Here is a 72,089-nt window from a genome sequence, read left to right as displayed (position 1 = left end):
TTAAATGATTGATAGAAGCTGATTCCAGGTACGGCGGCGATGCTGATGAATGTTAGTATGATAAGCTAAAACACCATAACCGAACTCACAGTCATGTTCGAATTCACAGGTTATATAAAATGTGCGACTCCAAACATGACACATTATATCACCTCTATCTACATGTTGCATGTACAAAATTATCCCAAACCACCCATTTAGCAAACAATTCGAAATCAACAATTTTTATCTTTATTAAATTAACATTCTTAAGATAACTATAAGTCTATAACACACATCAAATGCAAAAGTATGAAATCAATAATTTTTATCTATGACTGATACCTTTAATTGTAAATGCTGAATTTTCTCACAAATACAAGCTTAAATGAAACCTGCATAATGCAACACAAAGAAATGAATAAAGAAAAAATTAAAGGAAAACAAAAGTTAGACAGAAATATCAAAACAGTTAACCTAACAATTAGTATAAGAGGGAAATGGACAACTACTCAAACAAAAACCCCCCATAAAGATATTACTCATGTGCATGTTACATAAAGTAAATAACAGTCAAGCTGTGATAGATAAGAAAAATAGTTTTCAAACACGATAGTTTATACATTAAAGTAGCCCATTCCCTTCTATGTTCGATTCAAACCAACGAACCCAACTTTTGCTTAGCATCATGTAGAGCCATATAGACACGCTACTTAAACTGAATCAAAATTAGCATAACAAAAAGACCTGTGCTTCCCTTCTATGCACAATTTTAAGTTTTAACCCACTTTACCAACCCTTTACAAACAATAGATACCATTCTTTAGTTACATTGCAGGGTAATAAAGCTGGAAAATCGTAAAAATAAACCATAATTGAACAAAATTAATTAATTAATTGCAAGTTAGTTGGAATAGTTGAAGAGCGATACAAGTTGTTTGTCAAACACATTAGTGGAACTATTTCTAAAGGGCAATTTGCCACCACGAATCAGTCTTTAAAAAATTAAACTTAATGATATTATCAAAAAAAGTAGCAATCTATCAAAGGAAAAAATCGACAATTAGCAATCAAACTCAGTATGGATTCAGATTGAAGATAATAACATACAGAAACATTAAACCTAACTTTACCTTCTTTTGAAAACTGCTAGCGAACAACCAACGGTGAGAGGGACGAGGGTGAATGGAGCGTCGACGAGAAAAAGCCGACGATGACTGACGAAGAGGATAGACATCAGCCAAAGCTGACGGCGAGAAGAGAATGGGCCGTCGAGAGGCAGTTTTTTATTTGAACCTACAGGTGACTGCCGCTGTGTTCCTGAGTTCTATACACGGAGAGAAAAGAATTGGTTTGAAAGGAAAAGGAGGAAAATGGGAGAAATGAAACCCTAGAAATCCAATTCTCCGCTTTTTTTAGAGAAACAAAATCAGATAAATGGAAATGGTTTATTTCCATTTCTCACATCTTTCTTTCATAAATAAACAAGAGAATTCTTTCCAATTCCATTTCTCACCCCTCAATTCCCTCTACCAAACACCCCCTAACACTTGATAATGGTTTTAACTTTCAAACACAGCTAAAAAAAGATTATATTGTTTGTTTGTTTTTTTTCAAACAACAAACAACTGTATTCGCCTCTAAAACAACAAAAAAAAAAAAAAAAAAGAGCCAATGAAGAATGCCAACTCGCATGCAAACCGATCTTTCACTTTCACCGTCAACCTTCACTATTCCCAAATGCTGCTGATATACACGTGGCACATACGCACCAATTTTCTCAACTACAAGCAGCATCTCCACTCTCATCAATTACACCGCCATTCTTACAAGTAAGCTTTCACTCCTCTTTTCAACTGATTCTCTGTATGCATGCACTTGTTCCATTGAAATTCAACTTCAGTTCGTCCTTCATTCGGATCTGGATACAGATACGGATCCGGATCCGTTTGGTTTACGCAAGTAACGCAACTTCTGAGCCCTAAAATCATCTAATTTCATTGCTTGCATGTTAATCATATGAGTTCCTGAGTTCATTTTATGTGTACTTCATGAATCATATTATCAAAATCTGTAAATTCAGTTCAGCAATTAAAGGCATTTCGGTTATTGATTTCTGATTCTGGTGATGCAGGTACGAATTTAGTAATCAGTAATCAGTGATTAAGATGAACGCCGGTGAGGAGTCAAATTCGGGGAAAACAAAGGGGAAAGAGAGCACTGAAACGGTGCCGTTTCATAAGCTGTTTACGTTCGCTGATGTCACTGATTATATGTTAATGGTCGTGGGTGCCGTTTGCGGAATCGGTAATGGAGTAAGCATGCCTCTCATAACTATTATTTTCGGGGATCTTGTTAATTCTTTTGGTCAGAACATGAATAATGGTAATCAACTTGCCGCCCTTGTTGCCAAGGTAACAAAATTTTGATATTAATTTTAATAATAATAATAATATATGCCTATAATAACTATAAGTTTGATTTCTAAGGGACACTTGGTTCGTGGAAAGTTATGGAATTTGAATTTGGAGGAATTTCCTTTTCATTTCTATTTTTTCATGTTTGGTTGGTTTGCATGTTTATTGAAATAATTAGAATATTGAAGAATTTAAATGGCATAAATGCCCTTAATAAATCCCTACCCAAAATAATCAAAGAAGTGGATGAAACTTGAATCACATGAATGCCAACCAAACATGATTTATATAGAAAAACATTTCAATTAGAATTCCATTTCTAAGACTTTCCGTGAACCAAACGCGGCTTTCTTCTGCCACATCTTTGATAGATAAGGCATGCTTAGCAAAAAAAGTACACTATGCAATTTTATATTTTTTTTAAAATGATTAAAATTAGGAGACTATGTTTCATCATTACTCCTTGATACATAAAACATATAACTGCCACGCTCAAACACCAAAGCCAAGTGTTAAACAAGTCGTTTTCATGTTTGATGTTTGCATTAATCGCGTCGTCTCTAACCTGCTAAACACGATAAGTCACAATTTGCCAGCCCTATTTTTTTCTAAATAACCTGCCAATTAAATTATTTACCATAAATATTTGTATCCACAAAGTTTTATTGATGAAAGCTGATTGGGCTATATACAGGTATCATTGAAATTTCTTTACCTGGCTATTGGATCTGGTATTGCATCATTCCTCCGTAAGTACAAATGCTACCATCACAACCTAATCTTTTTAGTTCATTTATTTTTGCTTTGGGTTATGAAATTGATCAAACAAAGTTGATTACTTGATTATGAGATTATCACGTTTGGGTCAAGTCAAAGAAAATAAAATGATGATAAAATAATAGGAAATTATTTGATTAATATAGTAAAGGGAAATTGGATTTTAGTGATCTAAACTTTGAGTTATTGCTCGGTGCTAGTCCAACTAAAGAAATGTATGTGAAAGAAATGTATGAGAACAGCCACAACTTTCAACACATTTTCTTCTGAGTTTTTTTTATAACGCGCTTGGAAGTATTTGGATTTTCCCTCTAAATCACTAACTATTTTTAAAAATAGTTCTTGTTCATTCCAAATCTTCTTCGAAAAATTTCGGGGGTGAATGCTGGATTGTCATCGTCGAACTATTGTTTCACTCACCGGTTATGAGACTCGTGATGATCGTCTCTATGCACATACCTAGTTAAAAGTAATTAATAAGTTAAATGCATAAAAAACAATTAATAAGTTAAAGCATTATAAAAATAATAAAACATTAAAAATAATAATAAAACCTTCTTGACGATGAAACGGTGTTTTGGTTTTCGTCAAACATAAAAGTGGCCACACTAGTCAATAAATTGAAGTTACGCCTACTCATTTCAATATTTTCTTCATCGGAACTTGACAAATCGTACGCAGCCAAAAAAGCTTGCATAAGATCCATTGTATGAAAATATATGTTAGTGTGAAATTTTTTTGATTTTGAACGATAAAGAGTTGAGAGAGCAATGTAAAAAAATTGAGTGAAATGAGTGATATATATATATATATAGGTTAATTAATGTTTTTTTCTTTTGCAAAATGGTATAGTGATCGTTGGCAACGGTCACATAACCATTCCCCATGAACTGGTGTCTGGTGGTGAGTCCGCGGATTCCATGGAAACGAAGACCCCTGGGATCTGACATTCCGGGGGGTGGTGGTGTTCCCAAAAACTCCCAGCCAGGAGTCGCGCTTCCCTGGGTTTTCCCCTAGCCCATTCTGCCTCCTCTAAGGCTTCTTTTTCTTTCACAAATGGGTCACCATGAAACTAAATTGGGTGTGTCGGATCTACGGGAAATGCTTTATTGTGTTTTTAATTCAAAATCGTTGAATTGTGTTAAGTTTTTAAAATTATAAAAAAAATATATGATTCATGAATAACTTATATACACATATAAGTTACACATCAAGTATAAACATGCTGGCTGGTTTGCTTTACTATTCAAAGTTCCAATCCCAAACCGTCAAAAAATAAACTATTAACCAAACCTGAATCTCAAATGCTTTGATATGGACCGTTCACGTGATTTCAACGGTTCATAAACACCCCTACAAACAGCCCACAGCTATGAATTTGCCACCCTTTGATTGTTCTAAAAAGTGTTTTTATGTGTTTTTATAGAGGTTTCATCGTGGATGATAACGGGAGAACGACAAGCCGCAAGAATAAGGAGATTGTATCTAAAAACCATATTAAGACAAGATGTATCCTTCTTTGACAAAGAAACAAATACAGGGGAAGTTGTTGGCAGGATATCGGGTGACACCGTACGCATACAAGATGCCATGGGGGAAAAGGTTTGAATATTTTCATTTCTATTTTCAAAACATATAAAAGATTGCCCACCCCGAAAAAAAAAACTAATAAGCGATTATCTTTTTCAGGTTGGAAAGTTTATACAACTATTTTCGGCATTTGTGGGAGGTTTTGCGATGGCATTTTGCAGGGGATGGCTTCTTACACTAGTACTGTTAACCACAATTCCTCCCATGGTAATTTCTGGTGCGTACATGTCGGTTATGATAGCCAAGATGGCATCGCGTGGCCAAACCGCTTATGCTAAGGCAGCCACTGTAGTCGAACAAACAATCGGCTCAATCAGGATGGTAATTAAGTAAAAGGAATAATTTGGTATATGTACTTTCGAAAGTTCCAAATTTCATACATGGCATTCTTAATGTTATACACATTTATCCTTTCAAAAGACACTACACATCATATTTATCTATTATCTATGTAATAATTCAGTTATGTATAAAGGTGTGTTTCACTAAATAAACGTAAAGAAAAACAACATTATCACACCAAATCATATCAGCGAGCAATGTTCTCTTCGTTTATTCTCTGAAACAAAAGTAACATGAAATTGAAACATATAATATCCTTACTGTTTTAGATGGGAAATATGATGCATCATTCTAAATTATATTATACTATATTTTTTTTTCTGAACACTACAAAAAATTTATTCACTCATTCCACTACTTATAACAGTCTATTTCACTAAACAATCAAATAGGAAAACAATATTGTTACAACATCTCAATGCATCTTGTTTAATTCGTTTATTAAGTGACAGTGGCAAAATTGTTATAAGTAAGGGTTTTGTTTTATTTACTTTGAAATTTGTGACTATGTTATTTTAACTAGTTTTGAAAGGGTAAATATTATGTGTATGGATCAGATACAAATGACTTTTATTGTGAGAAGTGTACAAATAACTAGAGTAATTATATTAACACTATTATTACTCTATAGCTTTTGAACTAGAGTAACTATTACTATTTTATTTTTTATAACATAATTACTTTAGTTCAAAACTGTAATTACTCTAATTATGTGTATGTTCGGTACGTTAATTTTATTTGTACCAGATCTCACCCCATATTATATAATGAAATTATTTGAACTATTAGAATGATATGTATGAAATATTAAAATTGCATCTAAACAAAAATATCTAAAGTTGTACACCATTTAATTAAGATTGTCTAAGGATCACCATTTTCTTTTTTGTTCTAGGTTGCATCTTTCACAGGGGAGAAAAAAGCAGTTGCAGATTACAATGAATCACTTGTTGACGCTTACAATGCTAGTGTTCATGAAGGCCTGGTTACGGGCTTCGGTATGGGAGCATTGTCTCTTATTGTGTTTTGTAGTTACGCGCTGTCTCTTTGGTGCGGTGCAAAGTTGGTTCTAGAAAAGGGATACACTGGTGGGGATGTGGTGGCTGTAGTTTTTACTACGCTGACTGCATCCATGTAAGCAGATTTTTTTTCTCTTCTTTACCAATTCGATTTAACTAGATGTGGGTTACTCTGTCCGACTCGTTTAATAAACAGGTCGTGTGCTGGTTGGCCTGTTTATCAAACCAGTCAAATTTAGGTTGACCATATTTAACTGTTTAATCAAACAGTCGAGCTGCAAACGTTTTTAATAAATATGTTATTAACCCATTTTTCACAATCCACCAACCACATTAACATGTTTACCACTTGCTTACTACCTTCCCACCCATTTGACATGCTTAGATAAATGGGTTATTTTGGTCACGTATGGGTTAGGGTTGATGCTTTTGACAAAATAAAAATAGGGGTTGTGTTCGGGTTGACGTGCTTGTTTAAACGGGTTGGGTTCAGGTTGACCGTATTCAACCTGTTTAATATTTAGTCGACTCGCCAACTCGTTTAATCCATTCTTGACAGCCCACCAACCCGATTAAGATGTTTGAAACATGTTTACTACTCGTCAACCTGCATGTCACATTTAGATTAATGGGTTAAATGGGCGTGTTGGATTTAATTAGAGTTGTATTTTACACGAATAAAAACATGGGTCGTGTTCGGGTTGAACAATTCAAGTTGCTAACCTGACACGACTGATACCCATAAGTATAAAACATCTTAAACCATTTTATTCAATAAATTATGTTATTATCAAACCAACATAAGTTTAGTGAAAATATGTGACACAGAGTCACACACTAACTATAAATTTAAAAACAACTTATTTTCGTGATAAAAAGTGTTTCTTGCCAACCTAACCCAACTACAGGTGCTAAATGGGTCGTGCTCATGGGTTGACGGGTCCAACCTGACACGAACACGAACCCCGAAAATCAACACATGAACCCGAACACGACACGCATATTCGCAGGTTGACCCTAGCATGACCAGTTTGACCCGAGAGTTTTTTACTTATTATTGTTTTCACATATGAATACTTTAAATTTACATTTTATGTGAATGATCGTTTTAGATTTAAATGGCATAAGATACCCAACCAACTTAATTTATTACATTATACGCATTTTAAAAAATAAATAAAAATAAATGGGTTATACAGTCCAACCAGCGAACACGCCAGGTTGACCCTAACTTGTCCAGTTTAGATAAACAGGCTCGCACATACTATCTAAAACTGACCCAAGCCCGTTTATACTAAATCCAAACCCGTGAATTTCGTGCTAGGTTTGTGTCGTGTGAGAAAGTGACGCCCCTAAACCCAACCCGAAGCAACCCGTTTAGACCTGAATATACTTATTTGATTTGCCTATTTAGTCACCTCTAAGTTTACTTTGAACTTTTAATTTCATTTATAAAATTATGTTTTCCAGGTCACTTGGGCAGGCATCTCCTTGTTTGAGTGCATTTTCTGCGGGTCAGGCAGCAGCATTCAAAATGTTTGAAACGATAAACCGAAAGCCTGAAATTGACACATATGACACAAAGGGGAAAATATTAAACGATATTCATGGTGACATAGAATTAAAAGATGTGTATTTCAGATATCCAACGAGACCAGATGAAGAAATATTTAGTGGGTTTTCACTTTGTATCTCTAGTGGGACAACTGTGGCTTTGGTTGGTGAAAGTGGAAGCGGAAAGTCAACAGTGATTAGCCTAATAGAGAGATTTTATGATCCTCAACAAGGGGAAATTCTAATTGATAATATTAATTTAAAAGAATTTCAACTAAAATGGATTAGAGCGAAAATCGGCCTTGTTAGCCAAGAACCGGTTCTGTTTACATCAAGCATTAAGGATAATATTTTGTACGGGAAAGATGACGCGTCTATGGATGAAATTAGAGCCGCGGTTGAGCTGGCCAATGCTGCTAAGTTCATTGATAAACTGCCACAGGTATTGCAACTTATTAATACTTCTTATTTGCTTATTTTGTTTTATATATAGCGTATGTTGTTTAGGATCGCTCACATGAATTGTTAATGTAATTTTTTTGTTAGTCAAATTGACTGTTTGAATAAGTAAGTTAAAATTGCTTAGTCCAAATGGTTAATTTCGTAAGGCAATAATCAGATGAATAATTAATATGCAACCTCAAAGACCCATAAAGATCCATGCTGTCACTTATACTTAAGTTATAGTTATTAGTATTACTGTATTAATATTCTTGTTTAGTTGTTTAAATATTATTATCCCATTTGCTTTTATAATTTGTAACGTTTAGGGATTGGACACGATGGTTGGTGAGCATGGAACACAACTCTCTGGTGGACAGAAGCAAAGAATTGCTATTGCCAGAGTCATTATAAAAAATCCAAGAATCCTTCTTCTAGATGAAGCAACAAGTGCTCTGGATGCAGAATCTGAGAGAGTTGTGCAAGAGGCTTTGGATAGGATAATGGTCAACCGAACAACAGTCGTCGTTGCACATCGTTTAAGCACAGTTAGAAATGCTGACATGGTTGCAGTTATTCACAGGGGAAAGATGGTTGAGAAAGGTACTTTTTACTCTCATTATGTTATTCAATGTCATTGAGTCGGGCATGAGATAGGTTTGATAACCCAGTTCTGTACTTGTCGGGTTTGTGGACCTGACTACAGTTATTCACATGGGTGTGAAATTCTGACATGACATGAACCTAACACCAAATTTGCGGGTTTGGATTTGGTATAAACAGGTTCGAATCAGTTTCAGGTCAAACCCGCGAAGCCCGAGTTGAACTAGAAGATGCAAATTGTGCTTATGTTGTAAAGTCAATACATGTTTACCAACTTATCACCAACTATGAGAAACATACCACATCCGCTAATTCAACTGGCGGATCATCATAAACACTGCTAGTTCAATTGTAGATCACCTAGAATTAAAGCAAGTTCCAAAAATTGACTAGAAACCATGAAAACTTATCCGAAACACCTAAACATAAAAGTTCATTTTTAAAAACTAAATATCGTATTAATATATTCATGATAGAGAATGAGAGATTCTAAATATTACATTTGCAAAATGATGAATTCACCGGTATTTATAGTTTGGATGTGACACCCTTCACGAACTGATTTGATGTTATAGGGCATAACAACCCAAAACTTAGGTTAGTGCTAAACACTACAACTTGATACTAATTACATGTTAACTCCCTAACTTCTATTAATTAAATATAATACTTAGGTTAAAGTCTTGATTAATTCCAACAATTCGGTTTTGCTGGGGGTAAACATGAATATAATGTTTCAAAAGTTATATGTTGTATAAATATATTTGGTTTTGATCAGGATCACACTCAGAGCTAGTCCAGGATCCTGAAGGAGCATATTCTCAACTTTTAAAATTACAAGAAGTTAATAATGATTCCATACCTCATAACTCAGAGGACCAAGATAAAGAACTCACAAGTACAAAGATATCCCGCTGGCGGTTATCTAGCGGCCATCGCTCTCGGTCATTTGGTTTGCCGCTACAAATCAATGAGCAGCCGCCAGAATCCATTGAAAAAGACACGGATGAACCCTCAAAGCACCAGCCAAAAGTCCCACTCCGACGACTTGCATATCTTAACAAACCAGAATTACCAATTCTTGTAATCGGTTCAATAGCTGCTATTATTAATGGTTCCTTAAACCCGATTCTTGGCATAATACTTTCCAGAATGATCAAAACATTTTATGAACCACCGGATAAAATGAAATCAGACTCAAAGTTCTGGGCTCTGATGTTCTTAATCTTGGGACTAGTGTCGTTTACAGTTATCCTGGGAGATCTTATCTTTTTGCTGTTGTGGGATCTAAACTTATAAAAAGAATCAGATCACTATGCTTTAAGAAAGTGGTCAGCTTGGAGGTCGGTTGGTTTGACCGTCCGGAAAACTCTAGCGGCGCTATCGGTGCAAGGCTGTCGGTGGATGCCGCCAGTGTTCGTGGGTTGACCGGTGACGCTCTTGGTCAACTTGTTCAAAACTTGGCGGCTGCGGTCGTCAGTTTAATAATCGCATTTGCGGCTTGCTGGCAGTTAACTCTCATAATTCTAACTCTGATTCCGTTAATGACTTTTTGTGCATATGCTCAGATAGAGTTCATAAAAGGCTTTAGTGCTGATGCTAAATTGATGTACGAAGAAGCAAGCCAGGTCGCGAGTGATGCTGTCGGGAGTATAAGGACAGTAGCATCTTTTTGCGCTGAAGAGAAGATCATGAAACTTTATTGGAACAAATGCGAGGGTCCAAAAAAAGCTGGGATTAAACAAGGTTTAATAAGCGGGACTGGGTTCGGGGTTTCAGTTTTTTTCCTTTTTTGTTTGTATGCGGCCAGTTTTTACGCAGGAGCTCGGTTTGTTGAGGCGGGATTAACAACATTCGAAAATGTTTTTAGGGGTTTCTTTGCTTTAACGATGGCAGCAATGGGAGTGTCTGAAACAAGCGCGTTGGCACCCGATACAAGTAAAGCTAAAAGCTCTGCAGCCTCGGTTTTTGCAATTCTTGACCGAGAGTCGGAAATTGACCCTGGTGATGAATCAGGTTTGACTTTGGAAACGGTAAAAGGGGATATTGAGATTCGTCATCTTAATTTTGTGTATCCTACCCGACCTGATGTTCAGATATTTCGTGATTTATGCTTAACCATCCATAATGGCAAGGTAACTACCCTACTTAATTTTTACTATAATTATTTTCTTTGTAGTAAATTTTATGGATGGTCTTAAAAGCTCTTCGAAAAAAAAATTATGATGGTCTTTCAAATTTCAATAAGAAATTCCACTTTCAAGGAATTTGTTTGGGTGTGTTTAAAAAGCGATTAAAAGTATTTAACAACTATTAAAAATTTTTGGTTATTATTTAAAAATCATAAGTTAAAACGGCTAAACCTTTTTTCCTTAAATAAAATGTTGGCCGGTGTAATGAAAATAAAAGTTTATTAAAGTAGATTAAGAAAATGTAAATAAGAAAATAATTTTTCTTTTACCTTTAGATGCTCATTTGAATAATACAAATTCAACTAACAATCTGTTCATTTTTTTCCTTCAGACAGTGGCGTTGGTTGGTGAGAGTGGAAGTGGAAAATCAACGGTTATCCAACTCTTGCAAAGATTTTACAATCCAGATTCGGGTTGTATCACATTGGATGGAACTAACTTACACAAATTTCAACTCAAGTGGCTAAGGTTGCATATGGGTCTGGTGAGCCAAGAACCCGTGTTGTTCAATGACACCATTCGTGCCAATATTGCTTTTGGAAAGGACGGTGATGCAACCGAGGCTGGAATATTAGCTGCTTCCGAGTTGGCTAATGCCCACAACTTCATCAGCGGGTTTGCTGAGGTTTGTCTGTTCCATATTACTAATACATAAATTATGGTTTAAAAATTGTGTTTATCTTATTCAAATATATATTAACTTACAAGAATGAGCAGATGGGTCCTCAAACTTTTGTTTATTTTGTTGATTGAGCTCCTAAACAAAAGCATGTAGTTTTTTTTTTTAATTGAAAAATGGGCTTTGGGTTACGTTCAATTCCTTTGACTCGTTCGCCTTTTAGATAACTATTTTTATTCCGAGGTGAAAGTAATCATTTTGCATTGGTTGTTCACAAACACTATTTTCTACACTTTTTAAACTGTTTAATAAGTAATGTTTTCATAGTGATTTTAAAACACCACTAAAAAACTAATAATAATCTAAATGTCTGATTAAATACAATTTAAGAAGTGATTCATCAAAACTTGAGTTTGGTAAATTTTAATCTGTGCCCTTTTAAAGTTTTTTTTATTTTGATGAGCAACGGGCCATTTTTAAATCTTGACCGGTCTAGGTTGGGCCAGCCTGCAAATAGTTATTGTCACATTTGAAAATTCCTTATTGATAGTGTAATGAGTATGATAACAAAAACAATAATAATTTAAATATATGAAAAATAAAGTGATTTTTAGAAGTTTATATGCAGTAATAATATATGCTTCAACCTGATTGACTGACCGCCTTGTCTAATGCGCTTACGTTTGAAATAAAGCACAACTCAAATTAAGTTATTTATAAGTTAACAGATCAACCAACACCTCCGTTAAAAAAGATTCAATAATTGGTAACAATGAACTAAATAACATGCACCATTTTTGCAGGGTTACAATACGATGGTAGGGGAAAGAGGAGTACAAATGTCGGGTGGCCAGAAACAAAGAATAGCAATTGCTAGAGCCATTGTAAAAAGTCCCAAAATACTACTATTAGACGAGGCCACAAGTGCATTGGATGCCGAGTCAGAAGGAGTGGTTCAAGATGCATTGGATAAGGTCATGGTTAGCCGGACCACGGTAGTCGTGGCTCACCGGTTATCGACCATTAAGGGCGCAGACAACATTGCCGTTTTAAAATACGGAGTAATCGTTGAGGAAGGGAAACATGAAAAACTCATCAGTATTGAGGATGGATTCTATGCATCTTTGGTTGCACTTCATATGAGTTCTTCAAATTAACTACCTTTTCATTATTAATAATAGATCATGCACGTCAGCAAGTTTAGTTTGTGTTTTTTTATTACAAAAGTGTGATCTTTAGTTAAATATTAATAGTGAATGAATGCTGATGTGTTTTTTCAATATGTTCTACTTTTTCAAATCTAAGTTTATGTAAGCGTCACTTATACACTTACATGCTAAGTTTATGTATATACGGATTGTAAGTTACACGCCGTATATACATATACGTTGTGTATGCATTGTGTATAAATATAGGTTTCTTGTTTCTTGTTTTGAAACTAATCATTATGAGATAATAAAATTCTCTCTCTGCTTCGTTTCTTTTTTACTATCCGTGTCATCGTTTTTAATGATTACATTCTCTCTCTGCTTCGTTTCTTTTTTACTATCCGTGTCATCGTTTTTAATGATTACATAATATTAGAGCAAGGTTCACGTTCTTAGTCCTGCACTTTGTTTCAAACCGGTTTCTTTCATTTCATTTGTTTTCTCATCTTTATCTGATCATTGTCTTTGATCATTCTTCTGCTTTGTTCATGAATTGATTGTTCTTTAATCAATTTCGTTTGTTTCATTCAATCTCTTGTGAAATTTCTTCTCTTTTCTTTCTTTTTTCATCATTCCAGAATACCGTCCAAACTTAATCAAAAGTTCAAAACATGTCATATTCTTGTTTCTAAACTGTTTTTCAAAGTTTCAGATCTTTTCCCATTCTTTCTCGCTAAAAATCTTGATTTTTTCATTTTGTTCAACTTATACGCCGTATAAGTTTTCACTTACACGGCGCATAAGTTTCAGCGTAAAACACTAATACACCATATATGATATACGGCGAATAAGTCTTCTTTTTGTGTGTTTGTTTCGTTTTCCTGTGTTTTTCAGTGGCAGCTTCAAACAGTTTTGTTGTTCCAGATATGACCATTGATTTCTCCAACCCTCTTTACCTTCACCCTTTGGATCATCCCGGTATGATTCTTGTTTCTTAATTCTTTGATGGTACTGGTTTCGGAGCTTGGAAAAGAGCAATGACGATTGCTCTGTCAGCTAAGAACAAGCTCGGATTCATCAACACTACTTTAACTATGTCGAATAACGAGCAACAGCTGGTGATTTGGCAACGTTGTAATGACATGGTGATCTCATGGATTCTCAACACTCTCACCGGTGACATCAATAGTAGTGTTTTGTATGCTGAAACTGCTCAGATTCTTTGGAATGAGCTTAATTACCGCTATGGTTAGGCAAATTGTGCTAAATTTTATCAGTTGCAAAAGAACCTTTGCCAAATCACTCAAGGAAGCAGTTGTGCAGCTGCTTATTTTGCCAAAATAAAGTCAAACTGGGATGAGCTAAATGCTAGTAATAACATTCCCTCATGCACTTGTGCAGCTGCTCATTTTTTTTTTGCTAAGAGAGATGAAGATCAGAGGTTGATACAATTCCTTGTTGGCCTTAATCCTAGTTATGACACGATCAGAAGTAACATTCTAATGATGCAACATCTTCCTTCTATCAACCGTGCATATGGTATTTTAGTGCAAGATGAGAAGCAAAAGGAAATTCACACCACTTCTGATTTCACTGCATTCTTTTGCACCTATGAATGCAAACAATGGAGGTCCTACCAGTGGAGGAACAGGTGTGCATTCATTGCAAAAGAAATGGGCATTTAGTGAACAAATGCTATAAGCTGATTGGTTTCCCCAAGGATTTCAAGTACACCAACGGAAAAAAGTTTGCTAACCTTGTTGAAGATCCTACGAGTGGAGGAACAGGTGTGCACTCATTGCAAGAGAAATGGGCATTTAGTGAACAAATGCATAAGCTGATTGGTTTCCCCAAGGATTTCAAGTTCACCAACGGAAAAAAGTTTGCTAACCTTGCTGAAGATCCTACCAGTGGAGGAACATGTGTGCACTCATTGCAAGAGAAATGAGCATTTAGTGAACAAATGCTATAAGCTGATTGGTTTCCCCAAGGATTTCAAGTTCACCAACGGAAAAAAGTTTGCTAACCTTGCTGAAGATCAAGGAAAAAGTTATCAAAGTCAGTTTGAACAACAGCAAGGAATAACTCAACAACAATATCATGATCAGATGGCTTTAGTGCAGCAATCTAAAGTTCAACTTGGTACTTCAATCACATGTGCTGCTAACAGTGCCACAACCATCAATCAGGACTCTTTCCGAGGTATAATGTCTTGCAATTCTTCAAAATATTATTCCATATGGATCATTGACAATGGTGCCAATGATCATATGTGTCATGATCAAAATCTATTTTCTAGCGTTTCTTTTCTCAAAAATCTAATTTTCATCACTCTTTCTAATGGCACATTTGTCACCGTCCATCAACATAAGATTGTTCCTTTGACTGATAATATTTCCTTGTCAAATGTTCTTTTAGTACCACATTTTAGAAATAATCTTCTCTCTTTGTCAGGATTATGTTCTGATACTAATGATATTATTATTTTCTCTAAAAACACATGTGTCTTGCAGACCCCTTCTATGAAGAGCCCACAGGTTCTTGGTGATATGTTGAATGGACTTTATCTCCAGCAGGCCACTAAGCAATTTCATGTCCCTTATATTGTTTTGAATAATGTTGTAAGTTCTGAACTCTGGCACAACAGACTTGGTCATTACCAAGCTACAAACTAAAACAATTACCTTTCATCTCTAATGCTTCTTTGAAATCTATTGATCATTGTGATATTTGTCCTAAGGCACGACAACATAAACTGTCGTTTCCTACTAGTATCACATCCACTAGTAAAATTTTTGAGTTAATCCATATTAATGTTTGGGGGCCTTATCATACAGCTACCAATAATGTCTTTAGATATTTTTAACCATTGTGGATGATTATAGCATAACCACATGGACACATTTGCTTTCAACTAAAAACAATACCTTTCCCATACTTCAATCATTTATTGAGTGGTTAGCAACCAGTTTGACAGCAACATAAAATGCATCAGATCTGAAAATGCTTTTAAACTATGATATGGGTCTATTCAAAGTGTTCATTTGTTGAGTAAAGACATTATTCATTAGACCACTAGTGCTTAAATTAAGATTCTAATAAAGGGGAAACTAGTCCTCCAACTTCTAAATAAACTCAAGGATTTATTAATCAAGCCCTCTAGTTTATTTTTGGTTTTTCTACAACCTTGTACTTTGAAAAAAAAAACATACGTGATATAAATGTACATGTGAATTAGATGAAGCAAACATAATTAGTAAATGTTTTTGCATCCAAGAGCATTCAAAGGGTGAAAGGTGTCATGCTAATTTGTAACATTTGCATAATACAAGTGTGACCTACATAACTTTGAGTTTTGACAGCCAAACTGACATTTTTAAATTGTCTCGACCCGTTCTCTTTTATCATGTGTATTTATAGCAATGAAGTTCTGAAAAAGGGGCCCAAAAGTTCATTCCTCTTTCGGCCTTCAAGTTGACTGGGTCAGCCGTATTCCCTTTGGTTGGGTCAGCCGTATTCTATTTTATGTCCACCCTAGCATAAATTCCTGGATCCGCCTCTGTCAGGCGGTATCCGGATGAAGCCCCAACCCAAGCCGCCCCCCTCCATGCTACCCCACGGTGGTGTTAGGGATTCAAAGCCCCTCCAAGTCACCCCCAATATGCCCACAGTGGATGGTCTTATAATTAGGTACACAATCATAAACGACCCAAGAACCGAACCATCTAAATCTGAGCACCCGAGACTCTGTAGAGGCGAATACGGGCTAACTAATTTTAAAACTGGGATACGTGCTTTTTAAATGCTTTATGAAGCTAAAATCCTTCACGCATATGGTAGATTTAAATGAAACACATTCAAGACAATTGTACACATATATCGATGTCACTCTATGCACATGAAATGTAGTAATGGTCAGTAGTCCCATAGTTGTAGGCATACTTAACAGTATTGGGAGCTACTTATAGTTAACCCGACTATAAACTTGGCTAATCTATTGAAAGTTTAAAATACTTCAATGTACAACGTTGTATCACCTGCCACCAGATGTTAGAGACGTGGCAACCGGAGCCTTCTGATTATGGATCGAGCCATCGCTCAGGATACATGGACCCTTCGGAGCATTTTGATCATTGGAAGACAGCCTGAGAATCACCTCAGCATTCTGGACCAAGTCAACCAGTGACCAGAAGCGGGCAACGTACCTCATTCAACCAAAGAAGACCGTCTGATCCGGTAGAAAGTTCAATTCGGCATGCTGACCAACCCAAGAGGACCTATGCAAAGATCTTGGAGAAGGAATAGGAAGACAAACCTTCCAGTCAGAACATACCTCACCGCCACTCCATACCAGGAACGCCACCTGCGGCTGCCGAATTTTATGATCAGCAGCCAGACTTGAGACACGAAGTTTTACTGCTTTCCAATAAATTGTATGTACCTATAAATTACTGCTACTTTGTTTAAGTTTTCCAAGTACGAACGTATTAATTATTTCTCTTTAATATTTATTATATTATATATTATATATAGTGATGCCTTGTATAATAAGTAAACTTAGTATATGCTAGCTGTTCTGGTAGACCGAATGCCTTGCAGGAGTTTGTTTGAGCCCGTTCCTCATTCTGTGTCCACTTACTAAGGCGTGCGACTAGCACAGCACGGCCAATAACAACCATTTCAACTAGTCTGTGGCATCATGTAGAAGCGGCCAGCAGTGATCAACAACTATAAGAAAAATCAATAAACAAATTTATAAAACACAACTTTTATTCTCTGGAATAAAATTTATTCTACATGCCTTGTGACAAAAAAAAAACGAAATGAATTACTGACTAACATCCCAAAACGTGACATTATTATCACTTATACACGCTTTGTGACAAAAAACTACTTACATTGTCCGCAACATCATAAGCACTCTCCACACATCGACCTAAAGCTACACCAGATACATAATTTCCACCAAGAAACATACCTCCAAATCCGCCATATTTAAGAGCACTTTTTGCAGCATCTAAAATGTCAAAATGACCAATTAGAAACTGCGGGATCGCACGAGGCCATACTTTGACCCCCAAAGTCAATGGATCTCCTGCGTTCGGGTTTATCAATATCTTCCTTAGGTCTCGGTCAACTGCTTCCACTATTTGACTTTCAGTCTGATATATAATATATACAAGTTATATCATCAATCAAAATAGATAAAATAAATTTCAAACTAAAGGCTAGTTTGCTAGTTTTTTTTTTTTTTTTTTGGCGATTTCATCTTGTTTTTACACTTTCTCAAAATCATTATTTTTTATTGAATTGCCCAAATAAATCAACTTTTTAGATAAATACCCCTTTTAAAAATCCCTGCTCGTGTTCTTCACAATTCCAACCGTCATTCCATAAACTAATCAAGAACTAATTGGCACCAATTACAATCATAACATATGGTTGATTCAAAGGGATGATTTCGAATATATCATACACAAAAAGTTAAATTTTTGTTAATTTCTTTGTGCTATTTCATTAAAGGATGACGAAGATAATGATATTTTGTTTCAAGGATTTATCTTTTGTCTTCGTCTTCCTATAACGAAATCGCACAAAAAAATTTTAAAAAAAATCGAGTATACCTGCGATATATATCGTAATCGAAATGAAAATCTCCGTTCGGATTAACCACGTATTAATTGGCGCCTGATTAGGTTTTGAACACGGTTGAAATTGCGATGAATACAAGACGTCGTGAATACGAGCATGGATTTTTAAAAGGGATATTTACCTAAAAATTGATTTGTTTTGGCAATTTAATTTAAAAATTACAAAATTACCTTTCGTTGATAGACATGTGAGGAGCTTCTCGGTTAAGTTTTAACGCCCGTTAGAGTTAGTACTTAGTACTTATGTGTGTTACCAAAAATAAAGCATAGTACCCTAACCTGTTAAAAATCTTAATGCCCAAATTTGTTACTTTTTAAAAACCCCAGGCACTAACGACGTAATTAACTCATAAATTTATAATGCATATATGCGAACTACATAATTCAAAAATAAAAAAGAAATATAAAAACAATAAAGGTGAAATGTCCGGTTTGGTTGACACCACCGGTTCCAAGTTTCAAGCTGAACCGGACCGAACCATTAAAACAACTAAAAGACGAAAACCAAACCGAATTTTTTGGATTTCAAATATGCCAACATATTTTGGTTTTGAGTGGTTCGGTTAGTTTTAAACGGTTTATTAACACCTGATTCTAAACCGACACCAAGCCCTCACAACATTATACGGTTCCCGATTACGATATTTTCAATTCAGTTCAGTAAGGTCTAGTGTTGAACCATTGCAACCCCCCTCCCCAACCCCCCACCCCACACACACACACACACACAAGAAGACTATGGCCAAAAGTTACTGACACACCAGCTACCACAGTATCATTTTGAACCTAAATTTTTTTGAATCAAAGCGGTTAAAGCTTTTAATGGTTTTTTATCGCCATAAAAAAAAGTTGGCTACCTTTTCTAAAATACCAGGATTTGTAGCCCCTCCAATGTAGTTCAGGAGTAAAACCTTTCCGGGTGGGGCGCGGTTAGGGAAAAGGGATGAACTGTAAATGGTACCTAAAGATTTCAATAACAAACAAACTGAAAAATAAATATTGACGGCAAGAAGTGTTATGTAGAGATGTGAAATGAAAGTTGACCTAAAGTCTCGACGCCTTGACTACGTGGATGCAATTGACCGAACCCTTGAGTTGACCATCAATCAAACGATCAGCACGAATCGCCTCTTTTGGATAGGAAACAGATACAGCTGCAACTGGAGGATAATAGAATTTTGACAAAGCATCTGCTGCTCCTGACTGAAACAAAAACAAAAAATCTTTATATATTATTATCATTTCTAGAAAGAAGTAACTTAAGTGTTAGGAGACCTGGCATATTTTTCCTTTTCTTTAAAAATAATATCATAATAATGTACATCTACTTATTATCTTTGAAAATAACCATATAACTTTTTGCACTTTAATAATCGACTATAAATTAGGAGCAGAATAGAAAACAAATTACATTTATTACTCATATTAGCAACCAAGTTACATATCAGTTTGTTTGTTAATTTTCAAAAACTGTCATCTTATTTGTCAATTTGGTGTATGCCATGCGACATCTGATGTGATCTATTTTAGAACTCAATTAAATAAAAGCATCTCTATTATCTTATAAATAAAAGTATTCACATAAGCATTTTCTTAATATGCGATAAATGATATGGCCGTTGACATGGCATCAACCATGCCACATCAGCAATTAGGTATAAGCAGTTCAAATGAGGTTGGTTGCTAAAAGAAGTGGCAAACTGTAAGTTGGTTTACCCTAACAAAAATTAAAATAAATGGGCGTTAATATATATCAAATTAAATTCCAATGTTTTTCAAACTTTTTGCATAAGTTTGGCATACCGTAAGAGGGCGTAACAAGTCACTTGCGACGTAGGATGGAACAGTCATGACAACTGTTTTAGTCTCCACATTTGTAGCTCCATTTGGTGTTTCATATGTCAAGTTATACCCTTAATTATTCTTCAACTTTGAAATACTTACTAGTTTCCATGACAACTTCACTTTGTTACCCAACCTACAAGCATGCATATGATGATATGATTCATAAGAATATTATAACATCTAGAAGAAAAACTACAAGAAATGGAAACAATAACCAAAATGACAAACAAGATGCCATGTCATAAAAAGAATTACCAAATCCCAGATGACATCTTACACACTAAAATGATATATAAGATGCCTGTCAGCAACTAGTTGAAAAATTAGCAAAAAATTACCAAATGCCAGATGACATCTTACACACTAAAATGACATATAAGATGCCACGTCAGCAACTTGTTGAAAATTTAGCCAAAAATGACTTGCTACCGGCTGAATAGGTCATTAATGTGTGCAGAGATTTGTTCATTTTTCACCATAAACTTTCATATTGCCCATTTTAGTGGCAATAAAACATATGAAGATTACCTTTCTGAGATTGCATTAGGCAGCATTTGTTGTCCTTTCCTAAAAGATCCAACTGTTTGTCCCTTTGGTTTTGGTAATCTCCTGTCAGGTTCCACATATATTCAAGGATAGAACAAATTTGTTTTTTTACAAAAACAGAGAGAGAGAGAGAGAGAGAGAGAGAGAAGGGGGGGGGGGGGGGGGGTTGGGTCATTATGCAGATTTATGTATCATTCTCGAATCGAGACGAGCTTAAACAAACCTGGTCCTGAACCCGAACCCGAGGTTCACTTATCGAGCTTGAGCAAGCTCACAAACCCAAACGAGCCTTTATTTATATAATAATTACGTAACATTATATAAAAGTTAATATTTAATAACATATATATAATTATATATATACAAATAACTAAACAGTATATAAAATGTTATATATAAATATATAAACAAAACAACTAGAAATGTTATAAATTAATCAATATATAATAAATGTGCTGAGCCCGAGAGGAGCTCAAGCTTAAAAAACTTCTCACAGGCTCAAGCTTTAATAACCGAACTCAAGCTAGACCTCTCGTAAATTAAACGAGCTCTCGGCTCGGCTTGTTTACATAAACAATGGCTAAAACAGGATCGAGCTTGGACTCGGCTCGTTTACACCCCTAATACATACGTATATTATGGAAAATAATATTTAACAGAAAGGTAAAAAAGGCCAATTACAGAGCATTACGGGTCTCTTGGAGGTTTGGTACTATTATTTTTGTTCTGGATTGCTTTAATAGCTCCACCAATAATGCTACCACCATTTTGTTCCAGCTTCCAAACCTTTCCAAATGCTGCTTTCATACTAAGTTTTGAGGGATCACCAGCATAAACACCTGAAATATCACAATTTCACATTTTGCCACCCTAAGCTAAACAGGGTAAATAATGTAATTTTGTAAATTACATAAAAAGATAGCTTTGGTCCGGTTTCTACATTTGGTACCAGAAGAAACCATCAAAGCTTCAAAAAACTTCGATTTTATGTAATCAACTTCCAAAACTTCAAACTTTAGCTGGTCAAAATTAGGAGTGTAAATGAGTCAAGCCACTCGTGAGCTACTCGAGATTGGGTCACTAAAAGCTCGATTTGAGCCGAGCTTAAATGAGCTCGAGCTATACCTTCATGTATCGAGCTCAAACTGGCATGCAAACCTATTATTTATGCAATTTTTATTTAATGTATTAAATATATATTTATATTATAATTACTATTATATATTAAATTACGATATAATAACTAACCCATATATATATATATTATATTATATATATAACAACTACAACTAAAATATGTAAAAAATAATTAAAAAGGTATATAAATTAACTAATAAACAATAAACCAATCGACCTTGAAATACTACTCACGAGCAGAGCTAGAAACAAGCCGGGTTCTAGCTCAAGCTCTTGTAAGTTAAAAGAGCTGAGCTCGGGCTCGACTCAGCCATTATCCTGCATGGTGATCAGCATGAAATACTTTATTTGCGCCAACTGCCTGGATTTGTAGATCTCGTCAAACCGAACCATCTTGTCTGTTGCACAAGTCCCTATATGGTTTAAAACAGGCCCCGCGAGCATTTTTCCAAGGCTAATCTGGAGCATTTCACAAATTGGGCTTCAAAGGATCCAAAACAGATCCTATACTCTTTATTCACTCGTCTGCAAGCACTCGTTTATGCATGCTTGTATATGTTGACAACATCACCGTGACAAGCAACAGTTCGGCAGCCATTGATCGCATGGTCAGAAATCTGAGTTGCATTTGCAGTGCAAGATATGGTAACTCTCCCTTACTTGGGTATTTAAGTTACTTCAAAAGGATTTGATTTGGTTCTCTCTCAGAGGAAGTACATTATGGAGCTTTTAAACAAGGCTGGTCTTTCACAATCAAAACCTGTTCACTCGCCTTGCTCCAGTTCTGCTAATCTGGCATTCTGGACCTTGGTAACAGTCCACCTTTTGACAATCCGATAAGATATCGACAGGTTGTCAGGGCTCTGCAGTATCTCACGCTGAAACGGCCTGGCATAACGTTTGCGGTAAACAAAGTCTGTCAAATTATGCACTCACCCACAGAAAACCACTGGTTGGTTTAAAGAATACTCAGGCAATACAGGGAAGCTCGAATCATGGTCTTCTAACTCAGCGGGCTTCTGGATCCACGTTACATGCCTATACAGATGCTCATCATCGGTCTCTTACAGCTTTCTCCGATGCATTGAGCATGTTGTCCAGATCAACGTTCATCCACCTGGGGTTTTGCCATCTATTTAAAATCATGTCACCTGGACAGCTAGGATACAATGAACTGTGTCTCGGTCATCAACTGAATCTACATACAAAGCGTTAGCAGATGCAATTGCCGAACTCACTTGGCTTGAAGCCCTTCTAAGTGAACTTGACGTCCTAGTAAAGTCTGTTCCTATCTTATGGTGTGACAACTTAGGAGCCACATACTTATCAGCAAATCCTATTTCCCATGCTCGTAAAAAGCATGTAGAGATTGATTTTCATTTCGTAAGAGAAAGGTTGTTCAACGGAAAATTTCGCTTCAATTCATATGTACTAATGTACAAATGGCCAGATTGTTGACGCCTTTACAAAGCCACTGCCTTCAGAAAGATTTGTGACTTTATGCGACAAGCTACTGCTCGCTTCCCGGCCTTAGATTGCCAGGGAATATTAGACTGAATACTAATAGACTGGAATATGAATAGCTTAGGTTTTGAAAAGTCTCTTAGAGTTACAATTTATGGTTTTCTATATTGATCCCTTTGTAATCATCGTTTTTCGCAACAAGACAATCACAATACCAAGATTAACTTGTGTGTAATTAAATTACAAAATTTTAGGAATAACGAGCCGGCTTGACAATCCGGGCTCGAGCCCAACATTTTAGTTTGTTAAGATAAATGAGCCTAGCATAACTTGGTAGTCCATTAAGTTTATATTTTTATTATTTTTAAAAATGTACTGATTAAATTATATTACCTGAGCAAAATGGCTCTATCAAGCGTTCAAAAACTTCATCCCCAAGATTCCTTCGAACAAATTCTTCAACGGATTCCTCACGATCCTGTAAATGTAAACTTCATCAAAATCTAGAATAAGATAGTGATAAATGATTTGAAGACAAATGAATAACGGAGGTACAAACTGGCGGTGGAGGGTGGATCCCTAGAGCACCAAATCCCGCTCTGAGTTTTCCAGGAAAGCTCATTAGATCAAAGAAGGGCAAATCAGTTGGACTCGAAGGCACTGGCTTCAACCCACCATCCCATAACACAAATCGAGGCGCAGTGGGGTCCCCTAAAACCAAATCATCCTTCAACCCACTATCCACCTGTCATGCAAAATTGATATTGATAAAGTACAACTGTACAAGTAAATACAAGTAAATGATGAAGTTCATAAGGTTCACTATGCATTGCATTAAAGAAGAAACACTTCTACAGTAGTTTCTTTTGATTGATCCACATGTAGTAAGCTTTTTTATTTCTTTTTGATTATTTATTTTTTTAATTAACACACATATTAAAATAACCAATTAACCAAACACGTGATATTTTTTTATTTTTATATTTTGTTTGGCACCCGTCGCAGCGCACGGTTTTCGACGTTACATAATAAAAACAACGAAATGAACATGTTTCGATACCCTCTTGGTTATATTATGACTATTTTTGGGTTTTCTCTTTCGATTACCATAGTGAGTGCATCGAAACCGAAAATTTTACAGCCACCGCAACGCGCGGGTTTTATCTCACTGATTAAGATAATAAAGTAAAAACCAAGATGGCTATTAGCATGAATTTACTTTGTTATCTTTAGTATTATTTATCGAGAGAGATACAATTCTAGGGAGTTATGAGACAATAAACTAATACTCGCTAATTCTGTGTGAAAACCATTCGTTTTCTGGGTTTTTGAGAACCATTTGGTTTTGATTTTTTCGGCTTTCACAACAGGTTCAGTTCAGTTTGGTTTTGAATTTTTTCATTTCGGCATTTGTGTTTGAAAATTTTGGACTGGAAAACAAATGACCAAAATAATGAATTTGAGCCTATTTTTTTCTTATTAACTAATGATTAACCGCTTATTACACATTTGGACATAAACTTTTGTGTTACACCATTTATTTATTTCTTATAAAGTATAAACTACTTAAAATTGTTTTTTCCTGTTCGGTTCCAATCGGTTTAGTTCAGTTTTTGCAGTTTTGGTTGATAGCTAAACCGAATCGAACCAATAAATGATTTTTTAAAAAAGCATAAAACAAACCATTGGCTTTTTATTGGGATCGATTATGTCAGTTATCCGGCTTACAGTTCTGCTTATTTTGTGAGAAATCAAACATGTACACTCGTAATTTATTTTGTCAAAGCATAAGTAATGAACTGTTGGACGGGATGTTTGTTTATTTAATAAACAAACGTACATGAACACACGTGTCCCATTCGGTTTTTGCCGAAACAGATAGATGTTCATATATACATACATACCACCATAGTGAGCATGGGATCAGACGGCTGGAAGCTGTTGGGACCTTCTTCCCAAAGATATCCATCTCTCTCAACCGTCGATATGTTTCCCCCAACCCTATCCCTGGCCTCCGTCACGATGACGTCAGCGGAGACGTCAGCGTGTTTGGTGGCTAGGGCTTGCGCAATGCAGAGGCCGCTAATTCCGGCGCCGACAATCACACAGTCCATCAACGGCTGAGAATCGGACTCGCCGGAGATTGGAGGAGTGATTGAGGAATCCTTGGCTATAGAGCAGCGGAATCTGAATCTGAGTCTGTTGGTTGGTGTCGACGGACGGCGGGAAGCCGGTGCCGGAAGTGGAGAGCAGGTACGGCGGTGGTAGTGTACGGAAGAAGGGAGGTAGGTGAGAGATGACATCTTATTCTTATTATTATCGGGGGAAATGAAATGAAATAAAATCAATTATATACGTATTAAATTAAAAGTTAACATTTCATTCACACAAGAAAGATCCATTCTAACCTAGTGTTAGTGTTAATTGGTTGGAAGTTTGGGTTTTTCAATAGAGATTAAGTTTAATTCTTATAACATCTGAGATGGTCTTTATTATTGAGTCACCTCATACGGAGTACCTAAACATTCTATATTTGTTGATCGTTCAAAAATAAATTCACTCACAAGAATGATATCAACATGTGTAACTTGAGAGTTATATTAAAAAAGTAATTTTTTAAGAAGACAATGTTATCATGAAATGTATAATCAAATGGATAATCAAGTAAGTTGTTACTTTTAGGGGTGTTCACGGTCTAGCTATTGAAAATCGAAACCTAACTGCTGAAGATTAAAATGAATGGTTTGATGTTATTAGGCCTAGGCAAATAATACATAGATATAAAATGAGAAAAACAGTTCATGTTGCACAAAACTAGTTGCCAACATTCACATCTCCTCTATATCTAGATGCTTTGAATGAATTGCGAGCTATAAGAACCCAATAACCAAGTTTTGTTCGGTTTGAAAGTCTATACCAAGCAACATATTTGTAAATGATATTATTTTACGACTATTTATGTAACATCCGGACCCTCGCACCACCAATATTGTCTGCTTTGCCCATGAAGAGCTTACGGATTTGTTTTTGATTGCCCGGGTGGAGACTTCCTAGGAGGTCACCCATCCTGCTACTACTCTCACCTGAGTATGCTTAACTGTGGAGCTATCCTCTCATCTACTACCATTAAGCCCAAAACGCGTTGGTGATTTAAGAGACGAGACATTTACTTATGAACCAAGGATCTCTCCTGTCCACAGCCGATGTGGGATTTGCCTAAGGTGTTACAAACACCCCCCCCCCCCCCCCTTTCGATAAATAATTAAATAGAATATTTCAGGATTATTTTAGTTATCGTGTAGAGAGACGTCAATCAAGTTAGCTAAATATTTTAGGTGCATGGATAGGTTAATAGAGGATACTAGACTTAAGAATAATTATAGGTCTAAAAGCCTTTAGACTTTGTCTATTTAAACCCCTAAAACCCTAATCCTTATTATTTCACCATCATTACCCCAATCATTATAACATCCACACACCCAAATCTCCTGGACACAAATCCATCCTTCCATTTCTATCCTAGATCTAGTCCAATCTCCAAAAAGGTAAATATTATGTTTACGTTCATTTCTTATTAAGACTAATAACAAGTGAACACACGAAATCTGAAAGTTACAACCGAAGCAAACCGACACAAATGAACCGTGAATAACGAACCGCAAGCAAAGTAAGAGTAACATGATACTAAGCAAATTGTCCAAACAATAATAATAACAGTGCAGCCGTTGTGGTTTAACGAAATGAAAACAATATCAATTGGTGTGGACGGGGTTCAACGAAGCCCGGGGCTCCGTAACCGGACCCGTGATGAAACCTGAACCAAACCCGTCTCAGTTGAACAGCGCATACACGAAACCGGGACCTCAAAACGCGAACCCAAAGACAAATGTAACCAATCGGCCCCCTGTTCTTCACCTTGGTCACCGACGGCTCGAGTTACAGCCAAGGGAAGGCCAGATCTAAAGGAATCCGCAGGCGAAAATTAGAGAATTCGCATATCCTATGCGAAACTGGTATGCGAAACCGGTATGCGAAATTCTCGGATGTGTGGCCGGAGGTGAAGGGAAGAGGGGCAAGTGGCGGCGGCCGTGGGTAGGTGAGAAAGAGGAAGAAGCAAAGTGGTGGTGATGGAGTGGCCATGGAACAAGATGAAGGGAGCCAAACTCGGACCCGACCCTAATCTGATTGGGTCGCCGGAAATGTTGAGAGAGAAAGGGGGAGGGTTGGAATGTAGAAGATGAAGGGAGGGGTTGGGTGGGGGTAGGGTATGTATATATATAATTAGGGTTCATAATAATAATAATAATAATAATAATAGATAATATAAATGTGTAATAATAAAAAATAAACATTATGGATAAGGAAATGATAGGAAAGGTAAACGGAACCTGAACCAGAGACCCGACTCGTATAGAAACCGTAACCCGTCTCTTGCCAAGCCAATGATTTTTGGGACCCGGTTGGAAACAGTTGAACATAAGGGTTCGTTATAAATAATGAAATTAAAAGGGGTGTACGAATGAAGGATAACTTACAAGTATAAATAATTATATAATAATAAATATAAATACGATACTAATAAATGTCGTCGTGAGCACAAACTAATAAAGACGGTTCATTAATAAGATAAGGCCTAGTGTAATAAATTAATATGAACGGTTAAAGAAGGTTGCATGTCGGTTCCGTACACTTAAAAGTTAACCCCGCTAGGTTAAGAAAATAAATAATAAACAAATATAGAGGATTAATATGTGTACGTTATTAACAGTTAGTCGGACACAGTTGAAGAAAGAAATTACTATTAAATCAGAGAGGAATCGACTCCATGTGAGTTCTAGCCCCCTTTTTCCTTTATACGTTTTTTGGGGCTGTATGCATACTCGTATGTGAAAGAATAGATATATGTAATTTTAATTGATTATATATATCTTATAAGGACGTGATTATGTACTAATTCATTAATATGTATTTAAATGTTTGAATGGTAGTTTATAGAATAGAAAGAGTTAGGGAGCAAACCCTGCTAATACTTGTGTAGAGTGTATGGACAGAAAAGCTCATACAAGAACACAATAAAGGACTAAAAGCCTATACTGTGTTCAGACACGTGTTGTGATAGCAATGTGGTCTAATTATAGATACAACGAATTGATTGATTAGAATAATATGTATAATATGGTCCAGTTATGGATACAATGTATGGTTGGTCCAGTTATGGATACAATGAATAGGTGGTCCAGTTATAGATACAATGAATAGCTGGTCAAGTTATAATACAATGAATAGGTGGTCCAGTTATCGATACAATGAATAGGTGGTCCAGTTATCGATACAATGAATGGCTGGTCCAGTTATGGACACAATTATTAGGTGGTCCAGTTATGGATACTAAGTACAGTAGCTATTAATTATATGTGTAGGTAGTACGATTGCATGGTATGATAATTGTAAATGCATAGATATACGTTGTGTGAATGTATGGTCCAACCATGGATACTATTTATACGGGTAAAAGTTAGTGGATGGAATAGAAAGAAGGTAGGGGACAAGTCCTATCAAATACTTGCGTAGAGTGACAATATGTATATTGATGTGAATGAATGATTGCATGTTCGTGCATAGAGCCTTCGGGCCTCATGCACGCGCAGCAAGTTAGGGTGGCAAACCCCTTTAATTTGATATGGTTCGATTACGAGTAAGAATAGAAGGCTCAATTATGAGCAGGTACGTACGGGATTAGTTATAGACGAGTGTTACGTTGCGTATGAATAAAGACTGCGATTTAAATGTACAAATCCAAATTTGATTAAAAGAAAGAAATGTTAGAACTCACTCAGCGCGTAGCTGACTTTTAGAATGCATGCAGGTATTATTGGTGACGTGGCAAGCTTGAGGCGCATATGAGGCTATTCATATTGAAGAATAGATGGAGAAGAAAGTCGTTATATAAAAGTTTTAAATTTCCGCTGCAAGTTGCATGGACTTCCGCTGTAACAAACTATGTTTATGAGTAAATCCAACGCTAAAGTAGGGCACCTGGGCTCGGGGCCTTACAATTTAGCAAAGAAATAGAGATTTTAATAAAAGAAGAAAAGTGTTGTAGGAACAAACTAACCAACAAACTGCAACTGTTCAAAAAAAAACACACTAAAAAAAATTTGTCAACAACCATTACATAATAGATGTATGAATCATTTTAGGGAAAATTCCCTAATTGTCCATTTTGACCTTCATAGTCAAAGTTATGTCCAACATGCTTTATAATTTCTAAAATGTCCATTGTATATACCGTTGATGACTTACTTAATTGCTGTCAAACTAAGGTTTTTTAGCCAGTTATCTATATTAAGTGTTTTTATATGAGTTATAACTTAATTAATTAATCTTTTATATAAGGTTTGTTTAGTTTTGTTGTCACAATTAGATCCATAGCTAAAACCAATTGGTCGATTCGTGAAAAGTTAGGAAAGGTTCCTAACCAAATGAATATGCTTAATAGCACTCGTTTTGGTATTTGGTTAAGGTAAAATAATAAAAAAGAAAAAAGTTGAAAAAAAATAACATGTAAAACCTTTAAAAATCTTGAAAGAACATTTTTTTTTGTTGGATTTGATGGTGTGTGGGTAACGGTCAATGGTAGTAATCAGTAGTGGACAAGTGGTGGTGGGGCGACATCGATGGTGGTTTGGTGGTGACCATCGGCTGTGGTGGTGAGTGAAAGGAGAGGGATGGATATTGAAGGGTTTTGTTATAAGGGGTGAAAAAACCATATTAACCCTTAATTTGATGGCGTTAATAACGGAATCTTGACGAAAGGACGCATTTGGTTTAGCCAGAAAACCACATCGAATCAACTGTTCCAAATATTTTTTGAATAGAATGAGAAACATTGTATGTAGGTTAAATAAGGTATAATACTTGCCACAGAAAAACTTATGAATGATGTTTTTTACGAATAATGTTTTCCACTTAAGATTTAGTTAACTTACAAATAAGAGAATCTCCTACGCTGGACCAACACCCCCCCCCCCTTCCCACCTCCAACCGACTTCTTCACCCACCTCAGCTCTGGACGATTGTGTTGGAGTTGCTCTAATGTTTTCTTTCCAAAAATGATAATCGTATGTGAGTTAACTTACAAATAATGTTTTCCTTAGCAATATTACAAATTTATATTTTGAAACAAAATTTAACAAAATCAGTTTAAACCACCAGACTAGAGCCAACTGGTTTGGTTTGGCGTTCCACAATAAAACCGTAGTCAACAGTTTCGACACTTTTATTTGTCAAAAACCAAACAAAATGGACCATGAACATCCCTAATCACCGCTTAGGATCAATGCCCCTTCAATAAAAAAAATGTTGAAAATAAACTAGTCCTAAAAGTTACATATATTAAGATTTAAGGTAAATCAGCAAGAATCTTGAAAACACACATTGTGCTAGTTTTATCCTCCGACATGCATCTCATAATCTACATAAGATCCCACCTACCTTCACCAACTGATACAATATCATCAGCATATAGCATCCCAAGGAATGATAGCCTCATAAATATTCAGGGTGTCGGTAGGCAGAATAGCATAGCTGTAATAAACTAAAAACAAAGATCGCTGCTGACTATACAGGAACAAGATAAAGGGCATTATAGACATTTTACACATGCGACATCATTTATCGATCCCGAGGTTGTTGCAAAGATGACCAAGTTCGGGCCTGCTTTTCATCCAAGTCGTAAATTTTGTCTCCATAGGTGAAGTACCGTAAAGATATGATCTAAACATTATTAGTAGAAAATAACGCCTGCAAATTAATAAGATAAATAGTTTTAACCAACCGTTTTGTGGATTTAGATAAAAACATGAGGAAATTACCATTCTGCCCTTCTAACACTGGATTCCTACTCATTTAATTTGAGAATTAAATTATTTGTATCTTAAAGATAACATGAATAGAAATAGATGAATAAAACCTCGTAAAATAGTCTAAAGAAGAAAAACTAGACTATTACTGAAATAATATAATATAAGTAGTTAACCAATTGTTTTGTGGATTCAGATGAAGACATGAGGGAAATCTGACTCATTTAGTTTGAGAAGAATGATTTGTATCTTAATGACAAGATGAGTAAGATAAAATATATAAGTAAAACCTCCTAAATCATTTTCAGAAAAAGTAGACTATTATTGAAATAATATAACTTTTATAATCAATTTTAATATTTCACAAGTGTATTGCAAGACATAATCCAAAAGGTTTAAAACTTCATATACATACCTTCCACATTTCATCATATCATATTTATGCTTTCAAAACAATAAAAATATCACATTTATCAATTTCATGGCACTATATTAAAAGAATCTGTTACTAATTTCATAGCAAAAATATCACATTTACCAATTTCATGGACTATATTAAAAGAATCAGTTACTAATTTCATAGAAAAAATATCACATTTACCAATTTCATAGCATAACGAACTAAGAGCATCACCTTTATCCTATTGGTTTATTAAGTTCTGTCATAAGTACTAACAGATTATGTTTAATTTACCATGGAAAGGAAAAATAGGACAATTTTAGTGTTTTGAAATGATAAATATGATATAATGAAATTTAGGATATATGAAATTTTGAACTTCTAGAAGGATGTATTTGAAACTAATACAGAAAAACTAATATTGCTACTAATGGTATGTAACATAAGAAACCTTTGTAAAATAATATTTAAAATGTACAACTGACCTTAACGCTTTGATACCCATATCCATGATGTATGCTTTACATTCATCATCATTACCATCAAACTTCTCAAGTTCCTTGCTGTAGAACAGAATGTCGCCTCGAAGATGCCCGGCTCCAGCACACCTTTATATCAGTAAAATAATGCTGTTACAATTATATATTTCCAGAGTTCTCATAGGCTTTAACAATAATATACCACGTATATATCCATTACGTGGGAAGAGGGTGGGGTGGGGGGTGGGGGGGTTGAAAGTAATTAAGTGATATGGGATTGTATTAATCAGATAATTAGCTGCAATAAAACTGGATGCCAGAATATAGTATTTGGTTGTGCTTTTGCAGCTTGAAGTACTAATAAGTAGTTATTTGGGTGTTGCCAAATTCTGCTTAATCAAATGATATATGCATATGCATCTTGTTTAATCAAATTCAATTCTTACCAATTAAAATAAATACTAATCAAAATAAATTATAAAAGAAGTTAAAAACCAAAAATGAGCGACCCAAATTAAGCTAACATTAGTATCATTCAATAAATATAATAAATATTATTAGCAGTTAGAGTCAACAAGTTAATACCCAATTGGCAATAAGAACAACAAAGTATCATGTCAATTTTGACCATAAATAATGAGAATCAGAATCCATTGTCCATATAAATGCTTAACAATCATATTGAACGTTACACTTTTTTTCCTAACTTTAACAACCAGCTTTAAGTTTGGTGCAAACTGAAAGCAACTTACAACTTATTACCAACTTAAGCATTTATCCTCGTTTTAACCAAATTTACCGTAAATCGCTAATGTGGCACTAAATAATGCCGTGTGCCCCATAAGATGCCGCGTATGGAAAAAGAACACTTGTGCAAAAAAAATTATATAAACAAAGTTATTTACAAGTTTAAAAATTTCATACCTTTCTATAACAATGTCAACATCTGATTTGCTCTCGGACCCACGCAACAAAACTCTCGTAAGGCTAAGTATATCACGGTAGTCACCCCTTTCACGTGCTTCAAAATATGGATTTTCATAAGAAGATAATAAATATCGATTATCAGATGTTAATTTTCCTTCTGATTCAAGTCTTAAACATATAATAGCCATTGCATATGCAACGCCCCCAAATCCTGTGTGTGACACAAACAGATAAGACCCTGCACCACTGCACAACAATCCACTATATTACAATATATTATTCAATATTCATCATTTATTCTTATATTCATATTTTAGTGATATATTGATATATGCAATGTATGTTTTTTTAATCTTCTTGCGTAGTGCTTACTTCGGTAAGAATTGGTAAGTTTGTAAATGATTAAAAAAATGTATCTAAGTGCAACTGCACGAAGTAGAAACAAACTTTACACTTTTCTCCTATTTTAGCAACCAACTTAAATCAGGAAAAAAACAGAAAATGGAAAACTTATTACTGACTTATATGCAGAAAAACTTGAGTAAAATAAAAAATTTATGAATCAAGCTATGTAGTATGTACAACTTTCATAAAATAAAGTTTTTAAAACTTGTATTTGAAAATAATTATAAAATATCCTATAAGATTATACATTATAATGACAAACAAAATCAGGCATGTAAATGAACCAAACGTTCGGTGAACAGTTCGTAATCCGTTCGACAGATCGCTTAGTTTTTATATTTAATAAACAAACAAAAAATTTGTTCATATAGTTAAAAAATGAACATAAACACATGTCTCGTTTGTTCATTTATGTTCATGGGTGTTCGTTCATTTATGTTCATGAGTGTTCGTTCATTTAAGTTCGTTCATTTAAAATCATTTATGTTCGTTAGCTTACGTTTGTATAAGTTCGTGAATAAACTCGTTACAACTTTTTGGTCCATTAAAACAGCCTAGTTTCAATAATGTTTTAGGTGCAACACACTTTTCTTCACGTTAGTTTTTACTAGTTTTAGCTCGGTTATGTTTGTTTATCTATGTTCAGTAGTTCAGTTATATTCGTTCATGAACCGCTCGTTTATACGGTTAGCGAACAAACATAAAGGAACACAAACATGTTTGTTTTCTTAACAACCGACCACGAACAAGAAAACCCAGTTCGTTTATTTGTTCATGTTCGTTTATTCCGTTAAAGTTAAACGAACACGAACACACTCCGTTCATGTTTTTTCACGTTTACAAGCCTATTACAAAATGCTATGTCAGCAACTTTTGAAAAACCATACAAAAAACGCCGTGCTATTAGTTTAACAGGCCACTCGCTGCTACAGTCAGTAATAAGGTGCAACTGTTTTTGCTAAAATTGCTAATAAAGTTCATGATATATATACACGCATACATATATGTATACATGCACACGTATATATACATATACACGCGCACACACACACACACATATATGCGCGCGCACAGATATATGTATGTATATATGCACACACCCACATGCATATATTATGTATGTACGTATATGGCCTCATGGTTAAATTAAACAAAAAAATCTACTTACTTGTCCATACAATTCTGAATTGCATCAACATCAGAAGGTAAGGCGTCCCTCTCTCGAGTCAATGGAATCCTTTTGTACACCATATCATACCCTTCATTACTCAAAGCAGAATACACTTCTGTAGGTGTCTTTACATCTTCTATGAATATATTTTCCCAATATCCTACTACACTCGCTTGATTTAATGTGGGGTTATATTCTTCACGGTGTAAAAGCATTCGACCGCCACATTTTTTAATTTCTGATATAATATCCTCCTTTAACCGAGCCTCCATGTGTTCTACCTGCATATGTTCAGAAGCAAGCATGTTGAAAACAGATTCATTCAAGTTATTTTTTATTTTTTATTAATTTATTTTTTTTTTTTGTGGAGGTACCAATTTCAACCCATTTTCTTAAATAGGTCGAATTCGGGTTTTGTTTTATATCAAACAGGTCCAGTTTAAAAGCTAAAAGATCACAGATTGAATGGGTCAAACGAGTTTAAAGTCACCCAAAGTCCATTTTTAATACGTTGAATTAGGGTTTTGTATTATATCAAACGCGCCAAGTTTAAAACATAGCTAAGAGTTAAAACGGGTCAGACGGGTTAAAAGTCACCCAAAGCCTACTTTCAACGTATTAACTACTTACTACCTACCAAATCTTTAGAGAAGGAAAGAAAGTACGTGTGTGTGTAAACCGAACACGATCCGGCTAGTTTTGGCCCGTATTAAAAAGGTAAAAACTAAAAAGTGTACCAAAAATGGATTTTAGCTAAAAAAGGATAGTTTAGATTTCGACCAAATAATATTTTGAACACATACAACCAACTTGAAATTGTTTAATTCAAAGATTTAGTTTGCTATTGTACAAATCTTGTTCTAATAATTATAATTACCACATAAACTATTTATATAAATCTTCCAGAAAGGAAAAAACTGTTTGTTAGTCAACCCAATCTACCCGACCCTGTTTGACCTGTAACCCAATCTACCCAACCCTGTTTGCTGTAACCCAATCTACCCGACCCTGTTTGACCTGTAACCCAATCTACCCAAGCCCATTTGACCTGTAACCCAATCTACCCAACCCGTTTGACGTGTAACCCAATCTACCCGAATCCATTTGACCTGTAACCCAATCTATACAACCCGCCCATATTGCCACCTGTACTTTTTCTTGGTTTAAGTTTGTATAAGAAAAACAACGAACCACTGAACCGGTGATCCCCACGTGCTTGAGTGTCTCTACAGGTTTATTTAGTTCTCTAAGAACAAAAGGCGCGCCATTGATGTATACAACAGCTTCTTCCTGCAAATCGGTTAAAATTACTTTTTGAGGACCATTTCCTTCTGAAGGGGGTTCGGGCCCCGCACCTAAATAAGTTAGCATCTCTTTGGCACCCACAACTGTGGGAGTTGCCATGCAATACACAGGATAGCCATCCACCTGAAAAAAAGGTCAAACTTGTAAATGAGTCGATTTGGGCCGTGTTTGACTTTTATATCAGACTGGTCAAATGGATTGAAAGTCACCCAAAGTCTATGTCTGATATTTATTTGTATATCTGTATCATTATTGTGATGACATTGTTTTGGTTAATAGTACTAAAGTTAAAGCCTTAAATATACTGGAAGAATTTTGTATATACTCCTACAAAACTTGTGAAATATCATATATACCCAAGTTAATTAAAAAAAATCATAAATTCCCTTGCAAATAATTTTTTAACATAATGGCAATTTTACCCTTATCAAATATATTACTTTGCAATCTTTTTTATTAGTTTCCAATATCTTCTTCAAAACTTTTGAGTATTCGTTTCATAATGGAAATTTTAAGATTAAAATAAGAAAATATAAAATTATCTTGTTTTGAGAATATTAAGAATAAAATAGTCATGTTTTGAATTAATTTTATTGAAATGGGTAAATATATGATATTTTAGAAGTTTGTAGGGATATATATATATATATATATATATATATATGAAATTCACCCAATATAATTTTTACCCACCCATCTTATCACCAATAGACAAAAGAATCTCAATATAGAAGCCAATGAGACAATCAAGAAATGTTAATCATGTTTTTATTTTAGGTTTAATTAATTAGACTACTCTTTATCAAACAAATAATACTCTTACTGCAAAGAATAAAAGATTTTTACTTTTTATATGCATTACCTAAACTAGATGCTTCACCCCACTTATAAAAACAAATTAATACCTTGCAAAACCTAAAATAGAACTTTCTTGCCTAACTAAGATTATTAAAAACCTAAGGTTTAAACTTTTATAAACCTAAGATATTAATGCTTAAAAGTTGAAGTTAAAGTGACCTAGTTGACTCCCAAAAGTCTATATTCGACTCAAGGGAGAAAAATCTTACCGTTGTTTTCATCATTAAAATGAATCTGGTGTCCGCCACTGCTATGCTCGCTATAAGAGAGTGAACAGTGGGATTACATCCTTCAAAAACAAAATTAAAACTGTCTACCTTAGACATACTACATAATTTATGTAGTTTTAAATTTACTTTTATATTTAATTTATGCAATTTCTTTATAAATGTTATATGTACCATATTACCTTGTAAACATGTGGAGCACCATGGATTTGTATATGACTAGAAGTTCTTTGACCGGGAAAAAAGTACATCTTGAGTATTGACCCCTTTCCTAAAACAGAACCGCTTCGCTTTTTAACAATGGATTCCATTACTGCATCACCGTGTTGGGACTCTTGTGGAGCTCTTAATTCTTCCTGAAAAAAAAAGATACCAATTTACGCAAAAAGGTAAGCTTGATAAGAAATAGAAGGCAATTTTGGCATGTTTACTTGTAAGTGGGTTGATTTTTGTCAAGTTTGACTTCTAATGGGTCAAATCAGATTAACATCATAGGAAACAAGCCAATTCAGGCCATTTTTCAATTTACAGGTAAAATCCAGTAAATTAGCATACAAGAAAACAAGTTCAGTGGGTTGAAAATCGTCCAAAGTGTACTTTAATGCGCACAATCTCCTAAATCATTTAATTTTAAATTAGATTATTATTAATAACGTTTTTTGTCTTTTCCTAATCTTTAAGGCCAGTTTTACCATCTGACAAATTTTACGCTGAAACTGGTATAAACAAAAAAAGTTATATATTTGGGGGGCCTCCGCGTATGTTATCCCAATTAACTATACACGTTCATTTACGAAGAAGTTTAGTAACAGGTCAATTCGGGTCACATTTTATATTTAATAGGTCAACTGGGTAAAACAATGTAACTTGCATGAAAAAGCACAAGTGCAATGAGTTGAAAAATAAAGCACCAAGCATATGTTTATAGTGTCTAATCTCCCTGGGCATGTAACCATACCAAACGTTCAGTGAACAGTTTGTTAACCGTTCAGTGAACAGTTTGAAAAATAAAGCACCAAGCATATGTTTATAGTGTCTAATCTCCCTTGGCATGTAACCATACCAAAAGTTCATGTAACCATACCAAGCATATGTTTATAGTGTCTAATCTCCCTTGGCATGTAACCATACCAAACGCTTATTTAATAAGTGAACGAACATGAGCATGTTCATTTAAAAAAACTAATAGACATCAACACATGCCGCGTTCATGAACGTCCGCTTATGTTTGTTTAAGTTTGTTTAAGTTTGTTCATGTACGTTCTGTTAAGTGTTAATATATTCATTTAAAAAAATTTTGGACCATTAGAACTTACTCTACCTTTAATAACTTTTTAGGCCCAACACATTCTTCTTCACACTACTTTTAACTAGTTTTAGCTTAGTATTTACGTTCAGGAACCGTTTGTTTATATCGTTAACAAACGAGCATAGATGAAGACGAACATGTCCATTTTCTTAGCGAACGAACACGGACAAGAAAACCCCCGTTCATTTAGTTGTTCGTGTTCGATTGTTTGTTTGGTAAAAGTAAAACGAATGAACAGAACAGGTTCCCTTTGTGTTCGTTTAGTCCAAATCATTATATTCACATAATTAGATCATTTTTGTTGAAACAATTCAAAAGAAAATACTTACAGGGACAGTAAAAAACCGCCCGGGTCTCAATCTTATGGACCACTTCATTGCTTGAACTTCTGGTCGTTGATGTAACCAACTTTTAAAAGTAACCCTAGACTCCTCTTGTTCACAAAACCCATCAAACGCTTCACTTCCAAGATACGCTGAAAACGCAATTAACCGAAAATACCGTTCTAAATACTCAGCACCTCGGTTTAAAGCCACCCGTCTTTCTCTCGGTTCAACATGTTGTTGGTTAAATAACTTTCTATATCGGAGTACAGCTTGGCGAATATTTTGAAGTGCTGAACACCTGTCAATAACTGCATCTAATGCTTCTCGACATTCAACACCGTTGTCAAAAAAGCTAGTTATTTTCCATAACAGAAGGATGTCGTTTATACCAAATGCATGACTTGCACTGGTTTGTGTTCGGGTTTTAGATATAGATTCGGGCCCACTTTCGTCACCGCTCGATGTCCCATTGTCTGACTCGCCTCCACATGCCATGTCATCATGGAGAATTCTGATTGGTCGACCGTGATCGAGTCGAAGTTTCACAAGGCAAGCTATTACTGTGCCGGTAGTTGTTCTCCCTCTACCCATCTAAAGAGATGAAAAGAAAGTAAAAAAGAAGGATTAAGCTTTCGTAATGAAAATTAAATACATAGTAAGAAAATGATTATATTATATACTATATACAACAGATAAATATGACATTATGAAATGTAGAAGAATATAAATATGTGGGTGTGTGCGTGTGTGTGTTTATTTTTTACGGTCATTCAATATTTGTCTAGAAGTCACCAAAAGGTAGATAAATATGATATCATGAAACGTAGAAGAATATGCATATGTGCATATCCTTAAACTATCATTCAATATGCGTGTGGGTGTGTGTCCTTAAACTATCATTCAATATATTTGGGTCTTAAATTTACCAAAAGGCAGATAAATACCTGACAATTAAACACAAAAGCCGTATCTTTGGATGCAGATGAAATATTAAGAGCCAATGTGTCAAAATCTGAACTTTTGGGGGCTTTTCCATCAGTTATGGGTACACGTGCATATTTAACAGGGAACCCATCAGCTTCTAATGATTTAAAAACCTCTAATGGGGTCTGGACTACATTTTTGCTAACATGCTCCCAAGAATCATATATTTTTCCATCTTCGGTTTCGTGAATAACCATAATATCACCACCGTAACGTTCAGATTCTTTTAGGATATCTTCTTTTAATCGGGCTTCCATTCTCTCTACTCGTTCACGGTCAATTCCCTACATGTAATATTTTTATAATTATCCAATTCATTCCCATCAAGTGATTTATATCAAGGGGTGATTAACAGATATAATCAACTGACAATAGTTTCCTCAAATTAGGAAAAAAGAAAAAAAAAAAGAAGAAGACCAAATACAAATGTTTTAAACGTAAGAGTAAATTAAAAGAACCGGTTGTCGTGTATGAATCAACTTTTTGTTGCGTATGTTACACCTTGAATTTAACAGTGCATAAGGTGCATTCGGTTTCAGTTAGCGGCTTTGCCATTTGGGTTTGAAATTATTCGGCCGAAAAAGAATAGGCTTAAAATAATGATTTGGGCTTAATAGTTTCCGTTAATCAATAATTAACTGACTATTATCAATCTGGGCTAATAAATTTGGGTTACACTATTTATTAAATTCTTATAAGATAATTAAAATGAAATCAATAAATTCGGTTAGGTTTTCACGGTTTAGTTACATGCAAAAGAGAAACCAAACTGAAACTACGATTTGTACGAAAACATAAAACCAAACCGTCGTTTTTGTTTAGGTTCGCTTCCTTTGGTTTTTTCGGTTTCATGCACACCCCTAGTGGCCCTTTTTTTCTGAATATGGTCCCTTAAATTCTAGTTTTGCCTTCTGATCCCACTAAATAGTTTCAATTAGATCCTTTTGGTCCAAAGTCTATTATACTAGCAAATTGTCAAAATGCCATCATCATATCCGACCGCTATTTTTCTTAAAATTTTTATTTTCTTTAAAGCTAAACTCATAAGAACTCAAAGGGTGCAATTAAAACAACTTGGACGGAAAAAGCAAAACTAGAGCTCAAACACATGGATAATTTTTATAATTAATTTATAAATAGTAAAAGAGATGAATAGAATACCGTATACTCAAGCATGTTTTTGTAAGGTCTTTCAACCTCACGAAGCACAAACGGTTTTCCATTAATATAGATAACAGGCTCTTCTCTCATATTATGCCAAAAGACGGGTCTACCCTTTTTGGAACTGCCAACCCTTTGTATAACAGATTTAATCCCTTCAACAGTTGGGTTTGCAACACCATATACAGGAAAACCGGGAATTTCTCTAAAGTTAGGTGCACCATCGACCCTCTCGGGTAAACTTGGTTGTTGACAGCCAGGACAATGATCACTTTTAAGAACAGTTTGACTTCCCAAAACCTCCCCGGTTCTTGAAACTGCAACTATGCCCATCTCAGAAGGGTGGTGACCGTCACCAGGTTTGCTTACTTTGTTCAGTGGTTTTATATTTGCATAACCAAGTGCACCCATTGGGTCCCGCCTCAACAGCCTTTAACAGATTCAAGGGCATAAAAGTCAACCCGGTTTTATAAACGTGGTAAATTCCAAAGAATAGCAGCATACTTTTGAAAATAGTCCAATTTGGTGAGTATATTCTTTTTTATGTCCCAATCTGGTCATTAGAGATACTTTGTTCCTATTTGAGGATTATTATTTACACTATTATTACCATATCAGACTACTTTAATTACCAAGTCGGGGCATTAAGTTAAAAAAATTACCAAAGTGGACAACTTTTTGCCCCTTTTTGGTAACTTCTATTAACACTACAATTACCATATTAGCTTGCAAAGAAACTGAACGTTCAGTGAACTAACTATGAACCGTTACGCAGAAGTTTGTTAATTTAATAAACGAACAAACATGAACAAAACATCTTGTTATTTTAGTTAAACGAATAAACATGAACACATATCTAATTCGTTTATGCTCATTAGTTTACTTTTATTCTAAGTTTGTTCGTTAATATATTCATTAAACTGTTACGCCCATTACAATTTAGTCTAGTTTTATTATTTTTTTAGACCCAATTTGATATTCATGTTTACTTTTAATTGGTGTTTGCTCAGTTATGTTCATTTATATTTGTTATCTATGTTCAGATAAATCCGTTCCTTAATGTTTGTTCACGTTCGTGAACCGTTCGTTTATACTATTAACAAACGAACATGAGCACGTTCATTTTCTTAATGAACAAACACGAACAAGAAAACCCTTTACGTTTAACTGTCCGTGTTCAGCCGTTTGTTGGGTTAAAGTTAAATGAGCGAACACGAACATGCCCCTATCGTGTTCGTTTACAGGCCTAGACAAAAACAAAATTAAACCAAATTGGACAATTTCAAAGAGTGGACCAATTTCTTGCTCATATTTGGCCATTCTTAATTACATTACATAAAAGGTATAATAAGCAATATGGGCCATTTAAAATAAGATGCTATTTTATGAATTTGTGTAAACTTGTAATAAAAGTATAAAACTCTACCTAAATACAGAATCGAGCAACTGTTACCTGCGAATGATGGTATAAAGTTCAGGTCTTGCTTTCATCCAATGATAAAAAGTGAAATTTGAAGAGGATTTCTCTGTATGGAGATAAACAGCAAAGCAAATAAGGTAGTAATATCTTTCAAGATATTCAACAAAAAAAGAAAGCAATGCCGCCCTCTTCATTTCATCGGGTTGTTTCATAATACTATTTCGATATGTAGCAATTGCTTCACGTAAATTCTGTCACACAAAAATGCGTACTTAAGTTGTTAATTTCACAATCAGTAACTGTCAGAAAAGTTCATTATGAAACAAGATGAGGGAATAACGAAAAGAAACCTGCATGGAGGCACACTTGTCGATTACTTTGTCCACTTGCCGTTTGCCTTCAACACCACCCTGAAAGCATGAAAAAATCATGAAGAAAGCATACTGAACAGTTCAAAATGGGACCAAAAACAATCCAAAACAGGTTAAAACCAAATACAGTCCAAAATCAAACCAGAATCCCTCCTAAAGAGCAGTTCATTGGTTCGTTTCCAAGATTTCGGACTTCTTGTCTACATTCCAGGTTATATAAAAGATTAATAATATTTTGATGAAAGCTTTTTAAAGTAACTTTGTTGTAAATAATAAATGAGTAATGGCAAATGTTTCATGAAAAAAGATGACTTTTAGCTTTCTAAAAAAAAACAGTGGGTCTGGTTTGCATATATTTATATAATATTATATAATTATATAATTATATATATATAAGATGAAAATAATTCAACAATATATATTATGTTATATATAGAAATTAAAAATAAAATTACAATATGTATGTAAAATGCAATTACAATTTACAGATATGCATAAATTAATTAGAACATAATAAACAAGCTGAGCTCGAGCTTTTGAAATTGTACTCAAAACAAGCCAAGCTCAAGCTCTCTATAAGTTAAACGAGCTGAGCTCGAGCCTAGTCAAGCTCAGGCTCGGCAAGCTTACACCCCTACCAGTCCTAAAAGGCCTGAAGAAAGTGGAAAAAGAAAACAGACAAAAACCGGTACTAGCTATAAAAAATCTTTTCTAGGGCAGAAAACAACCCGGTATTAACCGTTTAATACCTCCAGCACTCGAATTAAGCTTCTTATAACAGTATATTCCCCTCTACGAAGTGCCTCCTCTGTATTTATCATATTGTCACTAGCATTTGACCCGTACACAGAAACTTTTCCAATTGAATTTGTCCTTGGGATGCCTAACAATAACATAGAAATAATACTATCAAAGTCTACTAAGAGTACTCAAGAAAAGTCAAACCATAAAAAACAATAAAGAGGTACCAGAAGCTCCTATTCTGTTAAAATAGATCAATGTAGCAATCACCATCCCTGTGGTAGTTCGACCCCGTCCCATTTGACAGTTAAATATGATCTCTGTATTTAGATCAGCTCTAGAAATTCGATCAACCTGATAACAAAACCATACAGAAACCAAATTACATATTTCCACTTTTAAATGTATGGTAGAGAGTACACTATGATGTACAAACAGCAAAACGCATTTTGAGCATTTTATAGCCACATGTTACGTATAAAATGTTGTTAATACAGTTTATGTATATATGTAGCTAAGAAATTAATAAATAGTGTTACCCATAAATATTGTAGCCCAAATGTATAATTAACTTATATATTACTAAATAAATAAATTTAGTCCAAAGTTTAAGGCCCATATTAATTACTTCTTGACAACAATTTCAGGCCAAAAATTTCAAGTCCAAATGATAAAACCAAAACATAGCGGTTTCGTAAAACGCAAAAATCGAATTTTCAGTTTTTGGTTCAGTTTTAGACCAAAACTGGCCCATGCACACCCCTCCCGATTATACAATGACAGGGTGTAATCAAACTTCAACAGAAAATTTGAGTTTATTTTTCATGCAGTAATGACCTCTATTTATAAGATAAAAGACTAGAAAAGGGAAACCAATTAAGCTAAAAAACTCAAATCGTTATCATTTAAATAAATCAAATGAAAAACTGAAAATAAGGCATACCAGCGTATCAAAATCCTGTTCCTTTGGCGACTTCTCATCTGTTACTGGAATGCGTTCATAATCAACAAGGAATTGTGTTGTTTGTAGCTCCATGTATACCTACAATAGATAAGAAACATTGTACATAATATATTTGTATGAAATTTTCATTTTGTTCAAGTAGAGTAACCGTGAAAAGGTGATATTAATAAACCTGTAGTGGTGTTTTCACAGACTCAGGTGTAACGGGCTCCCATTGGTCCACCATTTGACCATCTGGCAGTTCATCAGTTACTAGAATCTTGTTTCCATATCTGTTTAGTCAGTTAAGCTTTCATATAATGCATAGTGACTACTGATGAAAGACAAAAAAAAATTTAATACCTAGCAGCTTCTAGCAGTATGTCTTCCTTTAACCGGTCTTCCATTTGCTCCACCCGTGCCCTATTGATACCCTGTTGATCAACACATGACACCACATTATTATTATGAAAAACACTGCCATAAATGAGCAAACCATAAAATTTTGTTAAATTCTTTTATCCATCTTCAAACTTCTCTCAAAACACAAACCCAAATGTTCATTTCCCATTTTGTTCAGAGTACTGTGTTTGAAAGTTCTCAAAATACTAAAGGTTAATTTCACAATCAAATATACTCTGTTCTGTTTAAATTTGGTTTCATTTAAATAGTGTTAAAAGACTGTCAGACCAACTACAATGTATGCATCTAAACATCAAAATGGTGTAACTTAAGCAAATAGCAAGCACATGATCATTCCTAATATGTGAAGAATAAACAAAAGAAGAAAAAGAATAAACACACCGTGTATTCAAGATTGGAGAAGGGTCTTTCAACCTCGCGCAACACAAATGGTCGTCCATTGATATAAACCACCTGTTTCAAGAAGAAAAGGTTCACTGTCACACACATATGCAAACCACAAGTGTATATATGCACGCAGCACACACCAATACAACAGTGTGCATCTGCATGCTGCCATTTATACATATATATGCATTACCTAAAGTGAAATTCTACATGCGTGTATATAACTATATATACACATGCACATTTGCATATGCATGTATATATGTTTATATGGGGATGTATATATAGGTAAGCATATACACATGATCCTCTTCTTATGAGTTATGAGGTGATAAGGGTGTTTGTTCCATGTTTTTCTATTAGATGTAACATGTTAGTTTGAAGATTACTTAATGATTTCAAACTCTTCCACACTAAATAGACCCAATAGAGTATAATTTATTCACAAAACTGGAGTACGGTGCAATTTAATGATTGGCATCAATGTAGTGAATGATTGTTCATCAATTTCAACAGTTAGTGAGGACTGACGACACAGAATGCCTTTAGCGTATAACTGATTCTTCTAGGCCTCTCTTGATTTCGTCACCTTTCTAACTGTAATCATTGATTTTTCATTTAGGATTGCTGTCGCTGTTATGAACCATATATAGAAAAAAGAACCGGAACGCAATCGCCGTCTTAGTTCGTTTGCCCCTTGCAATCAGTGCATTCTATTGTCGAACACTTTCAATTTTTCCCACAAGGAAGAACATATGTATACTGACAAATCTATATTAAACTCAGATTCATATTCCAGAAAACGCTGTCAAGTGTCAAGGCTATGCCTATTGATGATCAAATATCTACTCTTGTGTATCAAAACGAACAAGTTAAAACTTCTTACCGGTTCCTCACGAAGGTTGATCCAAAGCACATTGGCTTGCTGCTTCCCATCGACTTGAGCCCCGAGATACGTAAGAACATTCCGGATCCCATCAATGGTAGGGATGGCAACACCATGGACGCGCAACGATTCAGCCTGATAGTAATACGATATAAACATAAACATAAACATTACAAATAATTTCCAGATCACTACAAACATTCAGCAGTAATACGATCAAAACACCATTCCGATAAGTAATATGAATATCATTTAATTAATCATAAAAAACCTCAAACCCTAGGAAAATGAAAGTGTGCAATGAATATGAATGAAATTAGGGCAGTGAATTGAAATTACCTGACGATAATTAGGGGCACCGTCGATTTGAGGAGCGAGGCGCTTATTCTGGCATCCAGGGAAATGATCGCTCTTGAGAATCGTCTTCTTTCCGAGCACAGATCCGTCTCGTTGCTTCATCACCTGCTCAGGCTCCTTAGGTATCGACGACATGATTGATTCTGACCTAATAGCATACACTATTGAATCAACGATGATCAATTGACGGTGATTACGATGCAAAATCGGTGCATGTAATGTGCAATTGGATGAGGGAGAGCTAGTGAGATTTAATCAACAATTTATTGATTGATTGGTACGGCAGGCAGGAAGTAGTAGTTAGAACAACGGAACGGATGAATGAATAAGTAAAGGATAATTGGGTAGTGGTGTGGATTTCTAGTGGCTGGGCATAAAGTGCAGAGACAAAACAAAGGTGCGTCAACTAATCGGACTCTTTTCTTTTGTAAACCGAATATCCATCTCTCACATGCTTAAACGTGTTTCTTTAATTTTATATAACAAAACCCAACCAAATTATACAGTGTTTTACTGATGGTAAGAAAATGATTTCTTTTACTATTGATAAAGTTTTAAGACCTGCATGACTATTATTTTTCGTGTGATATTACAGATTTTGATGTACATGCTTTATTTGACATCTACGGCTCGTACGATGTTATACATGAATTGATGTACACCACTGACGGGCTTCTTTAGGGCCAGAAGGAGCCTTGGGCCCCCAACGGGCTTTTTTTTTTTTTTTTGCTTAGAAATGTAGTTGAGATAAGAAGAAAAACGTGGAGTTGGAACTTACGGAAGCTTTTTCGATCAAGAACGGCGATGGAAAGTGTCTTTACCAGATAAATAAAGAAGACGACTCAATTTTCAATAAACTCAACCTTTTAAATCGTACATTTTCTCATTTTGTTGTTTGTAACTTTGTATTAATGAGATAGATCACTACTCATAACTTCACCATGTAAACTCATAGTTTGTATGTTGTTCTGGCAATCTACAAATTGCGACACGTAAAAAACAATATGTAAATATGAAATAAATTTATTTATCTTTATTGATTTAATTAACTTTATAGGTTTGCATTTTATGTAAACCTTTTTCTCCTTATTTTGATGAATATTAATAGTTAATTTTGTTAAATATCAATTAAAGTATTTTTAATAGAAGTTGAAAACCGTTGCTCACTCTTGCATGAGCGAGGAGGCTTTCTTTAGTCCAGCGGTGCTCCAACCCTCACCCCGGTTCCATTTTTGTAGTTTAAAGTTATTCTGTTTTTGTTTAAAAATTTTGAACCTGAATCCTATGTTTATTGAAAATGGGTGGTGCTTGTTACATCTTACAAGTTTTTATTTACTAAAATATCGTAAAATGGTGTGCAAGTTAGGTCCCAATTTTGTAACATCCGTATTTTGAGAATAATAAATAAAAGAGAATTTATTATTTCGTGTGTGTCGTTAATTTGATCGTGTGTGTAGATGTTTGGATAATATTTGGATTTGGAATTGTGAATGGGTTGTGGGCCCATAACCCCCTGTATAAACCCAACCCCTCCATCCTTTCATCATTTTCTTTCTTTTCACACACACACACACACCCTAGAACACACACATACATTCTCTCAAGACCCGAATCCAAAACCAAGTTAAAGTAAGGAAGAGTTTAGTGTGCAAGAGTCTTCAAATAGCAAGAACACGTCCAGATCTATGAATTGTCCAGATCTTAACTCGAACCCGCGAGCAAAAGGTGAGTTTTGGTTTAAAATGTTAAGTTTTGTGGTTGAGTTCGACATGCAAACTGATAAAACGATAGATCGGGTTGTAAGATGTAAGAAAAACTTAAACTTGGTGAATTATAACCTCAAGGGTGTGTTATAGAACAAAAAGGTGTTATCCGGACCTTGAAAACACAGGTATACAAAGTTGGTATAACCCAAAACCCATAAATAGAGTAGAATCGGGTCCTAAGGAAGAATCTCGGAGGAAAATGACCTTAAAATGGTAAAAAAAAACGAAGTAAAAAGGGGTTTTTCGCATGAAAAAGGGCTTCGCATCGCACGCCATGCGATGCGAAATGGCCATGAGAAGCGAAACCTTCCCATGCAAAGCGAAACCTTTCCATGCGAAGCGAAACTTCCCGTGCGAAGCGAAACCTTTCCATGCGAAGCGAAACTTCCCGTGCGAAGCGAAACCTTCCCATGCGAAGCAAAATTCCATGCGAAATTCCAAGTGAAATTCCATGCAAAATTCCATGCGAAATGGCCATGCGAAATTTCATGAAATCCATTTTCTAATGCATTTTTGTTAAAGGACTGTTAATGAAAATAAAACTTTTTCGAGCTGACCTGGCAGCTCAACCCCAGCCAGGGGCTCTGCCCCTTGGACCCTGCTAAGGGCTGCCGCCCGTAGACCCCCGCTAGTTGAGGGTTTCATTAATGTGGATGTCTGAAGTAGTAGTAATAGATAATTGACACTCGTGATGTGTTACACAGTTAGCCGTGCACAACTCAGGAAGGGGATTACTATTAACGGTGAACGAAACAGGATCCAGGTGAGTTCTAGCCCCTTTATCTGTTATGCTTTCGGGGCTGTGTGCATACTCCTATGTGATAGTTAATACATTTACTTAATTGATAAGTGTATGATACGTGTATGACTATGTATTGAATGTTATTACTATATGATGATTGTATGAATGAGCATGTATATATATATATATATATATTATATACATAAAACAGGTAAAGTATGCACGTATGATAAATGTATGGATGATTGACGAGACAGGTATGGTTATATGGTTATTCGAGGCAAAAGGGACCAGACCATTATAATATCTGTGATGCTAGGGACCAGACCCTTATAATATATGTGATACAACATCTGTGATGTTTAATGTAGAATAGCTTATGGTATACCATAGGGTTTTATGAAAGAAAGTATGTAGGTACGTATGCATGTATGTAAAGTATGTATGAAGGAAGTAATAGTAAGTAAGATATGAATACGTATCTTCGGATGTGTATGGGTGAGAATATGAATGTAATGTATGTTAATTGATTAACTAGAACTCACTCAGCGTATCTGACTTTTAGTATGCACACAGGCAAATAGGTTGAGGCAGCTGGCTTGAGGAGGGACACATGGCATGAACTGAAGAGACTGGCATGCACGATGAAGTGTCATGACTGTTTTAATTAATGTTTATGAAAAGACAATTTGTATGTTAAGACAAAAACGAATGTTTTGTAATGTGATGTTTGAAGTTTTAAATTATTCTGCGAAGTTTTAATTAACTCTGATATTTAGAACTGTGTTTATAAGTAAATCCAACACCAAAATAGGGCTTCTAGGAACGGGACCTTACAAATTTTCTTTTTCCACTTTGCTTAAAAAAAACACTAACTTTTATCAATCAATACCAACTTTATGTAGATAAACCTTATAATACTATTTTGTATTAAATTGTGTTATGTAATTAGGATTACATAAAGGGGTGCTTATATAACCACGATATTACTACAATATTACTGGTGTGTAGTTAAATAGTATGAAAAGTTAGTTTTTTAAAAGGGTTTTGTTTCACATAGAGTCGAGTTTTTAATTCATAAAATGATTTTTATCTTAACGAGACTACACACAAATAGGCAAGTGTACATATCGTATATGTAGTATAGTATGTGTAAGAACTAGGTATTGATTCACGGGCACACTTGTTTGATTTTACTACTAAATCGTTGTATTTGTTTTAACCAGAAGTAAACATCATAGTGGTTTTAGTTTAACATGTAAATTTCAAGGAATTTAAAAGCATAAATTAAAGACAGTATTTTTGGATTTGTATATTGTTATAGAGATGATTAAGTATAAAAGTTTACCATATTGGTTAAAACTTCTCTTAACTTAGTTTAGCAATTAATTAGTAAACATGTGATATAAACTTACTTTGGTAATTGAATGCGGGAATAACACATTATTCCTAAGTTGTTATTCTATGATAGTTAAAGAAAGAGATATGCATAACTTAATTATGATCTCTAGAAAAACATCATTTTATATAAGTATGTTGATTTATATTGAGTATTCATGATGTAACTTGCTTTAAAGATGAGACAATTCCTTAAATTACTAATCCAGTCGTCCTTGATATTTGTAAATATAACATTTGTATTATATTTAAACTACCAATTAAGATTAGTTAAGTTGTAAAGGATTAGCCTTGAATTACCAAGTATTAACCCTCACAACTCTTAGACAGTTATAGAACTTTGTAATAACCACCCAATAGTTGTTTAAAATATACTATGTTGTATGGCCACTTGACAAGTAACCAACTAATTTTAGTGGATAAACCTTAACAATCTGTTTCCACAACATTGTCGATGTTGCCGTTTTAAAGATGATTAACTAATACCAATAATTCGTTTGGTCCACGTTCATATTAGGATTTATGTTTTATCAGCCATGGCATCACAAGAATGGCAGCTTCCTGGCTTATCATCAAGCTCGGCTATATGTGTCTCTTTTAAGGGTGATACATCATTACTCATCAAGTGATAATTACAGCATAACCTATACTTTTTATAAACCAATCACATGTTTAACCAATATTATTAAACTTAAGATAAGACTCATTATGAACCAAGATGATACCGTGAAAAGTTTAGCCAATAATATGCATGATGTTATATATCAAAGTAATAGATACAAACATGATCAGGTTGAAACAGTCTAACCAATTTTGATGGCTAATCTTTGATACCAATGACTTATTCCCAAAGTTTAATCTCCTTGATCTTCAAAAGATTGATGAATGGGATTATTACCTTGTTAATGGTGGTGAAAATAGGTGGGTGGAGTATATTAATGGGGTGTTAGGTGTATCAAGTTGTATTTATTGGTGTATGCATTCAATGAAGAATGACAAGGTATTTTTAGGCTGATTAGGGGGTCTCAACACGGCCCGTGTTGATGTGAACACGGTCGTGTTGAGTGTTTTGTCGGATAGTGTTAATCGCCTGTTGTCAAAAAGCATGCCAGGCGAGAGGACACGGCTCGTGTTTAGCCTGGGCACAACCCCGTGTTGAGTTTCGGAAGCTTCCATTTTGTACTTCTCTTGAACTATCACTATGGGGCGGGTTTGTATCAACATGGGCCGTGGTGAGCTTCAAAAGCTTTCATTTTGTCTTTTCCTCTTGTACTTTCACCATGGGTGTGTTGGTGTCAACATGGGCCATGCTGGGACTTCTGAATTTTGTCTTTTCCTCGAATGCTTGCAACATGAGCAACGCATTGCTTCAGCATGGGGTGTGTTGAGTCGATTTTCACATGTTTCTCCGTTTTTCTTCGTATATCAGCTCGTTTTATTCTTTAAGGCTATAGTTATATATAGATAGAAATTATAAAACATTAGTGATTATTTATTCACATAATATTGTTGATATTGTGTCTGCTTGGAGATATTTTAGTGCTGAAAAGATGTGTAAATTTATATACATCAATTACATACAATATCGGAACAAGCCAGGATTGAACCAGCACTGGAACTAGACAAAATGGAGAAAGCCACACCACGCGACCAGCCCCTTAGGCTAGCCATGCAACACGGCATGCCTCTATGGGGTGGCTGGTTGCTTTCTTGAAAGCCATGTCTCTCGACCAAGTTTTCCTTGCTCTTTGCGCGACGCGGAGAGCCTAAAATTCCATAAAGTTTCGTTCGTTTGCAAGGGTTTTTGAGCTAAAATACCTATTTAAACATCAGTAACCAAAACCTTCAACATAACCGACGAACCAAAGCCGTTTTGGACAAAAATTGGACCCAATATTGCAAGATTTTGAAGGCTTTGGAGGCTAGGAATCAATCGGTGAAGTGCTTATCAAGCGGAAGTGAAGACTACGGGTTTTATCACACTTAATCCTTCATTTTCTGATGTATTATTCACCAAGATTTATTTCTTGTTTTGTTTAATTAAGTTATGCTAGGCTAAACATTATTAAACCGCCTAGGCTTTATGATGAATTTGTGTTGACATTTGATTTTAATTTGGATTTTGCTTTGTTTATGGTCTATGATTAAGTAAAAGGTTTTATGTTATCCATTCGATGCATATGTGTGCTTAGTATTGTTTGGTGACTTTTATTGTTTCACCGCGTCTTTGGTGATTGTTTTATATAATAAGATTCTGTTGGATCATGTATTGTGTATTTTTGACTAGTTTGTGGTTGATACACATTAAAACCATAGAAACAATATTAATTAATCAAGTAGACTTAAGTATGCTGCTAATCTAAATAGTTGTGAGGTGATAGAATATGTGATAGGTCATAAATTGGTAGATTTAGTTCTTCGTGAGGAGTCCGTCTAGGTTTGGTTTATTTGCCATGTCTATCTAGTTGAGTGAATTCATTAAACTACATTTGATTTCCGCGTTGTGAGGTAGGATTTTAAATAGAGGTGCTTATCTGTAAGGCCCCCGACCCGGGTGCCCTACTTTCTTGCTTGTTGGATTTACTCATTCACATAATTCGTAAAATCAGAGTAATTAAAACATTTCGCAGAATAAAAGTCAACCATCCTTACATAACATAAATACTTTGTCTTAAACAGAAATAACATAAGTCTTAAACATTAAATATAAATAACACATGACTATTCTTTTATTCGATGTTTGTCTCCTTTTATTTGCCACGTGTCCCCCTCATGCAACCTGTCTCATCCTACTCACCTGCGTGCATACTAAAAGTCAGCTACACTAAGTGAGTTTTATTTTAGTTAATCAATTAACATACAATACGTTCACATCCATACTTATACGCGTTCGGAGATACGTATTTCGTACTTTATTTGCTAATACTCATTCATATATACTTTACATTCATACATATGTATTTACACACTTCCTTTCCTACTTTCCTAAGGTATACCGTAAACTATCCTACTTCTACTATCTCGGATATTATTAGGGTCTGGTCCCTCAATCTCAGATATTTGCAAGGGTCTGGTCCTTCTATCCCATATATTAATAGGGTCCGATCCCTCTAATCTCATATATTATGAGGGTCTGGTCCCTACTATCTCAGATATTATTAGGGTCTGGTCCCTTCTATCACAATCTCAGATATTATTAGGGTCTGGTCCCTGCTATCTCAGATATTATTAGGATCTGGTCCATTTGTATCGCTTAACCATACAACCATACAAGTCCCGTCAATCGTCCATACATTACTTCATATGTTTCCTATCATACGTGTATACTTTACACGTCTTTCAATTGCATATATAATAATTATATTTATATACGCATATTCATACAACATTCAATAATAACAGTCAATAAATAATCATATACACATCATACACTTATCACTTAGGATATGTGTATTAACTATCACATAGGAGTATGCACACAGCCCCGAAAAACGTCACAGAGAAAGGGGCTAGCACTCACCTGGATCCTGTTGCGTTCACCGTTAATAGTGATTCTTTTCTTCAACTGTGCCAGACTAAGTGTTAATAACATACACATATTAATCCTCTATAATCTCATGTTATTCCTCTCTAAAGTTAACGGGGTTAACTTTTAAGTTAACTGAACCGACATGTAACCTTCTTTAACCGTTCATATTAATTTAATTTACTTAACTTTATTTTATTAACGAATCGTCTTGATTAGTTTGCATTCTTAACGATATTTATTGTTATTGTAATATACCGAAAATTCGAAACAATAAAATAATAAATGTCGATTGTTAGAATATTGATAAACCGATAAAACGTTAATAAACCATGATTTAAATATATAATAATAATATTAATAATAATAATAATAATAATAATAATAATAAAAGTAAAAGTAATGATAAATGAAGGGCTATTCTTGCCAATTAATGAAAGAAAATTTGAAAACCATGCAATCTTCTTCTTCCTGACTTTTCTGACGATGTGATCGACTCAACAACAAACAATACGACTATATCAGGATTTGATTTTGTTTCAAACTCGTTTAATATATATATACGATAACATTCCAACGATTTTCATTGATCCAAAAACCTAAAATCTTAACCTTTTCTCTCTACCACATACACCACCGCCGCCTCCCTGCAACTAGCCGGAGAAACCGCTAACGGTTGTAGCTTGAGGCAACCACCGTTGCTGCATACGGATCTATGTTAGCAAGAAATCACCAACATCCTTGTTTCCTGCTCTTTCGAGTTACGCCACCCACAACGGAATCACGAGTGCCGGAACACGGCACCGCCACCACCTGTCGTTCGAACACCACCAGCATCGTCACGCTGCTCGCTGCCGCCACCGCTTCCGGTTATCACCGGAGAAAAACATCGCCACCGCCGCTACCGGTTCGGATTTGTTGTAACTTGTATGTGTAAACAGTTAGAGGTAAAAACTTTGATTCTCTTCTAATCTTTTAATACAAACTTAAGGTTTGTTGCTTGTTGAGTATCAACGTTTGATTCCGGCGACAAAAATCTTTGACAACCATAAGTTATTTTTGAAAGGTTTTAGAACACACACTTAGTTTTCTTACAACTCTGGTTGTTGCTTTGTTTTTCTTTTTATGATATAGTTATTGAAAACGTTTACTTCATGGTCCACCTACTTCCAAAATATATATAAGAGGAAGAACATGAACTGGTACAGTAGGTATTTTTGAAGCCTTAATAGTGTTATTCTTGTTCACTAATTCATCTATTTTTCTTTTATACACAGTTTTATAGAGTTAAATCCATGAGATCATTCTCATATTTATTGTAAAACAACTTGTCTAATTAGCTAAAAAAATGTTATGGTGAAAGGTTTTAAAAGTTAACTATTAATTGTTTATGTACAAGGCAATTTTGAACCCTAAACGATGATGGAAAGATATAAGTTAAAACGTAAAGGTCACTGTCACCGGAACATTTATAAACCAAGGAATGAGACAACTTAACGTAAGCTAAGTGAATCTTATATATTTGAGATGATTATAACGTAGGTGCTAGTACGACTTAGCGTGACATGAATTTATTTGCTTATGCTTTATGGCTAAGGTACGGTTTCTGGTTTCCTTCACTCATAGTATTAATTATATTCCGTTACTTCGTAGTACGGATTCTGGTTTCTGTCACTCATAGTATAAATTATATTCTGTTACTTCGTAGTACGGTTTCCTGTTTTTGCTATTTTTAGTATTAATTATAGCCCGTTAGTTTGTTGTACGGATTCTGTTTTTGTTTCCTTTTAGTATTAATTATATTCCGTTACTTCGTAGTACGGAATCTGTTATCGTTTACTCTTAGTATTATATATACATTCCGTTACTTCGTAGTACGGAATCTGTTATCGTTTACTCTTAGTATTATATATACATTCCGTTACTTCGTAGTACGGAATCTGTTATCGTTTACTCTTAGTATTATATATACATTCCGTTACTTCGTAGTACGGATTCTGTTTTTCTTCACTCATAGTATTGGTTCTAGTCCATTTTATATTCGATGTCCGTCACTTCGTAGTGCGGATTTTTGTTATCTAGTTCGGTTTATTCGTATGATATGGTTATATTAATTTATAGCATGCAATAGGTTATATATATTTTGAATTCATTATTGCATGTTCCTGTTTAAATATCTTTTAGTTATACGACTTTAGTTCAGTACTCCGTTACCCGAGCAAATTCTGACTTGTCGTTGGGGCGTCAACGACATGGCACTTATCGTGACAGTGCGTAATCAAAGTTCACGGCGTCTCTGAAAGTACTCATGTAGTACCTTGGCCACTTAGAGGCGTATAGATCGATCTTAGCTCCGACTCCTGACTCCTGACTTCTGTTTGAGATGGAACAATGTGTGCACGCCACCCACACCGTCTACTTGGTGCATGGACTAGCTAGCTGTGTACCCCTCTGTTTAGGCTCTGGGTGCTTCCGTATTACACGACCTATTTATTTTAACATCATCGTCGTGTATTTTAGTAATTATATTTTGTTTCGCTATATTTCTGGTCCGTTTTGATGTGTGTATACGCATTTGGTTAAATTTGAGTATATTCAGATTACGTTCCGATCGTGTGTCGGATTATGTTTCGCATCTAATTATAGTTCGGTCTAAAACGTGGTTTTATATCCGCAATAGTTTCAGTTTTATTTCAGTATGTGTTTTGTCTTATGTATGCCTTTACCTGTACTATTGTTCTCTCCGTTACTGGGCAATTTTTGGCTCAACCGTATTTTCTTGTTTGTGTCTGTCATATTTGCTATCAGGTAATTCGGGAAATCGGGGAGATCAGTGATGAGAGTAAAATGAAGCTCAAGAATAAGGACTTGATTTAATTTTCTTTTATTAAGCATTTAATAAATTTGACTTAGAATTTCTTTCAGTGTTTTTAACTCTTTTGGTTGCCATGGGATTCTTTTCATTTCATTTAAATGGTTTTGTTTGGTCTATGATATCTGTAATAGTGACACGTCAGCCTGCTCCGGGTTGGGGTGTTACAGTTATCGTATTTATGTTTATTATTATATTATTTCATTACTATTCATATTTATTATTATTATATAATTATATATTTTTTATACTTGTTTCTCCATTATTTATGTTACACTCACTTCATTATTATTAATCCATATTCTTAACGTGTTTACAAATTTATGTTTCCTTTAGCGAGTTCGGGTCGTGTTGGGTCTATACTTAACTCCATTAATAATTTCCTTTCTTCAACGAGTGGGTTCTTGTTTTAGGTTTATATACAACTCCCATTCCTTTGTTTGAGGCGGTTCACGAGTTGTTAGACGAGTCAGGTTTTGGGTTTGGTTTTCGTCTATTCCTATATCCTTACTTATTTATTTATATTATAATTATATAAGTGTTGTTATTATTAGGGTTAGGTTCAAATAAGAAGTTTGATTTTCATAAGAAGGCTAGGAAGGAGAGTATTTTAGTCTAATACTTTAATATCAAAACCCACTTAAATTTATTTAAAAAACCCACTTACATAAAACCCAATTACATCTTAACTCATCTCTTACAACCACTACCACTCCATCGCCCACCGCCACCACAACCGTCACCCACCGCCACCATCTAGCCGGAAAAGTCCAAAAAAACACAATGAAAAACAATGTGAAAAACACAATGGAAAAATACACTATGAAAAAAAACACAATGACAAAAACACAATTGTTTGACACAATGTAAATAACACAATGGAAAAAACACAATGAAAAATACTATTGTATAACACAATTCGGTAAAACACAATTCGTAAAAAACCCATTAATTTTTTTTAATTTTTATATAACAATATGGTACTCGTATAAAAGATAAAAAGACACTCGTTATTATGGTGAATTTGTTTTTCAATAAAAACGTCGTAAACAAAAATTATGGACGTTTTAAAATGATGGAAATAATTGGCATGCGACTTGTATGTGAAAAAAGAAAGTTATAAATATATTATTGCTGTTATTGTTATTATTATTATTATTATTATTATTATCCCCCACTATAAAAACCCAACCCTAGACCCCACCCCACCCCACCCACCATCTTCCTATCCTTCTTCTTCTTCTTTACATCACGACTCCACCGCCGCCTTCCTTACCGCCACTCCTTCTTCTTTCCATCTTCCGGCAAGTACGACGGCGTGAGCCGGTGGCCAAGTCTCACGAGGTTACAAGCTTCGTCGCATGTGGATCCAAACATATCGTATACCAAAGTCTCGTACCAAGGCTAATCGCATCGGGGTGTTATTCTAGTCGCATGGGGAAGTTCGCATAAGGATTTTCGCATCAGACTTTTCGCATACCGGACTTCGCTTCGCACGCCGGACTTCGCTTCGCGTCGCACGGTGTTTCGCGCGAAATGGGTTCTGATTCGCTTGGGTTCGAGTTTGTTGGCTGTGGCCGAGCCATTTGGGATCCGGGTTTCGTAGCCTCGTTGAAATCCGATTTGAACCAAGCCTTCTCTACAGCCGAGCCCCCTCCTCTATAATATTATTTCCACTTCTTGTTGTTGATTATTATTCTTATCATTACTATACTTTCTTATATTATTATTACTGTTACATTTATCATTGTTATTAATATGGTTCTTGTTAGCATTCATTCGCTACGAGAACCTCTTGATTGAACTAACATATTATAAAGTTTCACCTTAAGGGATACTTAATCAATCGGATATTTAGTTACCATGCCTTGTATATTTAGAAGGTTTATCTAGTGTGAAGTTTGTGACTTTATCACATGTTACGGCTCCTTTTATGGATTCCCACTTTTCATGGCAATTGAATCATAAATAACCACCTTTGTACAAACATACCTCTTTGAAGAACTGATTTGGATCTTGAATGTTTTTCTTATGTTTAGATAGAGAATATACTTCAAACGGGCCTTGGATCTTGCTATAGAAACAACAATGTTGAGAGAGTAGGAGTGTGTGTGTGTTTTTGAGGTGTTTGGCAGATGTGGAAAGGTGGGGAATATGAGATTTAGGGTTTTTGGAAAGGTTTAAGGGGTTTAAATAGGCAAAACCCAAAGGTTTTAGGCCTATAATCATTCTTAAGGCCATTATTCTCTCTTAACCTTATCCCTTTTCTTAAAATATTTAAATAAATTTAAACGACGCCATATAATACGCTAACTAAAATGACTCGCGACATTTTATTTATTTATTATCGAAACTAGGGCGTTACATTATCATAAAATAAATTAGCAGACGTGAGCGAGTCTAGTTAAAACAGGTTATTATAATAGCTTATTAGGGTTCTATAGGTGTCTCCTTGAGAAGGGTCGAGGGTCCTGTCGGTTTCGCATTAAGTAAATACTTTAAGATCCCGGTTCCATAACATAGCAGTTTCCAACTATTTGATAATCGATGCATTAGAGATTCTAGCCTAGGTGGTTATTTGTCATCATTTGAATTAAATCCGAGTTCCAAGTTAGGTCATGCCTAGTTTTATTAATTAGTTTAAAATTAGTATTTTAGTAAAACGCCCCTTAATAAATATAAAACAAATAGTCTTGTCAGTCAGTTGAGTCTAGTTAGTTAGTTAACGTAGTTTAAAGAGTTTGTGGGTTCTATATACAAACTTACCTAGCTGCACTATAGTCGACCGGTACACTTGACGGTTACTAGTTTTAGTTAGGTTTAAGATTCTAGAATTATTACTTAGTGTATAGATGAGCGTATATTTAGTTAATAAATTAACATACTACTGTTAACACATCAAGTTTTTAGCGCCGTTGACGGGGATTCTTGGCGATTGCGTTCATTAGTTTTGATTAGAGTTTACTTGATACATACATGCTGTTTGTCTTATTTTTGTTTTTGAGTCGTAGGAGTCTAATCGTCCGTGTCTATTTCTTTTGAGTCTCATAAATATGTGTGAGATTTGTGGAGAACCACATTTACTCTTATATGTCCACAATATATGGGGTGCTTATCACATTATTTCCCCTCTCGAATCGCAATCGCACGCCTCCTCATATCGCAATCGCAATACTGTTCATTGCGATTGTGGTCAATTGCGATTTGAGTTGGGCTCATTTTTCCGTTTAAGTCGGTTTCTTCAACCAAGTTCATCACCTTTTGATTTCTTAATTCCTGATTTACTGCTATACCAAGTTTCGTGCACTATCGACTTCATTTACCCATCCTTTTCATGGATCGAACCTAACCCGTATAACCCGAATCAAGCCCGATAACTCATTTTATAGTAAAGTTTGTATTTTTCCTACTTGTTGTAGCCCGATTTAGTATCCTATCAATTTTTATGGCAATCCAACTTGAAATACATAACCTTTTCGCTAAAACATACCTCCAAATGAACAGATTTTGATTCAATTATTGAACAACACTTGATCTTGATATGATGATTCTTGTTGTTTGAGGTGGTCAGACACAAAACGAGCTTCGGTCTCGTTTTGGATCTTGGATCCGGAAATAGAGAGGAGTGTATGTGTTTTGAGTGAGTACAGAGAATATCGAATGTGAGATTTAGGGTTTATAGAGGATTAAATAACGGTCTAAGCCCATAGACCTTAGGCTCATAACCATCCCCTAGTCCATGTTTTATCTCTAAGCCTTATCCTATTATATATATTATTTATTATTCAAAGCAGTTAAATTATAACACACTTATAATAAATTTCTTTCTTTATCTTAATACTAATAAACAAAAATGTTTTTTATGTCACTTGTCACCTAATTGTACCATAATCTTGCCACTTGGCAAGTTGTTTGTTCAATAGTTAAAAATCTATTCTTTACTTCAAAAAAATAATTAAGAGTAGTAAGTGAGTGCCTTGTAACTAACTCTTTATTTAAAAAAAATTAAAATGCAGTCATTCAAGAAATTAACGATTGCTTGCTTTTCATGTTTCCATGGAGTGAAAAAACTAGTATTTCTCAAACTGAAAATATAAGTTACACGCTTCAAGAAAGTATCTATTCTCATGAGGTTTTAAATGAATTAAAAGTTTATGGATTGCGAAATAATGATTTAATACTAAAAGTTGGAGTACAGGCCATGCTTTTTAGAAATGCTTATATAAAAAATGGTGGCATATGCAGCGGAACAAGATTACGGGTAAAGATACTTTTTAATCGTGTTATTGAAGCTGAAGTTATATCTTGAACTAATATCGGATATCACACTTTTATTTCAAAAACAAATCTTATACCACAAGATAAAAGAATTATAGCCTGCTTTAAATGAGACAATTTTCACTTGCTATTTGTTTTTCAATGACAGCTAATAAAAGGCAATGCCAATTACTTTAGAGGTTGGTTTATTTATTAGACATGGTTAGTTGTATGTTTCGCTGTCCATAGTTAAAACCAGAGATGGACTCAAAATACTAATTTTTTTATGAATATGGTAAACTTTTAAATAAGAATACAAATGTTGTATATAAAGGAACTAACTTGAGACCCGTCTATTATACGGGTATTTCTTGAAAATACAATATTTAATAAATAATTAATATACAAGAAACAATAAACCTATTAAACACTATTAATACGTAATTGTCGTAGAATAGTCTTTAAAACAACTTTGAAGTAAAAGATTATTATAAATATAAAATATTTGAAAAAATTAGGAAGTAATTATTAAATTAACAAATTTTGAAGCATAAGTTTTAAGATTGATAAATATTATTTTACTATTATAAATTTATGAAAAATTGTGAGGTTTAATGTGAGAGTGACAAGTAGCAAAAGTTGTAGCTTTTTATTAGAGTGTATAGATTTTTAGATATTATTGATAACTTCATCATATATTTCTTTTTATCTTCTGTAAGTTATAATTTATTCAACTTTATAAATACATTTTATTGATTTATTCAAATCAAAATATCATTTATCTAACCCGTGCGGGTAATTTATTCGACTTTATAAGTACATTTTTATATTCATTTATTTAAATCAAAATATTATTTATCCAACTCGTGTATCACACGGGTTAGTAACCTAGTTTATTATAAGCAAAAATCGATGTTACAGAACTTGATTACAGGTGTCATCGGGGAAGACGATTGGAAGTTTGGTGTGGGTACAAAATGATGAAGGGGGGTGTAGTGTTGATGGGTCTATAAATGTAATTACTTAAAATATCAAAAAATAATAAACAAACAAACATGCTAATATGTTATTTCGATTTTGGATTTTTATGGATTTTCTAATCCATCAATACGCGTTAGCATTAAAAAACATTTATAAAATAATAGTTTTCAACATGTAACCTATTGAATATATAAAAAATCTAGGATTAGAACTTTAAATGGAATTTTAGTGATTTAATTGAGACAAATAAAATAACAAATGACCTAATTGAAACGATGGTAAAATTTCGGTTACTATTTTATAAAATTATATCCCTATTTATTATTATATTATAGATAGAAATAGGAATATTCATTGAATTTTGAATTATAACATTCTTTAAGATGATTTGTTAAAATACACACCAGAAGGTAAATGAAAATTTCATGTTATTTATCATAAACTAAACAAAAATTTGTTGCCAGTGAGACAGGTATAGTATGATTGTATACAAAACAAAAAAAAATAAATAAATAAATACAAACTAACTTTGTTGATGTTCTTTCATTTAATATTAACCAAATAAATATTGTTACATTTACATATTTTACAAAACCTTTTCCACTAAATACTTTTTAGAAAACAACCTATTTATACATATAAAATCTATATAATCCAACCTTTAACGTATTATTAATAATCACATTAAAACTAATATAACTCCAGCGCGTTGCAGCGTAAGTTCGATCGGTATCGCTATGTTATCGATACAAGGTGTAGTAACTAAAAGAGGTATCATCAAGTAAAGTTGTACATCTATGGGAAATGGATTGATATTCGTGTTTGGGAGTTTTTCTGATGGGCATCTATTGAATATATAAAAAATCTAGGATTAGAACTTTAAATGGAATTTTAGTGATTTAATTGAGACAAATAAAATAACAAATGACCTAATTGAAACGATGGTAAAATTTCGGTTACTATTTTATAAAATTATATCCCTATTTATTATTATATTATAGATAGAAATAGGAATATTCATTGAATTTTGAATTATAACATTCTTTAAGATGATTTGTTAAAATACACACCAGAAGGTAAATGAAAATTTCATGTTATTTATCATAAACTAAACAAAAATTTGTTGCCAGTGAGACAGGTATAGTATGATTGTATACAAAACAAAAAAAAATAAATAAATAAATACAAACTAACTTTGTTGATGTTCTTTCATTTAATATTAACCAAATAAATATTGTTACATTTACATATTTTACAAAACCTTTTCCACTAAATACTTTTTAGAAAACAACCTATTTATACATATAAAATCTATATAATCCAACCTTTAACGTATTATTAATAATCACATTAAAACTAATATAACTCCAGCGCGTTGCAGCGTAAGTTCGATCGGTATCGCTATGTTATCGATACAAGGTGTAGTAACTAAAAGAGGTATCATCAAGTAAAGTTGTACATCTATGGGAAATGGATTGATATTCGTGTTTGGGAGTTTTTCTGATGGGCACCTTCATTTCAGTAAAATGATGTTGATGAGGAAAACCGAGAGTCTAGTCTTGGCGGCGAAGAGGTGGAGATGGCTAACAAAATGGGTCACGTGGAGGAGGTTGGAATTGAAACCGATGAAGAAAGTTATATCGATGGAAAGTGTGGGAAGTATAGATGAATTAAATAAAAATTTGCATGGGGAAATTAAAGAGAAGTTGGATAAAAAAAACCTTAAGACAGCGTTAGAATACTTACTTTGTGGTAGCAATGTTGAATTAGTACTCTACCCTTATCGACGAGAAGGAAAATGAAAAAAGAAATCTATATTTGGTTTGGGTAAATAGGTACGTACGTTTCATATAACCGAGTATTTATATCAAGATGGTATCATTTAATACCATAAACGTCCAACTTTTGAAAACTAATCTTACATAAAGCCGAAAAACCCGTTATATGAAGCCGAAAGACCCGAAACCAGGTATTAAACAAAACCGGTTCCTCCGTCCCGACCTGCCGACTTTGTATCTGATCCATACCGTATTGATTGATTGATTGATTTGTAATACCCGATTTGCCCACTTACTTTATCCACAGTCCCGTACCCATCCTCCATTCTGGTTATGGTTTACGAATTACATTGCTTTAAAAAGTTAAAACCACAATACATAATAAATAATAATAAAGAAAGTGAAGAAGAAGTAGCAGTGACGCTACATAATGAAGGGTGGTGGTGGTGCCTACAGCATGATGCCGATGAAGAAACGATGGAGTTGGTTGGTAATCGCCGTCTTAGGCCTCGTTTTGCTTTCAATGTTCGTTCCTCTCGCCTTCTTACTCGGCCTCCACAACGGATTTCACTCTGTTACTCACTCAGGTTTATTTTTATATATATATATATATCCTATCCTTCACCGCCTTAATTCCGTCGCATCATCAACCACATCTGTTACCGAATTCGCAATGTCCATCCGATCCACTCTACTCATTTGTGCAACCGGTTGTTGCGTATACTTGTTAGATCTAGACTGTTATTGTTATGTTTTTGTGTTTGTGGTTTGAGATTTAGAGGATTGGATAGGTTTAGTGAGGTTTTAGTTTAACACTAGCGTCAAATGTAGTTTCTGAATCCAGATCTGTGTTATTTGATCTTACTTGTAAGTCTATTGGTGAGTGAGTGAATTGAATTTGATGCATGTTATTTGGATATGATTTTCTAGGGCAAAGGGATTCTGCTTCATCGAGAAGTGGCGCAGCGTTAAAGTCACCGTTAATTAAAGTAAGGCCTTATCCTCACGCTCGTTATAGGTTTACAGAGTTTATTTACTCTGGTTATCTTATGCTTGTTGTTTTACTACTTTCGTTAAGAACGATAAGAAGTGTAATGGAATGAAGTGTCTATAGTCTGTAGTTATATGCGATGTTGTAGAAGTCGCTAGGCGCTAGTCGAGCGGTGGGGTAGGGACTTGCGATTAACCGGGATTGATTGGATTGGAATGTATATGTACTTTTTCAAATATACATATATATACCAAATTTTATATATAAACTTTATAATTTCGGCCAGACAGCGGTTAATCAGCCCCTAGTTGGTGGGGGGTACCAACTAGCGATTGGTCGGCGCCTAGGCGGGATTTTTACAACCATGGTTATATGCTTGTTATGAGTTTATGATATGAGTTGGATGTGTTGATTATCTGTATACTGACATTATCTATTTGCAGGAAGGGCTACCAAAACATGTAAATGGAATCTTGAGAAATCCTGGACCAACTCTTCCAAAGGTTCATTGCATACTGCTTTGATGGTTAAGACTCAACTTTTGTACTAACTGTATTAATATGCTGGCTATAACCAATATGTGTTTCTTGTAGGTTTTAAATAGTAGTTTTAACAAAATCTTATCTGTTGGTAATACGCCAATCATGTTAATGTTGCATCCCCAAGATATTATAATACATTTAGATCATGTGTTTAAAAGGCCTACTATTTCAATGTGGTTCTTTTATGCAAGCATCTGCAGCTATTTCACTACTTTTGACATTTTTGATGATTGAAACTATCTTCAGCTTCTAACAACCTGGCATTTTAGTTTCTAACTTTTGCTTAGTTATAACTTCTATGTTAAGTGCTAACAACTCACTAATATCATCAACACTATTTTCACTAACAGTAAACAACCATATGCATATCATTTCGAAGTTAAAATGTAGAATAACGGGCAACCACGCATACACATATATACACTGTACTTGATTTATTGCTAGTCAGGCATCAAAGGAAAAGAACCTTTTTAATTAAACCAGTGATTAGTGATTTATTGACCTCTGTAATTTGGGCTGTAGCTTGTCAGGCATAAAGGAAAAAGGGACTTTTGTCAGTTAAACGGTTGGTGTAAATAAAAGATACTTAATTCTCCATGGAGGGATAATTATTTTTTGTTTTATTCTGTGAAATATGCTTAAAAAAGTGACTTTACTCTCTCTTCAATAGTAGAGATTTCAACTATGTTTGACATATTCGAAACTTCTGGCATAACCCTTTAAAGTTAAAGCTGTTGCTAATTATTCGTGCTCCTCATTTCAGGACAATACAAATGTTCTAAAACTTTTTGCATAACCATTTAAATATGTATATCTATGTATGCTCCTCCTTTCCAGGATTGGTTTACCTAAATTATAGTGCGTTTGAAACTTCTTTGTATGTATATACTTATATTTATTTGCTACTTATGAATACCCATGCTCTTTTTGGGGACTGGCTTTTAAACTCCCTTTAATACTTACATTTTGGCTTCACTTCTTTAGATCTCCAAGTGTTAGATTTGTAAGCTTAAGAACACTTTTATGCAGAAAACATATACTTTTTCTAAGAAAAGAAGATACTTGGAGATAGTTAAGCTGATTACCTCATTGTCATTTATGTTTTTTTTTAATCAGGATTTTAGAAGGCACTCTGTCAAGGAAACTGAAAACAAAACCACTGGTAGGGCATTGTTCTTAGAATGTGTTCATTTTATTCTTCTAAATCAATTTGGTTTTCGTGGACTTTCAACCTTTATAAGGAATACCATTTATGCATCTTTGATATAACTGCAGGTTTTGCTGTGCCTACACAAGTATTAAACCCACCTCCAAAGAAACATGTATGCGTTTTATTTTATGATTTGTAAGGGTTAAATTGTCATAGTACCATATGAATTTTGGGCATACTGTACGAAATATGAACCGACTTACATGTGTTCCATGTTTTATCAACAACTTTAAACTTGGCTCAAAATAGAGACCGACTCACTTTTCTATTACTAGTTATAGTAACCTCGTTATTTTTTATTATCGACAGTAACAGCAAATGACATGCTCAATAGGTAGGCGGTAGGTGGTATCTATTTGCTGATTTTTTAAAAAGTACCAATGTTGTATCTTAGTTATTTTTTATTATCGACAGTAACAGCAAATGACATGCTCGATAGGTAGGCGGTAGGTGGTATCTATTTGCTGATTTTTTAAAAAGTACCAATGTTGCATCTTAGTTATTTTTTATTATCGACAGTAACAGCAAATGACATGCTCAATAGGTAGGCGGTAGGTGGTATCTATTTGCCGATTTTTTAAAAAGTACCAATGTTGCAACTTAGTTATTTTGATATAGTTTTACAAAAAGTTGTTTTTTTACACATTCATTCTTGCACGTGTAAAATGAGCCAAGCCATTTTGTGTCGCTCATAGCTCAAATCAAGTTCAGTTTAAATGAGCTCGAGCTCGGCTAAAAACAAGTTTGTTTAATAAACGAGAACGAGCCCGAGCTTCACTTGTCTGGCTCGCGAGCTTAAATGAGACTTTATTTATATAATATATTAAATATAGATTTTTAGAATAGTTATTATTATACATAAAACTATGAAAAAAATAAGTAAATAGTATATATAAAAGATGGTTAATAAACGAGCCGAGCTCGAGCTGCAAAAATACATGAACCAGGCTCGAGCTTGAGCTCTTGTAAGTCAAACGGGCTGAGCGTAGACGAGCTCATGCTCAGCTCGGCTTGGCTCGTTCTACTTGCATATGTGCGATTTCATGTCTTGATTGGCATGCCATAAATCAGTGACATGTCAGCAATTTACCACTTGGTTTATATTTGACGCCCCAATATATAGTTGGTTGCTAAAATCAGGATAGAGCGTAATGTCTGTTTCCATCTCTATCTCATGCAATTTGCCCTTGAATTTATATTGAATTATATGTTTTAAATTTTAATCAATCCCATTTTATAGAGCGTTGGAGTTGGTTCGTCAACTGAAGGCCCTAAAACAGCTCAAGTCATTGGTCAGAATGAAAAAACGTGTGAGTTAAAATTTGGGAGCTATTGCTTATGGCGACAACAACATAGGGAAAAAATGAAAGATTTTATTGTTGAAAAAATGAAGGACCAGCTTTATATGGCTCGAGCTTATTACCCTAGTGTTGCAAAGCTTACAAACCTTGAACTATTTACCCAAGAAATAAAGCAAAGTATTCAAGAGTTTGAACGGATTCTCAGTGAAAGTTCTTCAGATACAGATCTTCCACCACAGTAAGTTTTTAAGAATATATCAAGGTTTTCCTCTTTAGTTCTAGGGAGAATTGCATATATCCTCTTGTAAACTTCACTAATTGCATGTTTACCCAACCTAAAACTAAAACTTCACCACAGTAAGTTTTTAAGAACATATTGTGTTTTTCCTCTTTAATTGCAGGGAGAATTGCATATATCCCCCATGTAAACTTAGTAAAAATGCAAAAAAAAGAAAAAACTCATTAGCTGCGAACACTTAAAAAACAGGAAAAACCATTTTTTTTTGGTAAAAAGGAAAAACAAAAAACTAGTTAACAATGGGTAAATATGAAAATTATAAAGTTTAGTCAAAATATGTAAATTTAATATTTTTTTCATTAAGGGTGGGGATATATGTAATTTTGTTTTTGAAATGGGTAAATATGCAACTCATGAAGTTTACAAGTGGATGTTTGCAATTGACTCTTAATTCAGTAGAAACGAATTTTATAAGGTTTTTTTTTTTTTTTTTAGCAATCAATTTTACGTTAGGCACAACATAGAAACTAACGCAAGATTTATTACTGATTTTAGCGACCGACTCTTGACTTTATTTTAACTGATTTTACCTAGTTGTTAATGTGCAGTTGTGCACTGGTTCCAGCCCATTCACCACATATGCAAATAGTTTTTATGTTAAAAAAAATTTAAATATAAAAAAATTACTATTCACATGTTTAAAATTCTATTTTAGAAGTTGATAGTACGAGTAAATAAACTATTAAATGACACATTAGATGCGATGTTGAATACAAATATACACTAAACTGTCAAATTAGTAGACATGTCAGCAATTTTGAAAAATCGGAAAAATGACTTGCTACTGTTTCAAAAGATTCATTGGGACAATCTGTAAATAACATTGCAAAAAAACTGTGAACTACATTTCTGATTTTGTGCAGTTTTTATTTTGTACCTTTATTCTACTTTCCCTTACTGTTTTTCCATGCACACTAAAAATAAAGATCGTGTGTATTATCAGGATTGACAAGAAGCTTCAAAAAATGGAAACCACAATTACCAAAGCAAAAGCAGCTGTTGTTGACTGTAACAATGTTGACAAAAAATTAAGACAATTAGTTGACTTAACAGAAGATGAAGCCAACTTTCACATGAAACAGAGTGCTTTTCTTTACCAACTTGCAGTCCAAACAACACCAAAAAGTCTACATTGTTTGTCAATGAGACTAACTGTTGAGTATTTTAAAACTTCACCTGATGATGCTGATCTGTCAGAGAGTTTGTCGAACCCAGATCTGCATCACTATGTTATGTTCTCCAACAATGTGCTTGCATCATCCGTAGTGATCAACTCGACTGTTATGCATGCAAAGGTATGCTCTTGCATCTATATATATAATCTATACGTTAAGAGGTGGTCAAAACGGGTCAACTGTTGTAATGGGACGGGTCGGGTCAAGTTTGTTTGCTAGGCTTGTAAGCGAGCCAATTGCTTAGTTAAGCGTTCGTCTGGAAGTTCATTTGTGTTTGTTTATTTAATAGAAGAGCGTAGATGACCAAAAAGTTTTGTTCATTTAGTTAAACACATGAATACATGTCTTGTTCGTGAATGTTCATTTAAATTCGTTTGTGTTACTCCATTTATGTTCGTTAGTTTACGTTTGCTAATATATTCATTTAAATTTCTTAGGTAAAATAGTTTGGTTTTAATAACTTTTTAGGTACTATTGTTGTTCACATTACTTTTAATTGATTTTCTTTGAGTTATGTTTGGTCATCTATGTTCACTTATGCGGTTTGTTTACGCTCGTGAACCATTCGTTTATACTTTTAAGAACGAACATAAAGAACACAAACATGTTTGTTTAATTGTTTGCATTCGATGGGTTAAAGTTAAACGAGCGAACACAAACATGCTCCATTCGTTCGGCTTGTTTACAGGGCTAATGATTATTTTTGCCCATAATTTGCGAACTTTCTAGAGAGAATAAATGTGGAGGCAACTCAAGTTAACCTTTTTCAATGCTACCGATGTATTAAAACTACTTGACAATGTATGTGGGGGTCACAGAAGTATTCAAAATCTGCCATTAAGGCCACACATATTGATTCTTCTTTATAGTTCATTAAAGTATGCCTGCGGTTTTGTTCATACCAAACTAGGTTGAAAAACATGCCTAATGATTAACATGCCCTTAAGACAATTTGAGAAGACAAAAACCACCCTTGTATCAGTTATATATTATATTCAATAATCAATATACTTGGTGGCATTAATGAAAAAAGGCTGAACACTTGGTGGCAAGTACATACATACAGTATCCTTTTTTAATGTGTCAATTATGATTAAAAAATTATATCATTTCAATCATAATATTGGAGTTTGAATAAAAAACGCTTTATGTGGTTTTATGCATTAAAAATACACTTTGGGTGATTTTTCATATGTTTTATTTTTAGCTGATTTTTTTTTATTTGACTTCTTGGACATGAGAACATTACCCGAATTGACTCGTTTATAAGTAAATGGGTTATAATATGATTACAAAAGTTACACTTTTTCAGTAGTACTCTATTTTTTTTATAATATATTTAGGAGGTTTTATGAATAAAATTTTACGTTTTCTATATCATGAACTAATCAATATTATTTTCAGGACAGTAAGAAGCAGGTATTTCATGTGTTAACAGATAAGCAAAGCTTCTTCTCCATGAAAATGTGGTTCTTCACTAATTCTTACAAAGACGCAACAGTTCAAGTTTTGAACATTGAAGATCTTGACCTTCTAGAAGGTCAACCGTCTACTCATATATCAATGCCACAAGAGTTACGCATCTCTTTCCTATCTGCATCCACAAGCAGAACCGAATACATCTCTGTGTTTTCTCATTTACATTATTCCCTACCAAGAATATTCCCAACTTTGAAGAAAATTGTTATTCTTGATGATGATATTGTTGTCCAATGGGATCTATCAGAATTATGGAATGTCGATATGAATGAAAAAGTTATTGGCGCGGTGCAGTTTTGCATGGTTAAACTGGGTGCGATTAAGAGTTATTTGGGGAAGGAAAGTTATGATGCTGATTCCTGTATGTGGATGTCCGGGTTAAATGTTGTTGACTTGGTTCGGTGGAGGGAAAGAAATGTTACTAGAACGTTTCAAGGTTTGGTGCAACGGGTGAGTTATTTCTTGATTTGTTCTTTCTTTATTTACGTTCGTGGCCTGCTTGATGTGAGCTTGTTAAAAGCTCGAATCAAGCCGAGCTTAAACGAGCTTGAGCCTAAAATAAGTTTGTTAAAATGATTTTTAATAATAATATATATATTTTTTAAATAAAACGATTTCCAAGGCGACAAGGCACTCTAAAGTGACCTTCGTCTCGTTCAGTGCATCTCACGCGTTTCCTTTAAAACCATTTTGTTATTAATTTATTAGTTTGACCCATTAGAAATAAAACACACATGATCAACCGGGTCAAAAAGCCCTTCAGCTAATATCACGCACCAAGGACACATTTTGACCATCACTATTTCTGTATGAACAGCGGTTGACCGAAACGACGACTCTAGGAGCAACAATGTTGACTTTTCAAGGCTTACTTTTTGCTCTTGATGACAAATGGGTATTATCCGGGCTGGGTCATAATTATGGTATCACTAAGGAATCAATTAACAAAGCATTTGTATTACACTTCAATGGCAACATGAAACCCTGGCTTGAACTCGGTATTCCAAATTATAAAATTCACTGGAGAAAGTTTCTAAATCAAGAAATCCGTTTCTTGACCGATTGCAATGTCAACCCATGATTGCGGTTCATCATTCCAAGCCCAAATTCTTTAACTGGAGGAGAGAAGAAGACAATATGTGGGCCCGGTTTCCAGAAATTGTGGATACACGAGATGATGCGGCAAAAATGTGTATTTTCAGAGATCATTCTTGTGGTGATAGCGGTTGTGATTGACAGGAATATGAAGAATGGTTGATGTTAAAGTAGGTAGGAAAGTGATTAGATTTTTGTTTTTGGTTTTCCCTGGTCGTTATAGTATTTATATTCATGGTAATTAGGGGTATTGTGGTGATTAAGGGATAGCAAATAATTCAATTACTTTACCAAATGTACCTTTTAGCTTGCTCGGCTTATGGCCGTAACGGTGTAAACGAGTTGGTAAGCTGTGAGGGTGTAAATGAGTCGAGACTAAGTTGATGTAAACTTGTACTTGTCACTAGTTAAT

The 72,089-nt window shown here is 34.5% G+C and overlaps 2 protein-coding genes and 2 pseudogenes across 5 annotated transcripts in view; 2 read left to right on the top strand and 2 right to left on the bottom strand.

Annotated features, from left to right (window-relative positions):
* Nucleotides 1–2,147: 2,147 nt before the first annotated feature.
* LOC143635780 (ABC transporter B family member 21-like) lies at nucleotides 2,148–12,737 on the top strand (annotated as a pseudogene). Its single transcript, XR_013154124.1, has 10 exons — nucleotides 2,148–2,393; nucleotides 3,091–3,145; nucleotides 4,600–4,775; nucleotides 4,863–5,084; nucleotides 6,001–6,239; nucleotides 7,595–8,120; nucleotides 8,449–8,722; nucleotides 9,501–10,857; nucleotides 11,246–11,539; nucleotides 12,337–12,737. The product of XR_013154124.1 is annotated as an ABC transporter B family member 21-like (transcript).
* A 4,608-nt stretch (nucleotides 12,738–17,345) lies between these two features.
* On the bottom strand, nucleotides 17,346–25,627 carry LOC143635779 (protoporphyrinogen oxidase 1, chloroplastic-like; annotated as a pseudogene). Its single transcript, XR_013154123.1, has 9 exons — nucleotides 25,229–25,627; nucleotides 23,884–24,069; nucleotides 23,718–23,802; nucleotides 21,415–21,562; nucleotides 20,706–20,786; nucleotides 20,136–20,310; nucleotides 19,377–19,535; nucleotides 19,190–19,293; nucleotides 17,346–17,843 (listed from the first exon to the last, which is right to left on the bottom strand). The product of XR_013154123.1 is annotated as a protoporphyrinogen oxidase 1, chloroplastic-like (transcript).
* A 5,112-nt stretch (nucleotides 25,628–30,739) lies between these two features.
* LOC143635749 (uncharacterized) lies at nucleotides 30,740–46,401 on the bottom strand. Its single transcript, XM_077103507.1, has 19 exons — nucleotides 46,249–46,401; nucleotides 45,910–46,044; nucleotides 45,018–45,089; nucleotides 44,577–44,647; nucleotides 44,407–44,506; nucleotides 44,214–44,312; nucleotides 43,498–43,624; nucleotides 43,279–43,412; nucleotides 42,509–42,568; nucleotides 42,192–42,409; nucleotides 40,739–41,168; nucleotides 39,538–39,861; nucleotides 38,597–39,184; nucleotides 37,141–37,314; nucleotides 35,760–35,996; nucleotides 34,566–34,849; nucleotides 32,990–33,238; nucleotides 32,072–32,194; nucleotides 30,740–31,127 (listed from the first exon to the last, which is right to left on the bottom strand). The coding sequence occupies exons 1-19, from the start codon at nucleotides 46,399–46,401 to the stop codon at nucleotides 30,995–30,997; spliced, it is 3,711 nt and encodes a 1,236-aa protein (XP_076959622.1). The 3' UTR covers nucleotides 30,740–30,994.
* A 17,615-nt stretch (nucleotides 46,402–64,016) lies between these two features.
* Nucleotides 64,017–72,089, top strand: part of LOC143635747 (putative galacturonosyltransferase 7) — an 8,074-nt gene continuing 1 nt past the window's right edge. Inside the window, exons 1-9 of one of the 2 annotated variants that reach the window (XM_077103505.1) lie at nucleotides 64,017–64,173; nucleotides 64,517–64,575; nucleotides 65,021–65,080; nucleotides 66,236–66,281; nucleotides 66,395–66,441; nucleotides 67,570–67,868; nucleotides 68,872–69,223; nucleotides 70,508–71,032; nucleotides 71,400–72,089. The exon at nucleotides 71,400–72,089 is cut by the window's right edge and continues 1 nt beyond it. In XM_077103505.1, coding sequence (XP_076959620.1) covers nucleotides 64,017–64,173; nucleotides 64,517–64,575; nucleotides 65,021–65,080; nucleotides 66,236–66,281; nucleotides 66,395–66,441; nucleotides 67,570–67,868; nucleotides 68,872–69,223; nucleotides 70,508–71,032; nucleotides 71,400–71,663 — 1,809 coding nt within the window. In that variant the 3' untranslated portion in view covers nucleotides 71,664–72,089. The remainder of the gene's footprint in view (nucleotides 64,174–64,516; nucleotides 64,576–65,020; nucleotides 65,081–66,235; nucleotides 66,282–66,394; nucleotides 66,442–67,569; nucleotides 67,869–68,871; nucleotides 69,224–70,507; nucleotides 71,033–71,399) is intronic. The other variant, XM_077103506.1, reaches the window with a different exon arrangement.

Source organism: Bidens hawaiensis, unplaced genomic scaffold, assembly GCF_021521415.1.
Source record: "Bidens hawaiensis isolate Kalapana, Puna unplaced genomic scaffold, B.hawaiensis_p1.1 tig00007678_1, whole genome shotgun sequence".
Lineage (NCBI taxonomy): Eukaryota > Viridiplantae > Streptophyta > Magnoliopsida > Asterales > Asteraceae > Bidens > Bidens hawaiensis.
The sequence above is the reverse complement of the archived record's forward strand: the minus strand, read 5'-3'. Positions and strand labels throughout refer to the sequence as shown.

Bases quoted from the DNA above. Each gene is read 5' to 3' on its own strand.
- LOC143635749 (XM_077103507.1), bottom strand. From the start codon at position 46,401: ATGTCGTCGATACCTAAGGAGCCTGAGCAGGTGATGAAGCAACGAGAC. The intron at 45,090-45,909 runs GTAAGAAGTTTT...TTCTTGAAACAG, and splicing joins TCAACCTTCGTGAGGAACCG to GTGGTTTATATCAATGGACG. The intron at 31,128-32,071 runs GTCAGTTGTACA...ATTAATTTGCAG, and splicing joins ATGGGTATCAAAGCGTTAAG to GCGTTATTTTCTACTAATAA.